At 40.7% G+C, this 69,057-nt stretch overlaps 2 protein-coding genes and 2 pseudogenes across 6 annotated transcripts; 1 reads left to right on the top strand and 3 right to left on the bottom strand.

Moving 5' to 3' along the window:
* Positions 1-12,677: 12,677 nt before the first annotated feature.
* Positions 12,678-21,359, bottom strand: LOC106985708 (protein SSX1-like). 2 transcript variants are annotated; one of them, XM_053201934.1, is made up of 8 exons: positions 21,231-21,359; positions 20,100-20,235; positions 19,550-19,664; positions 18,849-18,947; positions 16,397-16,446; positions 14,660-14,795; positions 13,702-13,803; positions 12,678-13,224 (listed from the first exon to the last, which is right to left on the bottom strand). In XM_053201934.1, exons 2-7 carry the CDS (start codon positions 20,199-20,201, stop codon positions 13,706-13,708), a joined length of 600 nt encoding a protein of 199 aa, XP_053057909.1. In that variant the 5' UTR covers positions 20,202-20,235; positions 21,231-21,359; the 3' UTR covers positions 12,678-13,224; positions 13,702-13,705. The 2 variants fall into 2 exon arrangements, with proteins under 2 accessions (XP_053057909.1, XP_014939377.1); XM_015083891.3 differs by having other exon boundaries at positions 21,223-21,334.
* A 428-nt stretch (positions 21,360-21,787) lies between these two features.
* Positions 21,788-23,205, bottom strand: LOC106985707 (E3 ubiquitin-protein ligase RNF138-like; annotated as a pseudogene).
* Positions 23,206-34,419: 11,214 nt separating this feature from the next.
* On the bottom strand, positions 34,420-35,457 carry LOC106985706 (retinol dehydrogenase 12-like; annotated as a pseudogene).
* Positions 35,458-52,125: 16,668 nt separating this feature from the next.
* On the top strand, positions 52,126-68,040 carry ZNF630 (zinc finger protein 630). 4 transcript variants are annotated; one of them, XM_027053961.2, is made up of 5 exons: positions 52,492-52,623; positions 55,260-55,364; positions 61,100-61,226; positions 61,456-61,551; positions 61,742-68,040. In XM_027053961.2, exons 2-5 carry the CDS (start codon positions 55,350-55,352, stop codon positions 63,466-63,468), a joined length of 1,965 nt encoding a protein of 654 aa, XP_026909762.1. In that variant the 5' UTR covers positions 52,492-52,623; positions 55,260-55,349; the 3' UTR covers positions 63,469-68,040. The 4 variants fall into 4 exon arrangements, with proteins under 4 accessions (XP_014942777.1, XP_026909761.1, XP_026909762.1 ...); XM_027053962.2 differs by lacking the exon at positions 52,492-52,623 and adding an exon at positions 52,668-52,803; XM_015087291.3 differs by lacking the exon at positions 55,260-55,364 and having other exon boundaries at positions 52,126-52,803.
* Positions 68,041-69,057: the final 1,017 nt, after the last annotated feature.

The raw sequence follows: 69,057 nt of genomic DNA, 5'->3' as shown, positions 1-69,057 counted from the left end.
GAGGCCTCACTGTCGAGCAGACAAGGAGCTGAGTCAGTCCTAGATTGGCAAGAAGGAGTGAGTCCCATGCTTATTTAGACAAAGTGTTCTTGGCTGAGGCCCCAGCAAGTGCAAAGGCCCTGAGGTAGAAACAAGCATGGCAGGTCCAACAGGAGCCAGCATGGCCATCTTGCTCTCCCACTGGCAATGTGTATGAGTGCCAATTTCACCACAGCCTTGCCAACATCCTGAGTCATGAGACATGGATTTTTTGCCAACCTACTAGGTGAAAATGGTATTGCTGTTAAAATTCGCATGTGTTTCTTTATGAGAGAAGTTTCTGGATGTTTAAGAGACTTTTTGTTTATCTTCCCAGATAATTTTTAATGCATGTGCAAGCCACCACAGATAATAATCTTTCTCCTCTCTATATTTAGAAATAGGGCAGTTGACTGTAGTTGAATATGGTATCCTTCTTATTTCACTCTTCATTCCTTACTGCCACTAGGCTCAACACTAAAGCTCAACAAGCTGGCTTTTTAAAAAAGCTTATTTATTATTTTTTTAAAAAGTTCATTCACTTATTTTGAGAGAGAAAGAAAATGCGAGTCAGGAAGGGGCAGAGAGGAAGAGAGAGAGAATCCCAAGCAGGGTCCGCACTGTCAGCATGGAGCCTGGCACGGGACTCGAACCCACAAACTGCGAGATCATGACCTGAGCTTCTATCTGCTGTTTCTCAAATGATCAGCTCAAAGCCATCCTTATGCCAAAGAGGCATATTTTGGGGTGGCATATTCTGGTCTCCTACAATATGCGACAAATTAAAAGTAATTATCCCTAATATGTAAACAAGCTTTTGCAGATCAATAAGAGAAACTGGAGTAGCTCAATGAAAAAAAAATGTGTTCATGCAATGGCATTACTTCACATTACAGCACAAAGGATTAAGAAGTAGATAGTATGAAAGAAATAAAGGAAATGGAGGATAGGCCCCAGAAGTTTCAACATTCATCAAATAGGAGCTTCAGACACAGAAAATAGACAGTGGGGAGAAGGCAATACTTGAAGAAATAATGTTCTAGAATTTTCTGAGCTGAAAAAAGACAATCATCAAACTGAAAAGAGCCACTAAATTCTAAGCATGATTTACACGCATGCACGCACGCGCGCGCGCACACACACACACACACACACACACACACCATAGAAATAAAATTTCTAGGTTAAAAATAAAATCCTAAAGGATAACAAAATCCTGAAAGGTCCCAGCAAGAAAAGAGAGAAGAAAGAATACAGTGGAGGAGTTCTTCAAAAAGCTGATGAAAAATAACTTTGAACCTATATTTCAAAAAACCTGTATCTAGACAAGATAATCCAGATGAGAGCAAAAATATTTCAGAAAATTCATCACACACCTACCCCTTCTTAAAGGATTATTAGGGTATGTGATCCAGCAGAAGAAAACTGGATTAAGGAGCCAGAAGGGGGTTCTGGTAAGCAATGGTGAGGGGAAAAATAGTAACATTCATTGAAAAGTCTAAATAAGTTTTGATTGTAAATTTTAAAGATCACCATCTTGAACTAAAATTCCAGGTAATATAAACATGGGAGATGAGGGGAGGAAGAGGAAAGAAAAGAGAGTTCTTATGTTGTTTAAGGGATGACTGTAGATGCAAATTAATGGTAGAATTGTAGAACAGTTGCTTTTTAAAGTGTAAACTCTGGAGTCAAACTGCACATGGTCAAATTCTGGCTTCTCAATTTACTGGCAGTGTGACCTTGTGTAAGTCACATAATCTTTCTGTGCCTCAGTTTACTCAAGAGTAAACTGGGGATAGTTATTGAACTCACTGGATGGTTATGATGATTACGTGAGTTAATATATGTAAAGCACTTAGAATAGCCCCTGTCACATGGTAATTGGTATATCTATTTCAGCTATTGTTGTTGTCTTAAGTAATGACTTCAAATGTCTGCTAAAATATAAGGCAGGGTACCTGGGTGACTCAGTGAGTTGAGTGTCCGGCTCTTGATTTTGGCTCGGGTCATGATCTCATAGTGTGTGGGATCAAGCCCTGCGTCGGGCTCTGTGCTGACAGCATGGAGCCTGGTTGGGATTCTCTCTCTCCCTCTCTCTCTGCCCCTCCCCCCTCAAAATAAACAAACTCATAAGTAAGTAAGCAAATAAATAAAATGTAAATGTAGCTATAGATGAAGATGTTGAACAAGCAATAGCAGATACCACAGAAGAGGTAAGGAGCTGGTCAGGTTTCAGAATACTTCCCAGTCACAAAACTCTTGATGGTTTGGTCCCCAGTCGGGGATGCGATGGCCCAGAGTGGGAAAAGGTCAGAGGTCATCGATGGAGGATAAGCTGAGGTGGAGCTCTCTAACTGTGTCCTTTTGTCTCCTTATATTTTTTGGAAGGCTCATTACCTGTCCTGTAAGCACTACAAAGCAAAAAAGTGGCAGGGCTGGCCCAGTGCCAGTCTGAGGAGGCATGGTTACATCGGGGTAGAGTGGGTTTGGAAAGCTCATAGAAAATGTGCAGTCAGGCTAGCCAGTATATAGGCAGGCATTCTTCCCTTCACCCTCTGGGCTAGGAAACTACAACAAATAACACCCCCCCCCCCACCGAAGCCCCTCTACATCCTCACTTGGTGCAGAAGTCCTGGAAGTTTCTTTGGGGAGTCACAGGCTGGGGAGGGAAAAGAAGGATTAGCTGAGCCCAGAGGACAACTCTAGAAGTTCTCTACCCTGACATACCAACCTCCAAACCCTCAAACCCACAAGGAATGTCCAGGCTACATATCTTCCCAGAAGGTTATATAGAACTTTTACCTGAACCCAGGTTCACCTTTTGGTAGGTGTCTAGCTAAAAGACAAAACTAAGCCAAAGAATAAGAAAAGGAAGGGTTTTACTTGCAACAGGTATAGGAGAACACCAGAGATATTTCCCAAAGCAGTGTCTCCTCCAACAACTAAAGCCAGGTTAATTTTTTTAAGCTTATTTATTTATTTTGAGAATGGGGGAGGGGCAGAGAGAGAGAGAGAGAGAGAGAGAGAAAGAGAGAGACAGAGACAGAGAATCCCAACCAGGCTCCATGCTGTCAGCACAGAGCCCAATGCAGGGCTCGAACTCACGAACCCTTGAGATCATGACCTGAGCCAAAATCAAGAGTCGGATGCTCAACTGACTGAGCCACCCAGGTGCCCCTAAAACCAGGTTAGTTTTAAGCTAAGAGTGCATACATATTTATGAAGGGGCTTGCACAATAGGGAATTACAGCACGGAACTGGGGCAAAAGTCATTTTAAGGTGACTGAGTCCAGGTCAAAGTCACAAGGGCCAGCAAGGGCCAGCATCATCAGTTCTCTGGCTCCAGATCATCCAGTCTCTGAGTGCTTAAAGGGGTTTAGATCCTGCAAAGATAACTCAGCATGCATCTGGTCAGTCTTCACTTTTGAGTGGGATTAGACTATCTCCTGGCCTGATAGTGACTGTTTGTTATATTCTTTTACAAGTCGACTGGGGGCCTAAAATAACTTTTCTTATGTCAAGAAAGCTGTGTCTGTTTTTCTTTTTCTGGGGACCCCAGCTCTTTCTGCTTACAGAACTATTAGGAATACTAGATATTAATTTCTCAAATCAATAATTCAGTGGGCTAGGTTGGATATTAAAACAGATGCATTTGAAAAGGCAAGAAACATGATGAGGAATGGATAGAGATGGAGTAAATGAAAGAAATGCTAATTAATATGGAGGATAGATGTATACATGTCAAGACCCATCTAATAGTAGCCTCGTAAGGACAGAATGCTTAAATTAAAAAAATGAGTGAGAATATCTCAGACTTAGACGACTTCAGATTTAAAGGGATCATAGTATGCTGAACAGAATAGATAAAGACATGCACATATATACACTCCCCTAGACACAGTAAAATTCCAGATTATGAAAGATAACAAAAATTATTTTCATTTTATTTTATTAAAGAGTTTATTTGTAAGTCATCTCTACACCCAGCGTGGGGCTCAAACTCACAACCCCGAGATCAAGAGTCACGTGCTCCACCGACTGAGCCGGTCAGGTGCCCCCAAAAAATGATTTTTAAAACATCTACAGAGAAATAGAAGTTTACTTACAAAGCAAAAGTAATTTAACTGACATCAGATTTCTCAAATACCATACCAGATGCAAGCAGACTAGGGTGTAATAACTCCAAAGTGTTGAAAGAAAGGAACTTTTATATAAGGTGGAATAGAGACAGTTTCAGGCATACAGATTGTCAGAAGTTTAAAGACAGAGAGAAAGTCCAAGCAATAAAGGCAACCACACAGCAGTAAAATGAATGTGCGAGGAAGGATAATTTTTGCACAATACTAAGCAAGAATCTGCTTAACCTGGTATGGCATAAAGGTTTCCCTTCCATCACCAAGGGTGAGTATTATATTGAACTTTTATTTTTTATTTTATTTTTTTCACTTTCAATATACTAGCTAAATACATTTATTGAACTTTGAAAAAATTTTTTATTAGTTTTCTTTTATTATTTTTGAGAGGCAGAGAGAGAGAGACAGAGAGACAGAGCACGAGTGGGGGAGGGGCAGAGAGAGAGGGAGACACAGAATCCCGAGCAGGCTCCAGGCTCTGAGCTGTCAGCACAGAACCCGATGCAGGGCTCGAACTCACAAACCGTGAGATCATGACCTGATCTGAAGTCGGTCGCTCAACTGACTGAGCCACCCAGGCACCCCCATTTATTGAAATTTTAAATTCATTCTATTGTAATTATGATGGTTGCTTTCCTTTGCCTCTTACTATGGGTTTACTGAATATTTTGGTGGCTACAAACTCCCCGAGAAAGGCAGAAATGGCAATGGAGGTATTTTAAGTATCTCCATTTAATAGTGTTGGGGCGCCTGGGTGGCTCAGTCGGTTAAATGTTGGACTTCGGCTCAGGTCATGATCTCACAGCTTGTGGGTTCAAGCCCTGCATCGGGCTCTGTGCTAACAGTGAGGAGCCTGCTTGGTTCTCTCTCTCTCTCTCTCTCTCTGCCCCTCCCTGAGCTTTCTCTCTCTCTCAAAATAAATCAATACATTAAAAAAAATAAAAATGGTAGTGTCACTGTAAAAGAATAACCAAAGAGGAACATTGTTAGGGTAAATAAACACAAAACTGAATTTTTCCTGTTGCCAAAAAAGGGAAAGAGACTTCCCCTCCTTCACTTTTCTTCAAGCATTTCCTTGAGAAACCTAGGATTTTGAATCTTTCTCTGCCTCTTTGATATGTCTGTACATCTTTTTAAGAGCTAAATAAGCCTGTTGCCAGCCTATAACACAGGAATGCCTTTCTTAATAAGAGCATTGGAGCCATATCTTTGAAATGTGGTTGTCAAAGAAGATAAGCATCCCATTTACCTGTCACCTGGGAGTTTCACCTACGTGCTCGGCTCCAAGCTGTAAGCACCTGCTTATCATAGAGATAGTGGATAAAGGCAATTAGCTAGCACAGATGGCTAGTACAACTACCAGGTGAACTTAGGACTTGCCTGGGAGTACTTAGCGCTCACCCTTGGATGCTGCTCTAAAGCCAGGCCAGTGAGCTGCACACCTGGGCTTTTTGGCTCCTCCCATCACTTCTGATTGTATGAAATGCTGGGTCTCAGAAGTGTGTAATCTGGCTTCCCAAACGTTTGTCAAAGGGGTCAGGTGGTGCAATCTGGAAATGTGGGGAGTTCATGCCTTCATGCCTGTGGGGTGCATTTTGACCAACAAGAAAAGGATCCGGGAGTGAGCTGGGCAGATCAAGTCTCTCCTTCCTCCCTCTCTTCATGCAAAGTTCTGAGCTGCATTTCTTTGTATAATCTTCCTGGAGACATCCTATATGCCCAAAGTTTCTTTGGGAATCTGGCCTTAAACAATGGTCATTTGAACTTGTGAAGGCCATGCTAAGTGTTGATTGGGGAGAACCCAAGTCTGAGCAGAGTAAAATTGTCCAAAAGAGAAAAAGGGCAAATATGAGGATTCGGGATAGATGGAGGTGATGTATACTGGCTGGGGCCAAGGACCCAGAGGGGATCCCACAGGACCAGCCAAGAGGGTCCTTGGCTTCACACAAGAATAGAAATGGAGAACTGAAGAGGAAGTGATGGCAGAGTTTATTGATTAGTAGAAGTGATAGAGTACAGTAGAATGGAGACTAGAAAGGAAAAGAGAGAGTCTCATTTTTGCTTGGGGTCTGCAGTTTTTTTTTAAGGAAGAGATTTTATTTTATTTTAAAAGTAAGCTCTACCCACAACGTGGGGCTCAAACTCACGACCCCAAGGCCAAGAGTTGGCATGCTTTACCGACTGAGTCTGCCAGGTGCCCCTGGGGTCTGAGGTTTTTATTGAGGATGGAGATCTGGTGTACGTTGTCCTCTCAGGCATCCAGGAACTAGTCACAACAAGGATGAATGCGGGGCCCCTGGGTGGCTCAGTCGGCTGAGTGTCCAACTCTGGCTCAGGTCATGATCTTGCAGTTCATGAGTTGGAGCCCCACAGTGGGCTCACTGCTGTCAGCCCAGGGTCTGCTTCAAATCCTCTGTCTCTCTCTGTCCCTTCCTCGCTTGTGCTCTTTCTCTCTCTCAAAATAAAATAAAATAAAATACCAAAAAAACCCAGGGATAAGTGCTCAGGTGTCCTCCATAAGTCACTTATGCCCTGGGGGCACAGGCCTGGAGTCAGTGGTCTGGAAAGGTACTGTACTGGAAGACTCCAAAGAAATCATTAACTCCATGACCTTTACAAGGAGTACATACACCGTTTTCTATAAGGTGTGTGTAAGGAGGGGGGTATAGGTCCTAGCAAGAACAGAGGCAGGAATAAAGCAGTATATTATGGGGCCCCTTCAGTTTCCCTGTCTTAGAAGGAATAGAAGAATGGAAAGAGGACTTTAGATGCCTCTATTTTGACCTCGAGCTTTCTAGTTGGGTTCTTTCCTGTTTGTCTCTTAGCTCAGGTGGAAGACCCCAGGGCAAAAGCATCCCCTGATGGGAACTGCAAGTACACTCCCCAAGCAATAGGGACTGCCCTGAGCCAGCAAGACCCCATGTGACTGACCCCAAGACAACGATCAGTTTGACCTTCATTGCCCACCTGCACTTACCCACGCGCCTTTACCCCACATTTTCCTTATATAACTTGGAACTTTCTGGCATTTTGGAGTCAGTCTTTGAGACACTAGTCTGCTGTCTTCCTGGTGTTGGCTTCATTGAAATCATTTCCATTCTTGTTCCACTACCACTCGTTTCTCAGGCATTGGGTTTTGTCAGTGGCGAGTGGCCGAACCTGGTCTGTTTAGGATGCCTGGAGCCAGGTACTCTTGTACCACAATACCCCGGCTACAGAAACAGTAGAATAGCTTAAAGGCAAGTTTTAAAAAGTTAATGTTAATATATTTTTGAGACAGATAGAGACAGAATGCAAGCTGGGCAGGGGCAGAGGGAGGGGGAGACACAGAATCTGAAGCAGGCTCCAGGCTCCACAGAGCCTGATGTGGGGCTCGAACCCACAAACTGTGAGATCATGACGTGAGCCGAAGTTGGGCACTTGACTGAGCCATCCAGGCACCCTTTAAGGGTGATTTTTTTGGGGGTAGGGAAGGCAGTTTAGGTGATTTTTGCAATGAACTTCTCAGCTCTATAAAATATATACTTCCTTCACCTCCACTAGTCTTCTCTATGAAATCTTCAATAAATTGTCCTTGTATAATGATATTGCCTTGTGAAATGAATTTTCCTTTGGGGAATAAAACACATTGAGTCCTGTGCTAGCATTGGTGCAAGAGAGACTGCAGAGCAGAGCCTGGGGAAGGAGCAGGTCTCAGAGGACCTAAGCCTGCCATGTGAAGAAGCCCAGGCTGGCCTGTTTGAGGATTAGGCCACAGGAAGCAAAAAGACTCAGGCTAGCTGAGCACCCTACCAACCTGCAAACTGACTGCAGTCGAATGAGTGATCCCAGGCAAGACCAGCAGAAGAACCACCTGGCCTGACCCAAAGAGCTAACCCATAAGATCCTGAGCATATAAAATGTTTGTTGTTATAAGCTAAACAAAACAAAACAAAAAAACCCAAAAGCATATCCCCAATGGAACCTGCACATAGCCAGGTTACAAAATATTATATACAATAATTAAAAAAAAAATTTAAAGTAGGCTCCACACCCAACGTGGGGCTTGAACTCACAACCTGAGATTTAGAGTTGTGTGCTCTACTGATGAAGTCAGACAGGCGCCCCTTATACACAATAATTGATAGGTTTCAAGAACCATTTAGAGAATAAAATGCCATTTAGAGAATAAAATGGAGGAAAATTGGGGCGCCTGAGTGGCTCGGTTGGTTAAGTATCTGACTCTTGATTTCAGCTCAGGTCTTGATCTCAGGGTCATAAGTAAGCCCTGCTTTGGGCTCCATGCTGGGTGTGAAACCTTAAAAAATGGAGGAAAATTACACTCATATAGTGACAAAAATTCATTACATCTACAAACAGATGATCGGAGGAGGATGGCAAATAGAGACTGTACGTTTCTCTCCCATCCCACCCAACATTATATTGATTTGGGAAGTGTTTTTAAGGATAAATTCTTTTTTTTTTAAAGTAAGCTCCACTGTCAATGCAAGGCTCAAACTCATGAGCCCTAGATCAAGGGTTGCATGCTCTACTGACTGAACCAGCCAGGCATGCCAGGGATAAATTATTTTTTTAAGTTTATTTATTAATTGAGAGAGAGAGAGAGAGAGAGAGAAGAGACTGCAAGCAAGGGAGGGGCAGAGACAGAGGGACAGAGAGAATCCCAAGCAGGCTCCGCACTGACAGTGCAGAGCCTGATGTGGGCCTTGAACTCACAAACCATGAGATCATGACTTGAGCTGAAATCAAGAGTCAAACGCTTAACCAACTGAGCCACCCAGGTGTCCCAGGATACATTCTTAACAGTACAGGGAAAAGGTGCTGGTGGGCCACCGGAAATGCTGAAACACTCCTGGAAGATAGAAACAAGGTGGGATCAGACTGAGAGAGAAGTCCAAGGAGACAAGATCACACCTCAAATCACCAGAGGCAAGAGCTGTTCTTTGTAACAAAGCCTCTGAAAAAGTCCAAATTCAGAGTCAAAAAGGACAAAGAGCAGGGGTGGAGGGGCTTAGGATAATCATCTGGTGAGTTCATTGAAAAGTTCATTGGTAGATTGCCCTCCAACACTTACATAGATTGGCTGGCAGTAGCCCTTTCTGCCTCTAAGGTGCAACTCCAATAACTGTTCATTAAAGAAAGTAAATAATCAGGAATCTGCCCAACTTTCTGTATAATACCCATGAACATTAATACATTTGGCCATGTAATAGGCCACAAATAAATCTTGAAGCTGCCCCTCAAAATGTAGAAAATGCAAGGGACATTCTCTGAACACAATAAAAGTAAAACAACGGTTTCTACTCGGAAGTTTAAAAAACACCCTTAAAGATGTTCTGAAGATGGCTGCTTGAGCAAACTTGTCTACCTCTCCACTGAAATAACAGAAAAAAATTGTATAGAGTACCAGGAAACAAGAAAGGATGTCATTTGGGGACCAGAAATTGTGACGGATTCCTTAAAAACAGAAAGTAGCTCAGATGAGAGTTTCAAGGGGGAAGGGAGCCAGAAGCCAAAATGAGCAGGAGGAAACAACCAAGAAGAGAAGAATATATCTGGAGAAACTTCAAACAGTGTAAAATGGATAAAAAATCAAGAACTACACTCACAGCTAAACGGCTAGTTGGACCCTCAACACCCTTACTTACACTGGGCAGATGGCACACTAATGACCATGAACTCCCTACCTCCTACATGGGAAAGTCCCCTAGGATGCATGTGGGGAATGCTGAGAAAGAAGCATATCAGAGCCTGGGGTACCTTCAGCCCTCCATAGTAATAATGAAGGAGAGAAATGCATTTGTAGAGGGGGAACCATTTTAAAAAATTTTATTTTTAAGTAATCTCTACCCCTAACGTGGGGCTTGAATTCACAACCTCGAGGTCAGGAGTCGCGTGCTCCACTGGCTGAGCCAGCCAGATTCCGTGAGAAGGGACCATTTCTAGTCTGTCTGCTCCATGGCTAGTCATGCCAAAGCAAAGAGGAATATTCAGCATGCCCTACCTGCTTACAGAGAGTCTGAAACAGGCACCCTACAATGAAACTTTCATGCGTTCTATGATAGTAATATTTAGATAAAACGGTAAAACACATAAAATGTTATCAAAGGCATCATTGGCCTATTTCACTGGCTCAAAAACTGTTCCCACAAGTACATGTGTCTCCCTAAGGAGAATAAATCTTTTTATTGAGGTAAAATTAGTATATAACATCACATAAGTTTCTGGTGTACCAATATTATAATTCAATATCTGTATACACTACAAAGTGATCACCACCAAAAGTCTAGTTACCATACATCACCATACAATTGAGCTCCTTTACTCATTTTGCCCACCCTCCGACACATTTCCCCCCCGGTAACCATCAATCTGTTCTCTACTAGGTTGTTTTTGTGTTGTTTGTTTGTTTTTTGTTATGTTTTGTTTTAGATTCCATGTATGAGTGAAATCATGCTATTTGTCTTCCTCTGTCTTATTTCACTTAGGATTATACCCTCAAGGCCATCCATGTTGTCCTCTACTCTGAGACTTGGGACAGAACCTGAAGCTTATTCATGTTCCCCCTCCAATACACACCTGTTCTCCTTTTTTGAAAAGTTTACCTATTTATTTATTTTGAGAGAGGGCAGGGAGGGGCAGAGAAAGAGAGAGAGAGAGCGCATCCCAATCAGGCTTTGCGTTGTCAGTAGTGCAGAGCCCAAAGCGGGGCTCAATCCCACAGACGGTGAGATCATGACCTAAGCCTAAATCAAGAGTCGGAAGCTTAACCAACTGAGACACCAGGTACCCCCACACCTATTCTCCTTAATGTCTGAAGTCTCAGTGAGTTCCAAGCCCATCCATCCCACACATGCAATTTACAGGAACTCTGGCAAGAAGTCTGACATCTGCTAGTGTCTCTGTGTATAATCTCTCTCTATTTATATATAACATCTATTAAATGCATGGTGAATATTAATTGCACTTTATATGGTTATTATGGAAGGTGGGCTGAGAAGACCCCAGTGAACCAGACCTCCCTCATTCCTGCAGATGGTGTTCTTGTCCTGGGATGTAAAGTCCTGGATTTGGGACTTGTCCCACCCAGAGGTGTGACAAGTGACAGGATAATATTCTCAAAGAAGCAGGTAAACAAGGATGTCCTCGATACGCATTCCCCAGGAGCTGACTTTGTGGGGAGGGTCGCCCCTGTGAAGAAGGCTGTATCATGGGGAACATGCTGGTCAGAAAGAGTTCATGTATGTATCCCTATCTGCCTATACCCCTGGCCATGCTTTATTCCTCACCTGTCTTGTCTAGAGCTCCAATGAATGGTGATTCTTTGAGGCTTTTCTCAATCTCTCAGGGCAAAGTCCTCCGGAGTAGGGTCCACCAACTCTCAGGGCTTTAGGAGACCCAGCCTCAGGGCTGATGTGAGGACAGCAACCCTGCAGCTGTCATAGTGTGTACATGGGAGAGGGCAGACCCAACTCCGGCCCAGCAAACGTGGACTTAGCCTCGAGTCATAATGATCAGTCAGACCCCCAGGAGAGCCTTTAATTCTTGTCTGTCTCCTCAGGACCCAATCATCTGTGGCTTTATGGCTTCTCCCTGCTTTGGATCCAAATCTATTGGGATGAGGAGACAGGTCCAGAGGTGGAACAAAGGCAGAGGTAGGGGAGATGGAACCCTCAGCGGAAGAGTAGAGACCTGCCAAGGCTGGGTGGTTGCTGGGAGGCTGAGGTGATGGGCAGTGGATGGTTAAAATAGCACCAACCCTGCTTCCATCTGGGGCTGGTAGTTGATGTCCAATGCAAGTCACCTTGGTGACCTCTGTTGGCAACCTTAATGTCCCTTAATGTACCACACAATGGTTTGTTCCCTCAAAGACTCCCCTCTTCCTTTTCCCAGAGCTGATTATGTGGTCTGCAATGGTATGTATAGGAGGAGACTCTCCCATTCTCAACTCTTCATCCCCTCCCCAGCCCTCAAAACTTTGGTCATGAGACCCTTGATGGGCAGTTTCATACTTTTGTTCAGTGGATTTTTCCATCTGCTGCTCTCCTGCATCATGACTAGCAAACTCCCATTCCTGCGCACCATATGCTCTCCAGGGGACCACTCCTTTTTCTATTCTTCTACATTCCCCAGTTGATGGTTTTATCTCTGTCTCCTCTCACAGACTTCCAAATGGACCATTCCAGCCCCTTACTAAGGAGATCTTACAGAGAGCAAAGGCCAAGGTGTCCAACCAGCACCTGCCCCAGAATTTGGGGTGTATAGTGTCCATCAAAATAAAAACTGGAAACATCACCCATTAGAATGTTAGCTCCATTTGGGCTGGGACATTTGTCTGTCTTGTTCTCTGATGTCTTTCAAGCACCTAGAGCAGTGTTCAGTACACAGTACATGTTCAATAGGTGTTTGTTGAATGAATGAGCCCTTTGACACAACAATTACACTTCTAAGACTGCGTGCTAAAGAAACACTCACACATATGCACAGGGCTCTGTGCAGAAGAATGAAAGGAGCAAACAACTGAGAAAAGCTTGTACATGTTTATTAATTGTCAATGACTAATACAATGTAAATTAATAATGTGGATTTACAACATGGAGCACCTGCTGAACAGGAACAAAATGAATGGTACTTGTCCAGGACACGCTGGTAGTGGGGAAAAAGCACGTGGGAAATGTTTATAGTAGTATCATATGTGTGTGTGTAAATGCAGAGGAAAACATGTGAAATCAAACACCCAAAACTGCCCTCAGCAGTCACATCTGCACATCTGGGGAGGAGGGTAGTGCTGTTATATGCAGAGAATTACCTGACAATACAATACTTATTTTCTAAGATAAGTGCATGGATACACAGAAAGAAATATGTATTAGGTATATGTTTTACTCCTCGACAAAACTCTTATATCTAACAGAATATTTGGCGCACAGTAACAAAAATCATGCTTAACTTTTCACTATTGTGAACTCTTTCTTTTGCTTGCTATACACCTGATGGCTAGGAATTCACAGCCATGCCCATGTTCATGAAAGGCCACCAGGTTCTGCTTCTTATCATGGGCATTTGTACATCCCTGAGGTTGAGGCAAGGAAAGGGAAGGAGAATCAGTGGCAGTGAGCTCCTATTGTCTGATAAATCAATACCAAACTCCTCATCCACACCTGCTCGGCTGTGAGCACTCTGATTCTACCCTACTTCATCATCTGCATGCATCTCCCACTGCTCCTCAAAGTGAACCTTATGCTCATGCCATAGTGACCCCCTTACCTGTCTTTTGAGTTTTCCCAGACTACAGGCAAGTGTGGCCTACACATCAGGAGCTGACCAGGGGTTTGGGAGCCCACATCATTCTAGGTAGGGAGGATCCCTGGGTATACTGAGCAGGGAGCAGAAAGAGCATGGGAAACCTCATCATTTAGCTTCAATGCTGCACCCCAAGGGACTAGGAGAAAGGAATGGTTTGGGGAATAAGCGACAAGATGGGATACCAGTTCTATAACAGACAAGTACATTTTGCAGGGCTGCGGGTATGGACTGAAGGGTTACTTACAGGATTAGTCATCTTCCTCGGGATCACTGATCTCTTCATATGCTATCAGGGTCTTTCTTTGGCGCAGTCTATTTGCCCAAATATTCTTCCCTTTCTTGGATCCTATGGTGGAGAAGAGTTGGTAAATGCGAGTTGGTTGGGTTGGGGAGTATAAGTCTCTGTTTTGTTTTGTTTTGTTTTCAGATAAGGAGATGCCTCCTCCCTCCCAAGTGCCCACAGGCATTCGACATAGTCTGTTTTCCACATCTTCTGGCTCAGAGAGGTTGAGATGTTAGACCAATACACACCAAATGCCCACAGTTTTAGCTTCTGGCTCTTCCCATTGTCAGATTTAGATTTCCAACCTCTTTACTTACCAGAACATTCATTCAGACCTTCTTTCATTCAGCATATTTGTGTTAAGGGCATATTGTGTGTCAGGCTGAGGGCTGGGGATACAACTGTAAGATGCATTCCCAGGTTATCACAGATGGAATTACTTGACCACATTTCATATTGTCAAGCTTTCTAGATTTAACGCCCTTGAACAATTTGTGAACTATGATTCTTTATTTCCATTTTATGGACTAGGAATCTGGAGTTCAAAGAATTTAGAAGACTTGCCTATAGTCACTTGGCTTTTATTTTTAATTTTTATTTTTTTAAAGTGGGCTCCACACTCAGCATGGAGCCCAACATGGGGTTTGAACTCACAACCCTGAGATGACCTGAGCTGAGATCAAGAGTCAGACACAACCAACTGAGCCACTCAGGCACCCCTAGTTACTTAACTTTTATATCAATGACAAGTCAGGTCTATGACCCTGGAAGTCATGTTCTAATATCTCAGCTGGAGCTCGGTGAGCTCCTCAGTCCAGTCTGGCTACAACCCTGTCCAAGATCCATCCCCCATACCTAGACCACATACTTGAACATAGCCAGGAAACAGAGGAGTCGTTCCCACATAGCTACCTCTTACCTGGTTTCTTCTTACTCTTTTTACCAGGGGCACTCGCTTTTCCTGGGCAGCGCTGCTGTTCCTGAACCTGCTTAGAGCCAAGTGCTACTGGCACTGGGTCTGAATCATCTTTTTCTTTTGGTTTCTTGTGCATCACCTTTTTAATGTGAAGGTCATACATAAACAGTATCAACAGCATTTCTCTAGTGCTTTAGAGCTTACAAAATGTCTTCACATGCAGTACTTTGATTAATGTCCTAAAACCCTGGAAGATCATTATATCACCTGTACCTAAATTATGAAGAGCCTGGGAGATTAGAACAAAAAGGAATGGCCTAAATGAGGATGTCTCCAGGGGTAGAACGTTTGTCTTCACCTTCTTGCAAACAGCAAAATGCTCCATGTAAGTGGGGTGTTGTAGACAGAAGAGTTGGGGTAGAATAGCATTCTAAGAATCCCCATGAGGGGCTCCTTTCTTGCATAGAAGCCAGTAGAGAGCTGCAGGGAGAATAAATGTAAAAATGCACAGAGACAAAACACTGCTGGAAAATGGTATAGAGGAGAGGAGTACAGGGAAGGGAGAGGAAAGGAATAGTTCACAGACATTAATATAGACAGCAAAGAAAGCAGCTCCAGATGTCACCTACTATCCTATGCTGGCAAGAACATTGAATGTGGAATTAGGCAAGGTGGCTCTCATACCAATTCTGCTTGCATCAGGATGTGTCACTGACCAACAATCTTAAGTTTCCTTTCATTCAGTTCCCTCGTTTATGAAATAGTGAACAATAAAAGTAAAAGAAGCTAAGTGAAAGTACTGAGCTTGCAAACACTTTAATGTGGTAATAATGAAAATGAATACTTTCTTTTATGACCCTTCTTTGAATTCTCTCAACTGTCTCCAACCGTCTCAACTGTCCCAGATGCCTTTACCCTCTAAAGTAGAGTTTATTCTACAATTGTGGAATCACTTATTCAGTGAACATTCAGGTACCTCTGAGGGACTCCCTGGGCTGGGATCGAGGCTTCAGAGATGCCTCAGATGCTGACAAAGCCCCAAAGGAGATCACAGTAGGGAGGGGCTGACAGCTCAGGCCATTCTCAAGCCACATGAAAGTGTCCCTGCCACAGAGCAGAGGGGAGCTGGTATTTCATTTTGTGAGAGTGGGTGTCTAAACAGAAGCATGATCAGCTTCTGTGGGGTAAAGCTTTGGAAGAAACCCTCGAACTTCATAAACACATGAAAAGTTTCTTGAGCTTGGAAATCCTTTGGGGGCTTTTCTTAATTGTCCTGTGATTCATTAACAGTGTTTAGCAAGAACAATCACCCCTTTAAAAAAAGAAATGTTTCAAATGTACAGACTACTACCACTACCTCTGTGGTCTCAGGCAAATTACTTAACATCTCTGCACCACAACATCCTCATCTTTATGATTAGTTTTTGTTACTAATATCCTCATTATTATCTGAGAATAATGATAGGAAAACATCATAGAGGTTTTCTGAAGATTAACGAAATTAATCCTTGTGAATTGCTTAAAATAGTATCTGACATCAGTATGAAAACAACAGAAGTATCAGCTATCACAATCTCTAATTATTAAGTTATTGATGCTACATCAGGAATTGTGATAAACAGATCATGAAAGGGAGTCAGCAAGGGTCAGGCAATATTCAATATTCCCCCGCTCTTACCGATATTCATATCTGTGGAGGAAGAAAGAGTCTCTGGTTCTTTAGATTTGGGAGATACTCACCTTCAGGCGTTTTCTCTGTTGCACATCAGAATCCTCCTGAAGAGGTTCATCTAAAATAAATGATAAGTGGAAGTTTTTCTCTGTTGACAAACATTCCCAAACACCAGAGACTCCTGTAGTATCAGGGAATTCTGAGGAAAGGGTTATGAATCCACTTATTGTCAAGGAGTTATTTTGAGACTGGCTTTAAAATTTTTTTTTGATGTTTATTTATTTTTGAGAGAGAGAAAGAGACAGAGCACAAGTGGGTGAGGGAAAGAGAGAGACAGGGAGACACAGAATCCGAAGCAGTCTCCAGACTCTGCACTGCCAGCACAGAACCCGACGTGAAGCTTGAACCCACAAACTGTGAGATCGTGACCTAGGCCGAAGTTGGACGCTTCACCAACTAAGCCACCCAGGTGTCCCTGAATTATCTTTAAATTGTGATTATACATTTATTCATGGCATCATAATTCATAATTTTTCTTCTGATGATTTATAAAATGTGAACTAAACTCCATCACTACTTCATCCTATTCTACTACATATTTCTTGCGTCTCCCCCCAATTAAACTGAATTAATTAAACTAAATTGATTGCATTCATTTAAAGATGTGTGACAACTAAAATCACTGTCTACTTAAACCTGGTGAATTTTATAATATGCCAGTTATACTTTAACCAAGTCATTAGGTGTATGATGAACCATGGATGATTTAGCAGTGGTTCTGGAATGTTTCCAGTAAAAAGATACTCCTTTAGTGTCAGGGGTGCCTGGGTGGCTCAGTCAGTTAAACATCCACCTCTTGGTTTTGGCTCAGGTCATGATTTCACAGCTCGTAGGTCTGAGCCCCATGTCATGGTCCTGGTGCGGGGCCTGCTTGGGATTCTCCCTGTCCCTCCCCCATTCACACACTCTCTCCCTAAAAATAAATAAATGATAATAATAAAAAGATACTCCCTTAGTGTCAAAAATTTTGTAGATTTTCAAGCACTAGATTTTCAGCCCTCTCACAGTAGTTTTGGGAACTTGTGGAATCTGGTCTGTCTTTCTGGAGAGTCACAGGTCTGTTGGAGATGGTTTGAACATTCTGACTCTGTCTGCTTACAACTGTGCCGTCAGAGCAGAGACCAAGTGAGTATATCTCATCCTCTTTACAGCGAGTACACACACTGCTCAAATGCACACAGATTTCTAGAATCTGCTACCCTTTTCACTGTGTGTTACCTGTGCTCACTGACAACTAGAAAAGCTCGGTGTGTGGAGAATCGCTGTCTCAAACTCTCTCCCAAGCTCAACACCTAGAATCAGGTTGGATTAGGAGCAAAAAGACTACTTGGTTTGGGTAAAAACACCAAATAGCTGTATGTCATTATATAATCCATATAATGCATTATACACACACACACACACACACACACACATATGTATATTATATAATGCATTAATCACTCTCTCTTAAGATATTTACCCAATACCTCTGCCCTATTATGAAATTGACTCTTGAAGTTTTTTGTGGATTTATACTTTTTTTTTTTTAAAAAAAAGTAACTTCTGTGCTCACTTTGGCAGCACATATACTAAAAAAGTAATTTCTATGCCCAATGTGGGGCCTGAACTCATGACACCAAGGTCAAGAGTCGCATGCTCTACCAACAGCCAGCCAGGTGTTCCACATGGATTTAGACTTTAATTATATTTTTCTTAATTGTCCTGTGATTCATTAACTGTGTTGAGCAAGAACAGTAACACATTAAAAAAAAGAAATGTTTCAAATGTACAGAAAATTATGGAGAATAATATGGGAAACACGTGAACATCTATCACTGAGTCTAGTCAGATATTACCATTATCCCACAACTGCTTCAGATTGTTCTGAGATCTTTATTCAAAATATAAGAAAACATGGGGCACCTGGGTGACTCAGTCGGTTAAGCGTCTGACTGGATTTTGGCTCAGGTCATGATGTCATGGTTTGTGAGTTCGAGCCCCACATCGGGCTCCATGCTGACACTGCAGAGCCTGCTTGTGATTCTTTCTCACTCTCTCTCACTCTATGCCCCTTCCCCGCTCTCTCTCACACACACACTCTCTCAAAATAAATAAATAAAACTTAAAAATATATATAACAAAACACAATAAACAAGTAACAGCTGAAGTCATCTGTACAGTCCTCACTGATCCCTGCCCTCCCTCTTTCTGCATTCCTGAATTTGATGGGTTTTATTCTCATTCAGGTTTTATACATTTACCATTGCTTATTATCCATAAAAATATATACTCTCATTTTGCATGTTTTAGGATTTTATATGAATGGCCTCTGACTCTACTTAACCTTCTACATCCAACTTTTCTTACTCAGCCATGATACTTTTGAGAGAGCAAACTCCTGAGAATCCTTCCCAAGCAGCTGGACCCAAAGCAGTTGGGCTTTAGGAGACCCTTTCCAGGCCCTTCCTGTCCACTTACTCTCATTCCCGGAGTCCTGGTCTTCATCAGAATCATGCCCACTGGACTTTGTGGCACATTTTTTAGGACACATGAAGGCTGGGAGGGTGGTCTTGAGACCTAGAAAGAAGCAAAATATTTGTTCTTTAAGAGACAACCTGAGAGGAGAGGTGGGATCCTGGGGTGGGATCCTGGGAAGCAGCAGGAAAAGTAAAGCTCATCAGCTGGGGGAATCACAACAAGGGTGAGCAGAAGAGAAACATGTGGGATCTATGTTTGAGCATCTTTGTGGCCACCCCAGGCCCTCAGCCCTGCACAGAATAGAAAAGAGCAGAGGGGCGCCTGGGTGGCTCAGTCGGTTGAGCGTCCAACTTCAGCTCAGGTCTCACAGTTGGTGAGCTTGAGCCCTGCATCAGGCTTGCTGGTGTCAGCGTGGAGCCTGCTTCAGATTCCCTGTCTCCTTGTCTCTCTGCTCCTCCCCCGCTCATGCTAGCTTTCTCAAAAATAAATAAAACACTAAAAAAAAAAAAAAAAAAAAAAAGGAAAGGAAAGGAAAGAAAAGAAAAAAAGAAAAGAATGCCCTGAAGTTGCCCTAGGATTTCTCCCCGCACAAAGGGCAGGTGTGGGACACTTGCAGCCTAGGAAGAAGCCGTGGCATGTAAAGGGACTGAGGGGGTAGTGATGTGTTCCCAGGCTTGTCTGTACCCAGAACTTCCTGTTACCTAGACCAGTCATGATGTCATAGTTTCTCTTCATGTACACATAGGTGATTTTATCTGAGTATCCAAGTTTTGCCCACTCTTCCTTAGAGAAGAACTTGGAAATAGCCTCGAATTCCTAGGAAAGAAAAATAAGTAAATCCTAACAGCAACTCAGCTAAACATGTCTGGTCTTCAGTTGGGGTCTCTTCCTCTGCCACAGGATCTCAATGTTGGATCTGTGAACTGGGGATAATAATCCTTCGCAGTTAATGTCATGGGTAACATTCTCTAGCCTTTCCCCAGGCATGCAGAAGATGCTTAATGCTGGTAGCATGCTCTTTTACCTTCCAGAATGGACTGAGAGTCACCAAATGCAGTGCAAAGTCACAGATCTGTTATCTCCAGGGATGGTGGATGAGGAGAGAGTGAGGATGGGAAGCTCCTGAGTCTCTGGATCTCCCTCTGACACCCTGCTCCTTTTCTCCAGTGCCTCTTACCTCACCTCCTCAGAAATCTAGTCACTCTACAGTGTCCCCTGGGCCACTCCTCTACCCCCTCCAGATCACCTCACCTTGCGTTTCTTCTCTGATTTCTGGGTAACCTCTTTGGGCCTCTTTGCAAAGGAGTTGCCTTTGTTCATAGCGCTGGAGATGGTTTGATCTTGAAGGGACATAACCTAAATCTCTCCAGTCATGTATCCAAAGGACCTGAGGAAGGGAGATAGCACTGAGGGTAGGCTACATTTCGTCAGTTACCTAGAGTTCTAGGTTCTACTTTTCTCCATCCTGGGCTTATCTGCCCCTGAAAAAGGACATGGCTGTGGGGGTGTGGGTTGGGGGTGGCAGAGTCAAATGAACAGGGAGCTGGAGATCTTTGGGAGAAGTACTGGTTAGGAATGACAGGTTTTCTGTAAGCATTAATGCATCCTTGAGACTTTGAGAAGGGATTTGTTACTGTTGATAGTAGTTTGCCTGAAGTTTGGCTTATCCTGAAGGAAAGATATAAAGACAACCTTGTTGGGCAAGAAGTGAAGTGAGCATCTAGTTTTATGAGGGGGAAGGGGGCATGTTTTGAGGCAAAAGAGTGAGGAGGTAAGTCCCAGAGACCACATGGTGTCTCTGACAGATGGGTTTAGGTTTTCAGGCAGAGGGATGTGGGGTTTTGCTCTGTTGAAAATAAATGAGGATTGCTAACATAAAGTGGATTTAGAGCCCATTATTAGGTTATTTGAAAATTATTGGTGTGAAGACAGCTAGAATCTCCAAGACTACTCGATCAGCCATCATTTAGGCAATGCAGCAATGTGGAGAGTTTCAATGCAGCAATCTGGTGTTCCTCAACATTGGGAATCTCTTAGGGAGAGAAAATTCAGGGGTCTCTAAGGCAAAGAAGGTTTCTGCTCTATCCTAGAGGAGTCAATAAAAGAGTCACTTAGGCAGTGGCTATTATCTCTGGTTGAAGAAATCTAGGGGCATCTAGCTGGTTTGGGGGTTTCTCAGGCTGACGGGAGTTCTTTCCTCAGGAAGGCCAATTAGAAAGTCTCACAGACGAAAAACTAGTTTTATCTTTGCCTGACGGGGATTGTCCTGAAAGGCTTTAAGTCACTTCTCAGTCCTAGGGATATTGAGGATGTTGGGAGGCCCAGCGAGAATTAAACTACTTGAGTGACCTGTGGAGATTCGTTACTTTTTTACCTGCCCACCTTTGACCAGTCCGCAACTGTCCGAAAAGAACGCTTCCCTCAGAGGCGAAGCAGAGGCGAAAAGTCGCTCCAACGGATGATATCCCACAATTCTACTGCCCAAGGACAATCAACCAATCAGAACAGTGAATGAACTTGAACTGGCCAATCAGGGGGTAAGAAAGTAGGCGAGGCAAGGGAGTCAGTCACGGGGTCTCTTAAGTCCAGCTCCAGGGACAGTACCGTTTTTTTCACAGTGGGTTGATTTTCACGCTTGAAGCAGGATTGTGCTCTGCCAAAGTTGGCCACTCTAGCTTCCGTAGGCCCTTAAGTGCGCATGCTCAGATGGTCCCTTTTTCTTCAGCGTACTGCTCTGTTCTGTGCATTTGTTGTTTAGTTTTAATAAATGCGAAATATGAAACCATCACCTCAAATCCTTGCTATCAGTCTCCAACTTCCTCAGGTATGGGGGTCTTTTCTAGGACTACTCTAGTGACTTCAGAATTTTAAACTTTTAAAAGATTGAATTCCTTTCATTAATAAATGTATGAAGTTATTGAAACAGAGACTTCATGTAGTTATCCCATTAAAGATAGCATTGCAGGTACAAAGCTGCAGAGATGTCTACAGTCTTTATAAGTCGATCCTTCAACAGCAGTCTCATATTGGATTTCCTCATTCTAGATGAAGATTAGCAAATTATCCATAATCAAACTGATGTCTTTGATTAGATGACTAACAAAATTTCTAGTTATTTGGCTAGGAGCTCCCCAAGGAAGAGACACACAAATAGGGCATATCACCGGTACTGTCTGAAATAGGAACTATGTGATCATTGTTACAGTGATTCCATAAACGCTGTCAGGTAAAATTTGACCCTTGACAAAAGGGACACTTAATGATGGGATGCCCAGAAAAGCTTGTATTCTCTTGACAAATCTCTGTGTTGTTAGAGGTGAGTGTTTCACTCCTATTAATGTTCTCTACTGAATCTTGAGAGATCTGAAAATTTGGAATGATAGAAGAAACACAATATTCATCTTGAAAGCTTTCCTTTTTGAGAGAGAGGGAGAGAGCAGGGGAGAGGGGCAGAGGGAGAAAGAAAGAATCTTAAGCAGGCTCCATGCTCAGTGCAGAGCCTGATGCAGGGTTTGAAGTCATGATCCTGGGATCATGACCTGAGCCAAAATCAACAGTTGGATGCTCAACTGACTGAGCCACCCAGATGTCCTTATCTTGATATTTCTTTTTTTTTAAGTTTATTTATTTATTTATTTTGAGGGAGAGAGAGTGTATGAACAGGGGAGAAGCAGAGAGAGAGAGAGAGAGAGAGAGAGAGAGAGAACCTCAAGCAGGCCCAGAACTGTCAGCACAGAGCCTGATGGGGGGCTTGATTGCACGAACTGCAAGATTATGATCTGAGCTGAAATCAAGAGTTGGATGCTCAACCGACTGAGTCAACAAGGTGCCCCCCCCATCTTGATACTTCTTAATAAAATTTGTAATGATATCTCAAGTAACAGGATTTAATCTGTTTTGCACAGCATCTACAACTACCTGAAAACTTCATCATGACAGTTTCAAGGTCTAAGGCTTGTTCGGGACATTCTCTCTTAAGTCTAGTCACATTTCCATAACAGAGGGGACAACGTATTCTGCTCTCTCTTGTTAAAATCAGAAAACATTTCTTTAAAAAATTTTTCAATGTTTATTTATTTTAGAGAGAGAGAGAGAGAGAGAGATAGTGGGGGGAGGGGAAGAGAGAGAGGGAGACACAGAATTGGAAGCAGGCTCCAGGCTGTGAGCTGTCAGCATGACCTGAGTCGAATTCGAATGCTCAACTGACTGAGCCACCCAGGCGCCCCAGTCAGAAAACATTTCTTACAGAATGTGCTGATAGGCCATGGCCCCATGGCGGTTTGGAGCCCCCCTAACAGGTGGGGCAGTAGAAATTATCTTTGGTGTAGGACGTGGCCGAAGACAGGTCCTCAGCCATGGTGAGGGATAAAGGATCAAGGCAATGATGGTGGTGGTAGCAGTGTCAGCAGCCAAGGTGGAAGTGGGGGCCTGCATGACTCCCTGTGCAAACCCAGTGAGGGACAGGAATTATTTTAAACTTTTTTTTTTTTTTTACTGTTTTTGATAGGTGTTTTTGAAAGATGTGCTTTTTCTAGAAGACCCGATAACCAAGAATGTTTTCCTCCTTAATAGTAATATTTTAATAGTAATAGTATTAAAAAGAGTATCCATATAATTACAGCTTGCTCTGTCCCTCAGGGGACTCAGAAGATACTTTCTCTAGGAATTCGTTCCGACCCCCTACCACCAGTGCCTCCAACGGGTCCCCAATTCCTCCTGTGCTTTCGGTCCACAGTCTTGATCTCTCTAAGTTTTTCCTCCCAGAATGATAGGTCTCTTAGAACAGGGACAGGGCAATGACCCTTGTGCCCAGCACAAAGCTGTATGTGTGCATTATCCCATGTAATTTTCACAACCTCACCTTGAGTTAAGTACTGTTATTATCCCTATTGTGTAGATGTGGAGACTGGGGCTCAGAGAGTTATGCTGCCTGATCAAGGTCACACAATTCACTCCCAAGTTGAATTGAGTCCAAAGTCTGTGCTTTTAATTACTGTTTTATATGGCTTTCAATATTTGTTGGTTAGTTGAATGAATGAATGCATCTTAAAACTACAAGGGACTTTCAACATAATCTACATAATCTCTAATGATCACCCAAATTTCCTATGGCTGCTGTAACAAGTTACCAAAAGTTTTGTGGAATAAAACAAGAGAAATTTATTTTCCCAGAGTCTAAAATTAGTTTCTCTAAGCTGAAAAGAGGGTGTCAGCAAGGCTGTACTCCTTCCAGATGCTCTAGGAGAGAATCTTCTCTCTGCTCTTCCAGCTTCTGGAGGCTGCCAGCATTCCTTGGCTGTGGCTGCATTATTCAAATCTCTATCTCCATGGTCACATCCCCCTCTTATCTTCTGTTGGTGACAAATTTCCCTGTGCCTCCCTCTGATAAGAACACTTGTGATGCATTTAGAACTCACCCAAATAATCTAGGATGATCCCCCTATATCATGATCTTTAACTTAATCACACTGGCAAAGTCTTTTTTTTTGTTGGTATTGTAGGTAACACACATAAATTCCAGGAAATAGAATATCTTTGGTGGGAGAGGTGAAATTATTCAGTCTCCCATAATCTGACCACTGGTCTCAGAAGATTCACATCCATCCCACATGCAAAACACATGTACTACATCACCAATACCCAAATTTCTCAATACATCAACTCAAGTCCACAATCTCATTTAATATTATCAGCTCAAAAGTACCAAATCTCATCACTTAAAATAAGTATGGATGAAACTCTTGGCATGATCCATCCTGGGTTAAAATTCCTCTTTGGACTTGGACACTAGAAATCAAGTTATCATTATTAGAGGGAAAGATGGCAGAGTAGAAATATCCTTAACTCACCTCCTCCCAGAGACACATCAAGGTTGTAACTACATTTAAAGCAACTCTTTCTGAGAATGACTTGGAGACTAGCAGAAAATCTCTTCCACAGCCAAAGATATGAAGAAAAAGTCCTATCAAGAAGGGTAGGAAAGGCAGAGATGAAACCTGGTTGGGAACCAAAGCCCTGGTGTAACAATCCACAAGTGGGAGGAATATGATAGACATGGGGGTCCTCTGTGAGGAGCAAAGGGTTCAAGTTCCATATTGGGTACCCCCAGCCCTGAAGATATGCACCAGGAAGATGAGCCTCCATAACATTTGGCTTTAAAAAATCAGTGGGGCTTAACTCTGGGAGAGCTGGTGGACTGTAGGAAACCAAGGCTCTGTGTTTTAAAAATTTTTTTTATTAAAAAATATTTTAATGTTTATTTATTCTTGAGAGAGAGAGACAGAGTGTGAGTGAGGGACAGGTAGAGAGAGAGGGAGACACAGAATCTGAAGTGAGCTCCAGGCTCTGAGCTGTCAGCACAGAGCCCGACATGGGGCTTGAACTCATGAACTGTGAGTGAGATCATGACCTGAGCCGAAGTCAGATGCCCAACCAACTGAGCCATCCAGGTGCCCCCCAAGGCTCTGTTTTTAAAGGGCTTACACAATCTCACTTGCTCTGACACCCAGCACAGAGGCAGCAGTTTGAAAAGCAGCTAGGCCATATATGAAGAAGATTTATTGGCTAATTTTAGGGCATGTGCTGGAGGGGTAGAGATCTGTAGGAAATTTTTCCTGGAACAGAAGTGTTGACAGGTGCCTAGCTGGCCCAATGTTGGCAGGCACCAGTTCTGTCACTGTCCATCTACCTTGATAGTACCACTTATCCTGTCTGACTCCTTGCAGCCCTACCCTACCAATGCACCCACTTCAATAGGCACCCCTTCGAAGCAGCTCCTGCCCCACCACTTTCTATGGACAGCCTCCTTTGGGACCAGTGCCCCTGCAAAGTGATTCCTGTGACAGGGAAGCACAGCTTCCTCCACCAGCATGCCTGTAAGAGTCATGGACAGGCCTCACAGCCAGTAACACCAGGGGATAACTCTACCCACCAACAAATCCACAGCAGCTTCAACCAGGCCTCTCAGGCAGTCATGCTGGGGGTCAGCCCCACCCACCAGCATTCTCACAGCAGTTGTAGCCCATTCACAATAGGAAGGCACATGCAGCCTACATAAGGGACACCCCTGGAGTGCCCACTTCTGGTGATCAGAGGGGATTGTGCTTCTGGGTCCCATAAGATGCCTTCTACTAAGGCCACTACCTTAAAGACCAGTAGATGTAGTTGACCTACCTAATACACAGAAACAAACACAAAGAATCAGATAAAATGAGGAGACAGAGAAATATGTTCCAAATGAAAGAATAAGTCAAAACCTTAGCAAAAGAACTAAATGAAATGGAGATGAGCAGTCTATTTGATAAAGAGTTCAAAGTAATCATCATAAAGATGCTCACAGAACTTGGGAAAGGAGTGAATAAACTCATTTAGAATGTGAACAAAGAGAGAAAAAATACATATATAAAAACAAATCAGAGCTGAAGAATATAATAACTGAAACGAAAAACATACTAGAGGAAATCAACAAAAGATTAGAGGATGCAGAAGAACAAATAAACTATCTGGAAGACAGTGTAGTGGAAATCATTCAACCTAAACAGCAAAAATTAAAAAAAAAGAATTTAAAATATGAGGATAGGTTAAGGGACCTCTCAGACAACATCAAGCATATTAGTATTTATGTTGTAGGTGTCCCAGAGGAGAAGAGAGAGAGAAAGGGGCAGAAAACGTATTTGAAGAAATGGTAGCTGAAAACTTCTCTAGCGTGGGGAAGGAAACAGATATTCTGGTCCAGGGATCACAGGAGTCCCCAAATAAATGAGCTCCAAAAGGTACACACTAAGACACATAATAGTTAAAATGTCAAAAATTAAAGAAAAAGAGAGAATCTTAAAAGCAGCAAAAGAAAAGTAATTAGTTACATACAAGGTAACACCCTTAAGGCTATCAGCTGATATTTTAGCAGAAACTTTGCAGGCCAGAAGGGAGTGGCATGATACATTTAAAGTGATGAAGGAGGGGTGCCTTGGTGGCTCCATCAGTTACGTGTCCAACTTCAGCTCAGGTCATGATATTGCGGTCCACGAGTTCGAGCCCTGTGTCGGGCTCTGTGCTGATAGTTCAGAGCCTGGAGCCAGCTTCAGATTCCGTGTCTTCCTCTCTCTCTCTGCCCCTCCCTGTCTCTCTCTATCTCTCATGCTCTCTCTCTGTCTCGAAAATAAACATTACCTAATTAAAAAAAATAAAGTGATGAAGGATAAAGAAACCTGCAATCAAAACTACTTCAGCAAGATTATCATTCAAAATTTAAGGGGAAATAAAGAGTTTCCCATACAAACAAAAGTTAAAGAAGTTTATCACCACTAAATCAGGCTCTCAAGAAATGTTAAAGAGACTCCTTTACATGGAAAAAAAGAAGGTCATTACTAGATATAAGAAAATTGAGAAATAAAAAATTGGTAAAAGCAAGCATATAGTAAAGGTAGTAGATTAATAACTTATAAAGCTAGTATGAAGATTAAAAAACAAAAGTAGTAAAATCAAATATATCTATAATAAGTAGTTAAGTGATACACAAAATAGAAATAAATAGAAATGCAAATTATGACATCAAGTACATGAAACATTCAGGAGGGGAGGGAGTAGAAATATAGTGATCTTAGAATGTGTTTGAACTTAAACAACTATAGATTTAAATAAGATTGCTATCTATATAGGGCGTTACATATGAAGCTCATGGTATCCATAGACCACAAACCTATAATAGATACACACACACACAAAAATAAAATAAAAAGGAATCCAAGCATAACACTAAAGAAAATAATCAAATCATAATGGAAGAGAGCAAGAGAAGAAGAAAGCAGAAAAGAACTACAAAAACAACCAGAAAACAATTAACAAAATGGCAATAAGTACTTACCTGTCAACAATTACTTTAAGTGTAAATGGAATAAATTATCCAATCAAAAGACATAGGGCGACTAAATGGATTAAAAAAAAACAAGACCCATTTATATGCTGCCCGCAACAGACTCACTTCAGACCTAAAGACACATACAGACTGAAAGTGAAGAGATGGAAGAAGATATTCCATGCAAATGGAAATGAGAAAAAAAGCTGGGGTAGCAATACTTATATCAGACAAAATAGCTTTTAAAACAAAGCCTGTAACAAGAGATAAAGAAGGGTATAACATAATGGTAAAGAGGAATATAACAAGAGGGTATAAAAATTGTAAATATCTATGCACCAAAATAGGAGCATCTAAATATATAATGCAAATACTAACAGACATAAAGGGAGAAATTGATAATAATAATAGTGGGGACTTCGACACACCACTCACATCAATGGTTCAATCATCCAGATAGAAAATCAATAAGCAGGGGCTCCTGGGTGGCTCAGTTGGTTAAGCATCCAATTCTTGATTTCGGCTCAGATCATGATCTCATGGTTTGTGGGATTAAGCCCCACATTGGGCTCTGTGCTGTTAGCACAGAGCCTGATTGGGGTTGTCTCTCTCTCCCTCTACCCCCTCCCCCATCAAAATAAATAAATAAACATTAAAAAAAGAAAATCAATAAGTAAATGATGGGTATGAATGAAACATTAGACCAGATGGACTTAACAGATATATACAGAGCATTCCATTCCCAAACAGCAGAATACATATTCTTTTCAAGTGCACATGGAACATTCTGCAGGATAGATCACATGCTAGGCCACAAAACAAGTCTCAATAATTTGAACATTATTAAAATCATATCAGGCATCTTTTCTGACTATATAATGGTATGAAACTACAAATCAATTACAAAGAAAAAACTGCAAAAAATAAATGGAAATTAAGCAATATGCTACTAAACAACTAATAGGTCAATAAAAAAATCAAAGAGGAAATAAAAAAATACGTTGAGACAAATAAAAATGGAAACCCAACATTCCAAAATCTTTGGGACACAACAAAAACTGTTCTGAGTGTTTATGCTGATATGGGCGTACCTAAAGAAAAAGAAAAATTCAAATAAACAATCTAAGCTTACACCTAAAGGAAATAGAAAAAGAAGAACAAAGCTCAAAGTTAGTGGAAGGAAGGAAATCATAAAGATCAGAATGGAAATACATGAAATAGGGACAAAAATCAATAAAGAAGATTAGTGAAATGCAAAACTGGTTCTTTGAAAATTTAAACAAAATTGATAAACCTTTAGCCAGACTCATTAAGAAAAAGAGGACTCAAATAAATAAAATTAGGAAGGAAAGAAAACGGACACTACAGCAATATAAAGGATTATAAGAGAATTATGAATAATTATATAACAAATTGGACAACATAGAAAAATGGGTAATTTCCTAGAATTTACAATCTTCCAAGACTGAATCATAAAAAACAGAAAATCTAGGGGTGCCTAGGTGGCTCAATCGGTTAAGTGACCGACTTTGGCTCAGGTCATGGTTTCATGGTTCATGAGTATGAGCCCCGCATCAGGCTCTCTTGTCAGCACAGAGCCCACTTCAGATCCCCTGTCCCCACTCTCTCTCCTTCTTTCCCCTTCCCCCCACAGTCTCTCTCTCTTTCTCTCTCTCTCTCTCTCTCTCAAAAATAAATAAACATTAAAAATATTTTTAAAAATAGAAAGTCTGACTAGACTGATTACTAAAGGATTTTGACTCAGTAAACAAAAACCTCCCAACAAACAAAGTCCAGCACCAGCGCCAGTACAGATGGCTTTACTGGTGAATTCTACCAAATATACATTTAATATTTTGAGACAGAGAGAGAGAGAGCGCCAATGGGGAAGGGGCAGAGAGAGAGGGAGAGAGAATCCCAAGCAGGCTCTACACTGTCAGTGCAGAGTCGAATGTGGGGCTCTATCTCATAAACCATGAGATCATGGCCTGAGCCAGAATCAATAGTCAGATGCTTAGCCAACTGAATCACCCAGGCCCCTGTCTACCAAACAGTTAAAGGAGAGTTAATATGTATCTTTATCAAACTATTCCAAGAACTCAAAGAAGAAAGAACACTTCCAAATTCATTCAAGGGCAGTAGTACCCTGATACCAAACCCAGATAAAGACACTACAAAAGAAGAAAATTACAGTCCAATATCCCTGTTGAATATAGATGCAAAAGTCCTCAACAAAACATTAGCAAACCTAATTCAATAATACATAAAAAGGATCATTCACGAAGATCAAGTGGTATTTATTCCAGAGACGGAAGATGGTTCGATATTCTCAAATAAATAAATAAATAAATAAAATTCAGGGGCATCTGGGTGGCTCAGTTGGTTAAGTGTCCAACTTCAGCTCAGGTCATGATCTCATGGTTTGTGAGTCCAAGCCCTGCATCAGGTTCTGTGCTGATAGATCACAGGCTGGAGCCTGCTTTGGATTCTGTGTCTCCATCTTTCTCTGCCCCTTCCCCACTTGTGCTCTGTCTCTCTCTCTCTCTCTCTCAAAAATAAGTAAATATTACAAAAATTAAAAAAAATTCACAAATCAACGTGATACACCACATCAACAAAATTAAAAATGGAAATTATACAGCCATCTCAATAGATGCAGAAAAAGCATTTGACAAAATTCAACATCCATTCATGATATTAAAAAAAAACTCAACAAAGTGGGTATGGGGGAACATACCTCAATATAATAAAGGCCGTATATGACAAACCCACAACTAATATCATACTCAGTAGTGAAAAGCTGAAAGCCTTTGCTCTAAGATCAGGAACAAGATAAGAATGCTCACTCACCACTTTTATTCAGCATAGTGCTGAAAGTTCTAGTCACAATAATTAGGCAAGAAAAAGAAATAAAAAACATCCAAATTGGCAAGAAAGAAGTAAAAGTGTCATTAGTTGCAGATGATATGATACTATATATGGGAAAACCCTAGAGACCCCACTGAAAAACTATTAAAATTAATAAATTTAATTGAATAAAGTTTCAGGAAAGAAAATTAATATACAAAAATATGTTGCATTTCTGTACACTAATAACAGATTATCAGAAAGATAAATTAATAAAACAATCTTATTTACAAGTGCATCAAAAAGGCTAAAACACCTAGGAATAAATTTAACTACAGAGGTGGAAGACCCATATTCTGAAAGATATGACATTAATGAAATAAATTGAAGATGACACAAATAATTTAAAAGATATACCATAGTCATGGATTGGAAGAATTAATATTGTTAAAATGTCCATAATATCCAAAGTGATCTACAGATTCAATGTAATCCCTATCAAAATACCAATAACTTTTTTTCACAGGACTAGAACAAGCAATTCTAAAACTTGTATGGAATCACAAAAGTTCCTGAATAGCCAAAGCAATCTTGAGAAATAAGAACAAAGCTGGAGGTATCATACTATAACATAGAAAGTTAGTATAGTATAGATTTCAAACCATACTACAAAGCTATAGTAATCAAAACTCTATGGTACTGGAACAAAAATAGACAATAACATAGATTGATGGAACCAAATAGATAACCTAAAAATAAACCCATGCTTATATGGTTAATTAACCTATGCCAAAGGAGGCAAGATTATAGCGTGGGGAAAAGATCGTCTCTTCAATAAGTTGATGTTGGGAAAACTGTACAGTTACATGCTAAAGAATGACTGGACCACTTTCTTACACCATATACATAAATAACACCAAAATGAATTAGAGACCTAAATGTAATACCTGAAGCCTTAAAGCTCCTAAAGGAAAAATTAGGTAGTAAACTCTTGGACATTGGTCTTAACAATATGTTTTTGTATCTGTCTCCTGAAGCAAGGGCAACAAAATAAAAAATAAACAATTGGTACTATATCAAACCAAAAAGCTTTTGCACAGTGAAGGAATCCATCAACAAATAAAAAGCCTACCTACTGAACGGGAGAAGATATTCACAAATGACATATCTGATAGGGGGTTAATATCCAAAATATATAAGGAGCACATACAACTCAAAACTATAAAAATGAACAATCTGATTAAAAAATAGGCATAGGATCTGAATAGGCCTTTTTCCAAGTAAGACACTGAGATGGGTAACAGACACATGAAAAGATCTTCAACATCACTAAACATTAGGAAAATGTAAATCAAAATTACAATGAGATATCACCTCACACCAGTCCAAATGGCTAGTATCAAAAAGATAAGATACAACAAGTGTTGGTGAAGATGTGGAAAAATGGGAATCTTCATGTACCGTTGGTGGGAGTGTAAATTGGTATGGCCACTGTGGAAAACAATGCGGAGGTTCCTCAAAAAATTAAAATAGATATACCATACAATTCAACAATTCCACTTCTGTGTGTTTACTCAAAGAAAATGAAAATACTAGCTCAAAAATATATATGCACCCCTATGTTTATTGCATTATTTACAACAGCCAGGTTATGGAAAGCAAACTAAGTGTCCATCTATAGATAAAGGATATGTGATATATATATGCCATAAATATATATGCAAAAAAGAATCAAACTTTGTCATTTGCAACAAAATGGATGGACCTAGAGGGTGTTATACTAAGTGAAATAAGTCAGACAGAGAAAGACAAATACTGTATGATTTCATTTATATGTGGAATCTAAAAAACCAAATAAGTGAACAAACAGAATAAAACAAAAACAGTCATAAATACAAAGAACAAACTTGTGGTCACCAAATGAGGGGGATGGGAAAAATCGATAAAGGGGACTAAGAGGTAAAAATCTCCAGTTTTATTACCCTTTCTTTGTGTCTGTAACATTTTGGGAGTCTAACAGTCTTCCTCCAGTTTGTCCTGCCTCTGCCTCTGCCTCTTTCAGTCCATTCTGGCAATTTTTCAAATGATATTCTCAAAAACCTTGTAGATTTCCCATATGTCACAGAAATTCATGCCATTAGTCCATAGGGTCTTGCACAGATCCTTCCCAGATAATCCCATCTCTATTCCTAGCTATGGCTGAGATGGTTGAAGAGATTCATAAGTCACACACTTACTCTCTTCAGTATTAGCAAACACAACCACATTCTTGACTTTCTCGCCATAGCACACCTTCATGAGAGTAAATAGCTTAATTTTGTGTATTTTACAATGTTGATATGCTGAAAAATTTCCAAATCACCAAGTCCTGGATCTATTTTGCTTAATAGTTCTTTCCTCAATTTATCTCTTTCCTTTGACACTTAACTAATGCAGCAGGAATAAATTAGGCCATACCTTCAACACTTTGCTTAGAAATCCTCTCAGCTAAATATCCAAGTTTGTCACCTATAATTTCTGCTTTCCACATGATGGTAGGACATAATTCAGGTAAGTTTTGTCAGTGTGTAACAAAGATTGCCTTTCCTCCAGTTTCCAATAACATGCTGCTCATTTCCTTCCTATTTACCACCAGCATAACCCTTAATATTTATATTTCTAACATTTTACTTTTGACAATACATGTATTTTCTAAAATGATATATGTTTTATCTTCCATGCTCTTCACTTCCTTCTGAGATCTCACCAGAGTAACACTCAGTGTTAATATTTCTACCAACAATTTGTTTAATTCAATCTAGGATTTTTCCATCAAGCTTCTCAACATTTTTCTAGCCTCTATCCATTATCCAACTCCAAATTTACTTTCACACTTTTAGGTATTTGTTATGGCAGCTTTCCACTTCCAGGTACCAAAATCTGTATTAGTTTCCTCTGGCTGCTATAACAAATTACCACAAACTTGTTGACACAAACAACAGAAAATTATTTTCTCATGGTTCTGTAGGCCATATGTCTGAAATCAGTATCACCGGTCAATATGAAGCTGTCAGAGGGCTGTGTTCCCTCCACAGGCTCTAGGGAGAATCATGCCTTACCTTACCTCTTCCAGTTCCTGTCACTGTCTTTATTCCCTAACTTTTGGTGGCATTGCTACAATCTTCAAGGTTAACCTCCTCATATCTTTCTGTGTTTAATCTTTACATTGCCTTCTTCTGTGTGTATCTCTTAAATCTCCTACTTATTTCGTTTGTCTTTTCAATGCACAGTCTTTATTTTCTCTAAAAATTGAGGTAAAGGGGACTCTTTTGAAAAGGAAACCATATGCATGATCGAAAATGGGTAGCTCTTAACTTACTCAATGTTATGTGTCAATTATATCTCAATAAAGCCTGGAAAATTTCTTAATACAAAAAAAAAAACTGAAAAAAAGAAAACGGGAGGGTCCAGCTTCATGCAATAGCTCCAATGTGCTCAGAGGAAGAAATGAAAGTTGTCCAAAGTTAACCAAAAATTTCCTATTTCCTGAATGACTAGTATTTCCTGAGTGACTAGTATTTCAAAGATGAAAGCAATCAGTCAAAAGTTTGAGTCTTACTGTCCCTGGAAATATGAAACACTGATGCTCCTGTTACCTCAGCTGAGCATGCTGGCTGGCATTTCTGGTATTAGTGAAAAAATTGCCCCAATTTCCCAGGCTCTTCTGCTTTCCCCATGACCAACCTGGGATCTGCCCAGTCCTCCTGCCCCAAGAGAACAGCTAATTCTTGTAAGTCTTGGAGAATACTCTGCAGATGTGAATGTCTTGTACCATGAACCAACTTCACAAGAGTGTTGGACAGGCAAAGGTTTCTATAAGGGTCAGGAGAATCAGAGTAGGGCAAGATTGTCAACAATAGCCCCACCAGAAGGACAATATTTCAGGGTGGGCCTTCTCCTTTGTCCCTTTTCATTGTGGCCGGACTGGTCCTGGATTTTTAGAAGCTCACAGTGACATTCTACAGGCACTCAATGGTTTTGCTATTTCAGACCCTTGGGGCACCCAGGTCCTCCTGCAGTCACTGAGGTACTTGTCACACTAGGGCTCTAGGCTCTCAACCAAGGCACAGTGGAGGCTGGTCTGTGCCCCCTACCATGTTGACTTGATGAAGTGGGAGAAGACCCTCCAGAGCAGGCACAACAAGAAGTAGTGCTAGACCAGTTGGGAGTAGATGATGCCTGGGTGCACTGCATAGGTGGTGACCCCTGTGCCTTGGAGCCTCTTGGCCAGTTCCCAATTAAAAATATATTGGCCACCTAGCTGTGGCAATGAGCAAAACTCCTGGCTGTAGTGCTTCTTACCCTAGAGTTTGTGGAAATGAATCTTGCCAGCATGGTGAGTTACTGATGACAGGTTCATCACCTGTGAGGGTGCAGATGTTTTCAGCAGCTCCAGGAGCAAGTGGGCACAAAAGAAGTGGCCCAGGTGGTTGACTCCTAGGTGGGTTTCAAAGTCACCAGCTGTCTTGGAATATGGATGCATTATCACTCTTGCTTTGTTGGTCAAAATATGGAGCTGCTTTTTCTCTGCCAGAAAGCCCTTAGCAAAGGCTCAGGTGGATTTGGTATTGGACGGGTCCAGTTTCTGAATTAGCATCTGAGAGTTCTTTGTATTGGCCTAGATTTCACTGGCCAGCAGATTATCCCCCTTAAGTATATCTTGGTAGGCAATGCATAGTTGGGCTCCTCTGCTACCAAGCTCTCTGTCTCCTTGCTAATGTCTATGTTGGCTCCAGTGATCACCCCTATCTTCCTGGGAAGCTGTATGTTTGTTCTCCATACCCCAGCAGCAAAGAACTTCCTAATGGATGGAGCTATCACATATTGGAAAGAAAGGAAGGAGGTGAGCAGTCCAAAGATAACTGGCATCTTTTCAATTTTTTTAGTTGCTGCTTCTTTAGCAAAAGCAGCTTTTATTCCAACTCTGGCTTTGTCTCCTGGTCTGGGTCCAACCTTTGGCTGCTTCTCTCTCCCCCTTCTTTAGCTTCTCTAGCTCCTGGGCACTCAGTAACATCTTGGCTTGCCTCTTCTTACAAGGACACATGTGGTTGCATTTAAGGCTCACCGAGATAATCCAGGATAATCTCCCTATCTCAACAGCCTTAACTTAATCATATTTACAAAGAACCATTTTCCAAATAAGGTAACATTTACAGGTTCCATGGATTATGGCTTAATATCTTTGGGGGGCATTATTCAGCCTACTACAAGGAGTAAATCAGACACCTTGTTCTGAAGTTCTAGGATCACTGGGTTTGGAAAGGAGTTACCAGAGCTTTCTGAGGCCACATGGGCAGAAGTCAGTGGAGACTGGTGGGAGGGATGTGGGCTCTGTGGTCAGACAGACCTGAATTAGCTTTCCAGCCTCAACATCTGATGACCTTGGGCAAGTTACTTAACCTTTCTGACTCTCCATTTCTCCCTCTGTGAAATGAAGTAATAACTGTTCCTCCCTCACAGGGCTGTTGTAACTTGTACTTGTAAAGCACTTAGCATAGGGCTAGGGACATTGTGAGTGATCAACAAATATTAGCTGTTATTATTAAATCATGAACATGGTGGCAATAATATCATACATTTGTTCTGTGTTTACTTTCTTCTGGTTTCACAAGAGATCGTAACATACACTCCCAGGAGGATATGATATAGATGTCCTTATTGCCCCATATCACAGATGTAGTTTCAAGAGGCCAGGACTTGCCCAGAGTCAGTTAACAAGTAGTAGAGGAATAGACGAAGACCATGTCTGGCTGATCTTTCAAAATAATGTTAGGAGGAGATTGTAAACCCCAGCACATGCAGAGGGCGTATGTAAATGATGGACACGTCTGCAAGCAGGAAAGTCTATGGCCAGTTGTATGGACAGACTTGCCAACTCTTAGGGCTGCAGACTGTGGTGTGAAAAACCAGGATGGTGGAGGTCTCTGTGCTCAGTAATTTTCTACAAAGACAACAAGAGACACTCTCTGCCCAGTGGTGGTGACAGATCCCTGTATGGGGGCAAAGCCTGTACCATGAGCCAGGATGCTGTGTACCTTCTGACTCCAGGCTGGATGGATGAAAAAGCCAGCATCATGTGGCTCTGGGAGTTTTCCATGATTCCTGAAGAATATTGTTCATTGAGCCCAAGATTTTTTTCACTCTATATTTCAATCTCTTTTCTTAAAAATTAAACTTTATATTAAGTGTAACATAAAGATGGAATCTTGCACAAATTGTAGCTATCATTTGACATAGGTAGGGGAACTCAAGATTTAAGAGTTGGTATTATTTTCCTCAAGGTAAACCACTGCTGTTGAGTATGATATCAGAAAAATATATCTACCAGTTTCATGGTTCAACAACTTAGACTTTCTTGCATGTATTTCTGATATGATTGGCCATGTAGACTATTGTTACCTATGACATTAAAAATAGCTTTATTGAGGTGCATGGGTGGCTCAGTCGGTTAACCATCTGACTTCAGCTCAGAACATGATGATCTCACAGCTCATGGGTTTGAGCCCTGCGTCAGGCTCTGTGCTGACAGCTCAGAGCCTGGAATCTGCTTTGGATTCTGTGTCTCCCCTTCTCTCTGCCTCTCCCCTGCTTGTGCTCTGTCTCTCTCTCTCAAAAATAAATAAGCATTAAAATTTTTGAAAAAAAACTTTATCGAGATATAATTGTCATACAATAAATTATACATATTAGAAGTGTACAATTTAATGAGTTTATATATTACACATATTCACCATAATCAAGATCTTAAATATATTCATCACTCTCCCCACTCTCATCCCCACTCTCACACATTCACTGATCCTGTCACTAAAGTTTAGTTTGCATTTTTATAAAGTTTTATATAAATAGTACCCTTATTCGTATAACTTCCTTCACTCAGTATTATTTTGAGATTCATCCATGTTGTGTAATATGCATATACTCTAATTTGCTTTTCCATTCATTTGTTGATGGACATTTAGGTTGTTTTCAGTTTTTGACTATTACAAATACACTTGCCATGCAAATATTGTACATGCCTTTGTATAGACATATTTTCTTTTCTCTTGGAAAACAACTAAGAATGGGATAGCTGGATCATATGGCAGATACATGGTTAGATTTTTTTTAAATGTTTATTTATTTGTTTTGAGAGAGAGAGAGATAGAGAAAGTGAGCAGGGGAGGGGCAAAGAGAGAGGGAGAGCAAGAATCCCAAGCATGTTCTGTGCTGTCAGTGCAGAGCCCAATGAGGGGCTTGATCCCTTGAGCTGAAATCAAGAGTCAGATGCTTAACTGGCTGAGCTACCCAGATGCCCCGTTGCACGGTTAGAATTTAAAGAAACTATCAAACTGTTTCCCAAATTAGCAGTGTACGAGAGGTCCAGCTCCTCCACATAAATGCCAATATTTATTATGGTCATTTTAATTTTAGCCATTCTATTAAGTGTGTAGTGGTATGCCTTTATGTATATATTTTTGAGAGAGAAAGAGACAGCACAAGCAGGGGAGGGGCAGAGAGAGAGTGAGACAAAGAAATCTGAACCAGGCTCCAGGCTCTGAGCTATCAGCGTGAAGCCTGATGCAAGGTTTGAACCCACAAACTGAGAGATCATAACCTAAGCTGAGGTCAGACTCTTAACAGACTAAGCCACCCAGGTGCTCCTAATTTTTTTTTTAATTTAGAGAGAGAGAAAGAGAGAGAGAGAGAGCATGAGTGGGGAAGAGGGGCAGGGGGAGAGAGAGAATCCCAAGCAGGTTCCACACTAAGCATGGGGCTTGATCCCACAACCCTGGAATAACGACCTGAGCTAAAATCAAGAGTCAGACGTTCACTGGACTGAGCCACCCAGGTGCCCCAGGTTTTTATGTTTTAAATTTACATTTCTTTATTGACAATGATGCTGAGCATATTTTCATGTATTTATTTCTCATCTGTATATCTTCTCAAATCTATTGCCTATTTTTTATTGGGCTACTTAACATTTTTTAATGTTTATTTATTTTGAGACAGAAAAAGTGCAAGTGGGGGAGGGGCAGAGAGAGAGAGAATCCGAAGCAGGTGCCAGGCTTCGAGCTGTCAGCACAGAGCCGGATGTGGGGCTCGAACTCATGAAACGCAGGATCATGACCTGAGCTGAAGTCAGATGCTCAACTGACTGAGCCACCCAGGCACCCCTATTAGGCTACTTTTTTTTAATGTTTATTTATTTTGAGAGAGAGAGAGAGAAAGAGTGTGTGCATGTGAGTGGGAGAGGAATAGAGAGAGAGGGAGAAAGAGAGAATCCCAAGCAGGCTCCATGCTGTCAGTGTAGAGCCCCATGCAGGGTTTGATCCCACAAACCATAAGATCTTGACCTGAGCCAAAATCAGGAGTCCGTCCCTTAACCAACTGAGCCACCCAGGTACCCCACTGACATTGTCTTTTTAGCCAATGGGCTTGCTTTTAACAGATTTGTCATTTTAATGTGTCTTTCATTTAATGTATCACCCTAAATTATGTATAGAAAAGTAAACAGAAGTCATTCCACAAAATCCTTTACTGACTATTCACTACCATATTCACTATCAATAAACGATTAGAACAGTGGTTCTCAACCAGGGGTAATTTTGCTCCCCAAAGGACATTTGGCAATGTCTGCAAAATTTTGTCATGATTGGGTTGAGGGGGCCACTGGCATCTAGTGGATAGAGGCCAGAGATGATGCTAAACATCCTACAATGCACAAGATAACCTCCCACAACAAATAATTATCTAGCCCAAGATGTCAATATTGTTGAGGTTGAGAAATTCTGCATTAGAAATAAGTAAATATGCAGATGTGAGCCTCACAATAAATGTACTTATGCAGACAACACAATGTAGACAGATGTAGCTCATTTATTTTTTTTAATTTATTTTTTAAATGTTTTTATTTATTTTGGAGAAAGAGAGAGAGAGAGAGAGGAATATGAGTGGAGGAGGGGCAGAGGGAGAGGGAGACACAGGATCTGAAGCAGGCTCCAGGCTCTGAGCTGTCAGCACAGAGCCCGATGCGGGACTCGAACTCACAGAACGCTAGATCATGACCTGAGCTGAAGTCGGACGCTCAACCAACTGAGCCACCCAGGTTCCCCTAGCAGGGCTCATTTAAATTTCATATAAATTTTGTCCTTTCCAGGGGCGCCTGGGTGGCTCAGTCGGTTAAGCGGCCGACTTTGGCTCAGGTCATGATCTCGCGGTCCGTGAGTTCGAGCCCCGCATCGGGCTCTGTGCTGACAGCTCAGAGCCTGGAGCCTGTTTCAGATTCTGTGTCTCCCTCTCTCTGACCCTCCCCCGTTCATACTCTGTCTCTCTCTGTCTCAAAAACAAATAAACGTTAAAACAAATTAAAAAAATATTTTGTCCTTTCCAGGGTGCCTGGGTGGCTCAGTCGGTTGAGTGTCTGACTTCGGCTCAGGTCATGATCTCTTAGTCCATGGGTTCGAGTCCCCCATCGGGCTCTGTGCTGACAGCTCAGAGCCTGGACCCTACTTTGGATCCTGTGTCTCCCTCTCTCTCTGACCCTCCCCCTCCCCCACTCATGCTCTGTCTCTGTCTGTCTGTCTCTCCCTCTTAAAAATAAACATTAAAATTTTGTTTATCCTTTCCTCAAATCCTATAAAAACTGTACCTTTTCTTTTATGTGGTGAGATGTCCCATGGTTCTTCTGATGTGTAGTTTCCCTCATTGAAAAGGGTCAATAAACTTGACATTGTTGGACTGCAGGTTTGTTGCTGGTGCTTAAGAGCACTGCCTCTAACTGTTAAAATCCAAATGCCACTGCAGTTGATTAAGCTAGACCAAATTCATGGGACATCTCGGTGGCTCAGTCGGTTAAGCGCCCAACTCTTGGTTTCAGCTCAGGTCATGATCTCACGGTTCATGAGTTCAAGCCCCCAAACCGGGCTCTATGCTGACAGTGTGGAGTCTGCTTGGGATTCTCTATCTCTCCCCTCCCCTGCTCGCACTGTCTCTCTCTCAAAATAAATAAATAATATTTTATTTCTTTAAAAAAATTTTTAATGTTTATTTTTATTTTTGACAGAGACAGAGCATGAGTGGGGGAGGGGCAGAGAGAGAGGGAGACGCAGAATCCAAAGCAGACTCCAGGCTCCGAGCTGTCAGCACAGAGCCCAACGCGGGGCTCGAACTCACACTGCAAGATCATGACCTGAGCTGAAGTCGGATGCTCAACTGACTGAGCCACCAGGTGCCCCAAATAAATAATATATTTTTAAAAAAGAACAAATTCATGCTGTGGAATCAGATTCTCTATTTTGAGATATGTTTCTGGGAAACTGGACTGGTCTAGAAACTCTGGAGGAATGGAAGTAGAGGTGATGAGCTTCTGAGATAAGCCTCTGAAGGATGGGAAGGGTAAGCTCAGTATAGGCCCTAATTCACAAGCATCCAGGGCTGAAATACTCTCTACTTGCAGTGACCTTGACCCTCCTTTCCCTGCTGCAACAGCTTCATCAGCTCCTGAAGGCTTAATGTCCAGACGATGGCCCAGCCCTGTGGTCTGAATCACCCAGCAGAACTGATATGTTAATGGGGCTGGGACTGTGTAACCTGGGTTCCTACAACAGTAGCCAAAGCAAGCTGGATCACCAAACACAGTACCCTTGAAGGGTGGCACTGACGTTCAAGCTTAGCACCTCATTCCAGATGGATGTTGAGATTCACACTGCCTCTAGCTGTTGAAATCCAGATGCCACTGCTCATCAAATCCTGAGTAATTAATTGTTTTTCCTTCTCTGGCCCAGAATTTCCCATGGCTCCACTGGCCCCTGGCCCTTAATTCCTTTCAACCTGCAAAGCTGCAAAGCAAAGCAGTTTGGGCCATCTGCTGAGAAACCTGGGACACAGGCTCCTCCCCTGAGGCCTTTGAATCCACTGGTGCGACTGGTATGTCCTGATACCTGGCTACCTGGAGGCAAAGGGTTGGACAAAATGACCTATTGGGGCACAGGCAGCACAGAGAGAGGACACTTTCTGCAGCCCCATCCCAAGGGTGTCAGATATAGATTCCTCACTCCTGCCCTAGGGATACCCTGGCTGCTTCTAGGGATAGAGCAGTTTCTCTGCTTCCTTTAGTCCCTCACAAGCCCCTTCCAAGGCCTCTTCAGTGGGAGGAAGGCATCAGTCCTTAGCTCCTGACCTTTCCCTTGGGAATTTTCTCCACAGGTTTCACTAGACATGTGAATTTATCCTGGAGTAGGGACCCAGTTGGACAGATAACAGGGCAAGGGTTCTACCAGAGAGAGGCTGGTGTAGCCAGATCCTTGACATAGATTCTCATTGGTACACTTCAGTTCTACCTGTGAGTTGGGTTGGTGTCCCTTGGGCAGGATACCCTCCATACCTGACTCGCCAAGTTAGTTGCTCACTTTGTCTCTGGTTTTATTTGCTTATCTCTTTCTGACTCTCTTCATCTTCTTCTCTCCATTCTCTTTCTCTTAAAGCCTCTCAGAGGCCTTTCTCTCTCTCTCTCCCACATTCTTCCTCTTTTGTTCTTCTTTCCTCTAACGGTGTTGGCTGCAGCACCTCTAGCTGATGTCCAAAACCTAATACAACCACACACAGGACCAGTGACATTGTCTTTAAGCACCTGCTGCTGTCACATCCTGGGGGACTCTGACAGTGCTGACATCCTGTTGAGGTCATGTGAGAAATAAGCCCACTGACTCAATCAAAGGAGGACTGCAGAGACTCAGAGGCCCGTGAAATGAGGCTTTAATCAACATTCTTGCAAGAGCAGGTGTCTGATGGACAGGCACATTCGGGGCAGTCACAGCAGGCAATTTATCTCCCAGCACACAAGACCCTCCTCTGATTCCTCATTGGCTGAGTACTACAGAGGTTACAGCCTTACCCAGACATCACCTATGCCCACGTAAGGTAAAAAGTAGTCTGATTGGAACAAATGTATGTTTCCTGAGGTGATGCAGAACTTCAGTTCTTTAGTGCATGCTCATTGCAAAGCCCTCAAAACGGAGAGGGGAAGAACCAAGAAGTTAAGTGTCTGAGGGTTTGGGACTCCATTATAGGGGGGATGTTCATATATATTTCCAATAGATTGTAAACCTACTGTTAACTAGACAGCACAGCTTTTAATTGGTACTTCTGAAAATGAATCATCTCCCTTACTTCTTACAATCCCTTTTCTTCTTTTCTAAGTTGATTCCATTTTCATTTATATTTCCTTTATTTTTGAGGTCTCGCTCAAACATGTTCAGCAAGTGTTGACTCTCCTCTTCACAGTCAGGTTTATCTTCTAATATGCCCTTATTTGGGGCATAAGGCACAGATATCTGTTTCTAAAGAGAAACCTTATGCCCGAGGGGGTTTGCTGTGGTCAGAAGCTCCCAGCATTGTTACAAGACATGTGTTTTTTTTTTCCCACCCAGGGACCTCATGTCCTAACCTTTCCCTCTCTGCCTACTGAATCCCATCTTTTCCTATCATATTCCCCGGCATTCAACATGTAACTCCTAACTGCCCTTAGGAATTGGGACCATGACTGATCTTAACTGCTTCCTGCTGAAAGGGGGTGATGACATAGGTACAACAGTTGGGGCAGGTTCAGAGGTCGATCCAGAGGTCCGAAATAATAGGAGGGTATTTGGAACGTCTGGGCTAGAAAAATTTTCTTGAATGGCTTTTTTTCTGGCATCTGTGAGGGCTTCTATAAATGACATACAAAAAGAATATTAGACCAACAAGCATTATTATTCTAAATGCAATGCTTCCTAGGGAGGAGGTCACACGAGAGGAAGGAAAGATGCATTGTAGCCATCCAAAAAGTCCCTGACGTGTCTGGTCATTTTTTTTTTTTAATGTAACTGTAGTTTTTCCTTCCCTTCCATATTTATTGGGATCTTGTGATATTGCTGGTTAGAATAATTAAGCACCTGAACTAGTTTTTGGTTCTCAATCTGCAAAGATTCCTTTGGCCCTCCAGTTTCCATAGGAACAACTCCATGACACGTATTTAATTTGACCTCAAGGAAAGATTGATCTTCGATATCCAGATTACTATAAGTTTAGGCAATTGTTTATCTGTCCTGGAGCTAGTAGCACTATAGTCCTTAATTTAGTCATAATGTCTCTTTCTAGCAAGGGAGAGGGGCTCTCCGGCATTATGAAAAAAGAATGTGGAAAAAAAAGTCTCCCCATATGCACCCTGGTGGCTGAGAGAAAAATTTAATCATAAGTTTTCTGAAGATGCCCCTAATTGTTACACCATGTTTGGACAGTTGGCCAGAAGTGGAAAGGAGGACAGAAAATGTGGCTCCTGTGTCAAGACGGAAATCAACCAGTTTTCCTTCTATTTTCAGAGTTATCTGAGGCTCTGGGTTTCCAACAGATGGTTGGTTCAGGGGAGCCACCCCAAAGAGCCCCAGGCCCCATCAGTTCCTTTCAGGGACACTGGTTATCTGAGACCCCACAGGTTGAGGTCCCCAAGGGCATTCAGATCTTCCAGTGATCACCACATAAGGGCATGGCTTATGGGGTTTCGACTTCTGTTGTCCCCTCCAAGGACATTCTTGTTTCCAGTGCCCTGAACGGCACTTGGTTCCAAGACCTCGGGAAGTCTGGACTGACATAATAAGTAAGGCCACGACTAAGGCTTTAGGTTTTTTTTAAAGCTTCTTTTCATGTTCATTATTCTCCTCTTGATCTCAGTTGTAATATACTCAATTGGCAGCTTGTAAGAGCTCCTCCAGGGTCCCTTCCAGGCCAACTGCCAAATTTTGCAGCTTCCTTGGAAATTCTGGGGCTGATTGGGTGGCAAATTTGTCCTTTAGAATTGTCTCAGCTTCAAGGATATCAGGGGAGATAGCCGTATATTTAACGTTAATCTTTTCAGGGAGGCCACCAGGCTCTCATCCTGTGTTTGTAAAGTAGTGGCCAATTTAGACTAATTTAAGGCTTTAACCTAAATCTCCTTAATTTTTCCAAAACACAAGCTTAGAAGTGGCAACGATAGCATTCCCCAACAGGATTATCATAGTCACAATTAGGATCTTGGGGCAGAACTGCCTGAACCCCAGTAGGGAACTGGGAGTTCCCTATAGGACCTCTAGTCCCATGATAATTAGGAAGTTCCTTGTCCCCATATCTCTCAGCTGCTGTCAGGACACCATGCTTCTCTGTCTCATTAACAGTCTGATTCAACAAAAGCATTGTATCTTTCCAGATCAACTCAAAAACATACGTAATATTCTGAAAAACCTCTATCTATTTATCCGGATCATCAGAAAATTTACCTAGATATTCTTTTATCTGTCTTAAGTCCTGCAATGAAAAAGGTACTTGCAATCTTATCCTAGTGGTGCCTCCCTGCGTTTCTCCTTCTGGCACTCTAGCTTCTCGTAGGGGAAACATGCCTGTTACATTATGGGGAGGGCCTGGATAAGGTGGGCATCAGGGAGCAGAAGTGCACATTTCTAAGTCTGGATATATAGATTGAGGACCCAAGGAGGAGGAAGTTGAGGTGGAGGACTTCCCTTCCTACTTCTCTAGGTCTTCTTTGGGTACAGGTAAGGGACCCTTGGCTCCCTTGCTTCATCATTGTGAACCCTTGCCAGTAGGCCAGGATCGACCTTATACATACCTTGATCATCTCTTAAGGCCCCAAAACACTGAACACAGGATACTTCTCCCCGTTTCTCCTCATGTTTGCAAAACAAGTCCAATTGTAGGATAGTATTATAATTGATATTTCTCTCTGGTGGCCAAATTTCCTCTTCCAATTTATACTGGGGACAAGCTTCAGTGCAAAAGCAATTGATAACTAAGGGTTAGGGTTTGTGGATCAAAATCATCCCAATTTTTCAGAATGCATCCCAAAGAATATTGGCCTTGGTTGGGGAATTGTCCATCTATAGGAAAAAGAAGAAAAGTCATCCCTTATAGCTGACCAAGAGAAACGTCATCTCTTGGTCCTGCGTTTTGGCTGGCTATGCGACTGGCAGCCAAAAGCCTTGTCAATCTAAGGAGGTGCTTGGAATAGTTGCTCTTACCCAGGCTTGACCTGCGTATTGACTTTGCAGGTATTGACTGTGACCAAGCATGATTCCATTGGTTGTAGAGGGATGCATTGATTTTATTTTGGCCCAACAGTAATTTATACATCAATCATAACAAAACTGTTCGTCTTTACAAGTACATTTTAAAAGACTGGTGAAAACCATTTTTTTATAAGGGTAAAATTGGCCATTGAGGGGAGCTAAAAGGGCCAAAGTCAAGGTCTATTTCCCTGCCTTTTTTTTTTTTTTTAGCAATGTCTACATAAGTACGTTCCAGCCATGTAGATGTCCATTTTAAGGTCACTGTACTGGTACAAATCAGCATATACTGGGCTCAGTGTAGCAAAATGGCTCCCATGTAATCAGGTAAAAGCCCTTTATATAGAATAGTCATCCAGCCCTCATATAGCATAGGAACCCATTTCTCTGCATTGCAGAAATAATACAAATGTGGAGCATTTGGAGAGTAGCAGCGAGGACATTGCCATCATCTCCTCTGCCTTTTGGATCAAAGAAGGGGCAACCAAGCATTGATTAAAACAGCTCAAAAGGATGGGGCACCTGGGTGGCTCAGTTGGTTGAGCATTGGAGTTTGGCTCAGGTCATGATCTTGCAGTCCATGAGTTCAAGCCCCACATTGGGCTCTGTGCTTACAGCTCAGAGGCTGGAGCCTGCTTTGGATTCTGTGTCTCCCTCTCTCTCTTCCCCTCCCCCACTCATATTGTGTCTCTTTCTGTCTCTCAAAAATGAATAAATGTTAAGAAAAATTTAAAAAAAAAACTCAAAAGGACATGCTGTCCTGCCCTTTTGGTTAAAATCATAGTTCTTTCCATCTTTTTGGGCAAAGAGGAAAGAAATCTTTCCTTTTTTGTTGTTTTTCAAAAGCAGACCCACAAGCCAAGAAAACTTTGTCTTTTTAACAGAGAGTAAAGCAGGATTTTAATCTTATACCAGAGTACTTTTAAAACACATTCATTTTTTAAGTCTTAATCTTATTTTATTTATTTTTTAAATATAACTTATTGTCAAATTGGCTTACATACAACACCCAGTGCTCATCCCAACAAGGGCCCTCCTCAATGCCCGTCAACCACTTTCCCCTCTCCCCCACCTCCCATCAACCCTCAGTTTGTTCTCTGTATTTATGAGTCTCTTATGGTTTGTCTCCCTCCCTCTCTGTTTGTAACTATTTTTTCCCCTTCCCTTCCCCTGTGGTCTGTTGTTAAGTTTCTCAAGATCCAAATATGAGTGAAAACAAATGTATCTGTCTTTCTCTGACTGACTTATTTCACTTAGGATAATACCCTCTAGTTCCATCCACGTTATTGCAAATGGCAAGATTTAATTCTTTCTCATTGCCAAGTAGTAGTCCACTGTATATATAAACCACATCTTCTTTATCAATTCATCAGTTGATGGACATTTAGGCTCTTTCCATAATTTGGCTATTATTGAAAGCGCTGCTATAAACATAGGGGTACATGTGCCACTATGTATCAACACCCTTATATCCCTTGAAAACCTATTCATTTTAACCTTAGTCCATCCTGGCCACACATAAAATTCTTTTCCAAAGACTTCCCTTCATGAACTGTCTACAACTTTCCCTTACATTTAGATTTTGTCCCAAGCCATTCCTCTCCAAACAACCAGTCTCATTTAGGACAAAATTATTTTCTTTTATCTTCAACAAAAATGTATATCCATTTTGAAAATATTTTTACATACCTACTTTTACATATAGAGATGCTTTCCTTATTTCTATCATTCTTAACTGCGTTTAGCAGAATTTTAACTCTTAGAAAACTTAGTCTCCAGTGAAAACTAAGTAGTTACCAATTGTGAACTGTTTTATCAGAATTCTTTAGATGGCAAATTTATGAATCTATTAAGCACAAAGCATGTTTACCAACAGACCCAAATAGCCTTAGCATCCCCAGTACTGTAACATTCGCCCCAACATACTATCCAGGGGAATCTGAGGAGACCCTGCCTCTTTCTGGGTAATTCTTCCTTACCCCTAGGCCTAGAATTTTTGTTCCCCATACTCTACCAAGCTAGTTCCTGCTCCTGAGTTTCACTGGGGCCCTCATCCACCCTTAATGGAGGTTTCTTGCACTCTCCAGAGCCCACTTCTTCTGTCTCTGGCTGTTTCCCTCATGAGGAAACGGGTCCGTGGATTGAGACTTTGCATTTGCTTTGTATCTAGGATATGTCTCAGTCACACACACTCAGCCTCTGAGGATTTCCCAACCCCCAAGGCCATACTTGTAGTCCAATTTTCCTATCTTTGTCCATGCATGGAGTTATCAGGACACCACAGTGCTTGTGTTTTACCCTTTTCATAGTGTCACTTCTTTTGTCTCCAAAGGCAAAAAGTCTCGAGTTCCATGGATCCCTGAGGGGCCAGGGGTCTTCCTGTGGGAAGGCCACCCAAACTGGGGTGGGATGCGATTCCCCTCTTGCAGGAGGACCTGGACCTTGTGGGACTAGCCCCTAAATGTGGGAAATAAGGCAGCTGACCCAATCAAAATCAGAGCACAGTGAAGCGAGGCTTTAATCTATGTTCCTGCAAGAGCAGGTGTCTGATGGACAGGCACACTCAGGGCAGTCACAGTAGGCAATTTATCTCCTATCATGCATGTTCCTCCTGATTCCTCATTGGCTGAGTACTAAAGAGGTTATAGCCTTACCCGGACATTGCCTATGCCCATGTGAAGCAAAAAGTAGTCTGGAAGAAATGTACATTTCCTGAGGTGACGCAGAGACTTTCAGTCCCTCCTTTGTTCTTTGGTGCATGCTGATTGTAAAGCCCATGAAAAGAAGCCCGTGAAACAAAGAGGAGAAGAAGAATCAGGAAATGAAGTGTCTAAGGGTTTGGGACTCCATTATGTGTGTCTGTGTGTGTGGGTTCATATATATATCCAATAGGTTGTAAATGTACTGTTAACTGGACAGCACAGTTTTATTTGGTATTTCTGAAAATGAATCATCTCCCTTACCTCTCACAGGTCACCAGTGCACTGTCCCTTTCCAGCCCTGAATGAAACAATTTGCTGCAAACCACCTATAAAGATGTGGCATCAACCACTAGGGAGGCAGCAAGGGGAAGATGAACTCTCATCATCTTCTTCCCATTTTGATCCAAGACTCCTGCACTGGAAAAGGCTCATCTGCTCAGGTCTCCCTCTCCCCACGCTGTAGGTTTTCATAATTCATGGGGTTTTGGAGTGATGGGAGTTTCGAGCTGACGGCCAAGAAAAAATTCTTGAGACATCTTTGGTGCAAAAAGGTGATTTTATTAAAGCACGGGGACAAGACCTGTGGGCAGAAAGAGCTGCATTGGGGTCATGAAGAGTGATTGCTTATATACTGTGGAGTTGGGGCAAATAAAGTCAAGAGGAAGTTTCTTTAAAAAAAATTTTTTTAATGTTTACTTATTTTTGAGAGAGAGAGAGAGAGAGAGAGAGAGAGAGAGAGCAGGAGGTGGGAGAGAGAGAAGGAGACACAGAATCTGAAGTAGGCTCCAGGCTCTGAGCTGTCAGCACAGATCCCGATGCAAGGCTTGAACTCAGGAACTGCGAGATCATGACCTGAGCCAAAGTTGGATGCTTAACTGACTGAGCCACCCAGGTACTCCAAGAGGAAGTTTCTTACAGGTATTTCCATATGCTAAAGAAGATTCACAGATTACTAAAGGCCTAGTTATTGTCAAGCTAAAGTTGTTTTTCCCTCTAGCAAAACATTATGGTTAGGACTGTAGGGAGTTGCTGGAGACTAAGCTATTGATAAGATTGCCCTTTTCTTGTAATTGTACTAAGATATTTGTAAATTGATGGAGACTCTATCAGTTTAAGTATTTGTTTTCTGTCCTTTCCTCTATTCTTGGGAAGCCAGGAGTGCCTGAGGAATATCACACATATCCCACCTGCCAGGGGTGGGAGGTGTGCAAGCTTGTGTTTGGTCCTCAGTTTGCCTTATGGTCCCTCATCAATAATGATGGTTTTTTCCTTTTTAAATGTTTGTTTATTTATTTATTAAATATTTATTTATTTATTTTTGAGAGAGAGAGAGAGAGAGAGAGAGAGAGCGAGCTGGTGCACATGTGAGTGGGGGAGGGGAAGAGAGAGAGAATCCCAAGCAGGCTCCAAGCTGTCAGCCCAGACCTCACTGTGGGGCTGGATCTCATGTACCATGAGATCATGACCTGAGCTGAGATCAATAGTCAGATGCTTAATTGACTGAGCCACTCAGGCTCTCCTCATCAATGACCTTTAACTTTAAACTCATGGCTCTATTAAGTATGCCACCATTAATGTGGCTTTGCTCTAGATCTTAAATCTGGACTTCAGTTAACTTTTCCACCATCAGTGCTCCTACGATCATGACCTAGGGCCCAGGGTCTATATTCAGATTTCCATCAATTTCCTTTTTTGACCTTGAACTCAGGTCTTTGAAAAAATTCTGACATAACAGATTGGGCTCCTCATTGATACCCATCTGGTTTGAATTCAACCCTCATATACTATCATTAGTCTTTCTCTATTAATACCTTGTGCCCCGACCAAATCTTCCACCACAATTGACCCTCTGAATGTTTTTACATGGAAAAAGGAACTATGCAGATATGAGTAAATTAAAAAATCTTGAGATGGGAAGATTATTATGGATTATCCAGATAAGTCCAGTGTAATCACAAGGGTCCTTATAAGAAGGAAAGAGGAAGGTCAGAGTCAAAAATTGAGGTGTGATGATGGAAGCAGAAGGACACAGTCATAAAGAGATTTGAAGATGCTACAATGCTGGCTTTGAAGATGGAAGAAGGGGTTTTAAGCCAAGGAATACAGTTGACCTCTAGAAGCTAGGAAAAGCAAGGAAATCGATTCTTCCCTAGAGCCTCCAGAGGGAGTATGATTCTGCTACTACCTTGATTTCAGCCCAGGGAAACTCACTGGACTTCTGACCTCCAGAACTATAACATAATAAACTTGTGTTGTTTTAAATTTGTAAGTTTATGGTAATTTTTTAGAGCAGCAATAGGAAACTAATACAGGCATCTTTGAAAAATTCCACCATTGATGCCCACCTGCTCAACACTCAAACCATGTCCTTATTAACTCTTCCACCACCCACGCCCCTCTGTGTGACCTCAAATCCCAGCCATTGTTAGCCATTCCACCATCAAAATCCCTTATCTATGTCCTCCAACCTGGACCTCTATTAACTTTTCCAACCTAAATCTACTCTGATTTTATCTTGAACTCAGGCATCAGTTATCTATTCTACCATTAACGGGTTTTGATCTAGATATAGAATCTAGAGCTTTAAGGGTAGAAAGTTAACAGTCCCTTTGTGTTTGTGTATTATGCTTGGATGTCTGTTCATTTCTCCACTATCAGGGCAATTTATGTGTCAATCTTTTTTCACATTGTTAACTTTCCCCCACTGTTACCCTTCAGCTATGTACATTGATGGCAGCCTTAGTTAAATCCTCCCCACCTGTCTTCTTTCAGTGTGTGCTGAAAAATCAAACCGATGCTAACTCTTGTGCCATTATTGCCCCTTCTTCTATGTGCATCAACTCCAGCCCTTTGTTCATGTTTTTATCATCAATGCCTATTTGGTCTGACCTTGAAGTCAGGTCTTGGTTAACTCTTCTGTGATCATTGCCCCTTTGGTATAGTTTGTGAATTGTGAGCCTTTGCTAATTAGGCCACCATTGATGCTTCTCCAGTCTACCAGAGAAGTTAATGTTTACATTTTCAAAGCCTCTCTGGAAAGAATTGGTAACTAGGCCACAATTTTACCTTCAGTGCCTTTCTGGTTTGACTTAGAAGTAAAATTTTTGTTAGCTTCCCCCCTCCCCCCCATCCATGTGCTCTGGTAGAAGTCTTGAATCCTAGGGCTTTAACTATTTCACCATCAGAACTCCTCTATGTTGTAAATCTAGAATCTGAGATTTTGTTAACTATTCAATCCCATTCAGGGTTTGCCTCCAATATAGCCTTTTGTTAAGTTTTCTAAAATCAATGTTCCTTAGGTTTTACCTTAAACTTCTGCCTCTCTTAATTCTTTCAGTTTTTTAAAAAAGTTTATTTATTTATTTTGGGAGAGGCAGTGCAAGCGGGGGAGGAGGAGGAGGAGGAGGAGAGAGAGAGAGAGAGAGAGAGAGAGAGATCCTCTGAAGCGGGTTCTGTGCTGACAGCAGTGAGCCCAAAGCGGGGCTGTGGAACCCACGAACCTGTGAGATCATGACCTGAGCAGAAGTCCGATGCTCAATGATCTGAGCTATCCAGGTGCCCCCTCTCTTTTAGCTTTCCTTTTGGGCTACAAAAGGCCACATCTGCCCACTTTAAGGGACCCTGGCAGAAAGTCTGGCCCGTGAGTGACAAGAGAGGGAGGACCTTCTGTGTTCGAAGGAGCCAATAGAAGACTAGGAGCGCAGCGAGGCAGAGCCTTGAGTGACACAAGGGGAGGGGGCGCTGCCCCTTCGAAGGAACAATAGGAAGGCCGGAGGGCAACAACCCTAGGCTGCTAGAGGCGGGCCGGGTGTGTTAACGAGAGAATACGTTATGTAAAAAGACTCTTCACTTTCTCCAGATGTTTTAGAAATGAGGCTTCTGCAGAGCAATCTCCCAGGCGGTGCTTCTACCCTCCGGCCTTACCACTCCCTCCCGCCCCGCTCCCAGGACCGGGTTGCCTCCGAACACCCCTACCCGCACGTCGCCACGCCTTTGCTCTGGCAGTGCCTCTGCCGATGGCCGGGAACGCCCATTTACCCGCCCGGAACAGTCGCTACACATTGGAGCCTCACACTGCTTTCGAAGCACCAATTCCGAATACCCTGCCTCGGAAATATCACGAGGACTTCCTGGACTCCAAAACGCGTATCTCTTCTGGCTGGAATGGGAGCCTCAAAAGGCAGTGTGAGGCCCTGGCCGTTTTCCTGGCCGGCGACATTGTTCCTGGCACAGACCGAATGACGCCATTTTTGTTACTGGTAGAGCTCGGCTTGGAGGCTGTTTCTGGGCATGCGAAAGATAAGCTAAAGCGTCAACCAGACCCACCAAGGAGGGCTGGAGGGGAAAGGGAATTTCGGGGGATGTTGAGCCCATTTGTGCAAGCAGGGAGCCAAGTTCGTCTTGAGAATGAGCTTTGGGGTCCTGAGAGCAGAGCCAGGGTGAGGGGCCCCGTTAAGTGATGCGGGTCTGTGTGGTCAGTGATGGGGACATGTGGAAGGACTAATGAGGGGGTCCTTTGGACTGAATGATGTGGAAAACAGTGATAGGGAGGGGAGTCTGTAAGACTGTGTGGGATATTCGATGAGGGGTTTATGGAAGCGATAGGGGAGTCTGTGCAGTGAGCAAAAGTGTCTGTAGGGTGAATGGTAGGGTTTCAAGGGAGTGAGTGAAAGGGGTTTGTGGGATGAGTGATGGAGAGTCTGTTGGGTGAATGATGGGGGATCTGGGGTGAGCAATGGGGTGGTCTTTAGGGTGAATGATGAGGGTCCATGGAGACAGGAATTAGAATGTGTAGGGTCAATGTTGAGATTCTGTGAGGTCCATGATGGGTGGCTCTTTGAGATGGATAGTACATCCAAGAATAAACAAAAATTCCTGCCCTTGTGGTATCAACATTCCAATGGAGGAGTCATACATTGGGCCTTTAATTTGTATTTCCCTGATGACTGCTTTTTCATATATTTTTGATATCTTAGATCCTCTTTTGTAAGGCACCTGTTCAGATCTTTTGCTCCTTTTTCTATTGAATGTCTGCCTTTTCCTTATTGATTTGTGGAACTTGTTTTTATATATTCTGATACTACTCCTTTATCAGTGATATGTGTTTTGCAAATATTTCATTGATTTTTGGCTTCTCTCTTCCGTGTTGTGGCTTTGAATGTTAAGGTTTTAAGTTAACTTTGAGCTGTAAAGCACAATGTAAATTTAGAGTTTTGTTATTCTCAAGTTAACAACCAGACAATGCCCTCTGTAATTTAGGAGGAGAATTAATTTCTAGGGCATTCAGAAGCAGAGTCGCATCTCTGAAAACTTTGGTGCCATGACAGCTAAGGAGGAGTTCTCTGCTTTTTGTTTTCCCACCACTTCACCCTCTAGTCACTGGCTGTGTGATCATGAATAAGTCACTAAACCTCTTTAGGCCTCAGTTTCTTCACTGTGAAATGAGGATAATAGCAGGGTCTATCCTTTGAGGCTTGGGATGATATTTAAGTGAGTTAATACCCAATTATTATCTATTCATTATGGTTTTGTAGCACTGATCTTGTATATATTTCATGGATCTTCCATGAATTCAAGGTCAGTTCTACTCATGTGATACCCAAGAAAATCCAATGAAAGAAATTAGATACCAACAAATAAGATTTTGTCAGGTAGGGTTGAACTTTGGATGGCCACAAACCACTGTGATATCTTTGGGAACAGATGTTTGTTGTTATTAAACAATTGGGAGTGTGATCTTGTGGTCGGCCTCTTCTTCATTTTGCAGGTGTATTTCCATGCTATTAACTTTATTTCCATATACTATTAAGTATATTTCTATGGAAATTTTCAAACATTCAGCAAAATATAGGGAATTATATAATAAACCCCATTATGCACATCACCCAGTATCATCAATCATCAACTCATGGCCACTGTTGTTTCACCTAGACCAGGGGATGGAAAACTCTAGGCAGTGGGCCAAATATGGCCTGCTGCTGTTTTTATACAGCTGTAAACTATGAATGGTTTTCACATTTTTTAATGTTTGGGAAAAAATCAGAAGAATATTTTGTGACATATGAAAATGATATAGAATTCAAATTATAGTGTCCATAAGTGATGTTTTATTGGAACACAGCCAGTAAACAGAATTGGCTTATGCATTGTCTATAGCTGCTTTCAATCACTGAATAATTGCAACAAAGACCATAGGCTTCACAAATCTGAAATATTTACTGTCTGTCTCTTTACAGGGAAAGTTTGCCAACCCCTAATCTAGACCACCCATTTATTTCTTTCTTCCAGATTGTTTTTTGTTATTGATAACATAAAATGCACAAATATTAAATGTATAGTTCAATTAATCTTTATATATATAGTTGTTATTATTTTGAAACAAAGCCCAGATATATCATTTCATACAAAATATAAGGACTTCAAGGTCAATACTTGAATTTTATATATTCAATATAAAATAACAGTAATAACTTCCAATCATCATTGGTTAAATTTCTTAATATCATCAAATATCTAGTCAGGACTCAAAATTTAATGATTATCTCAAAGATTTTTTTGTCTTTTTAAATTAAGGTCCAGACAAGGTCCATACTTTACATTTGGTTTCTGTATCTCGTGAACCTCTTAATTGTCTCTAGTGTTACTTTAAATGGTCACCTGCCTTTTCATCTCTTGGAGGTTCCATAACTTATTTTCTCAGTCCTCAGTGATTAGGCATTTTGATTATTTTCAAAATTATGGTGTTAAAGACAAATCTGTGATGAAATTTCCTTCAGTTAAGTCTCTGCACACATCCATGATTATTACCTTAAGAAAAAGTTCTAGAAGTGGCATTGCTGGTCAGATGACAAAGACAATTACCAATGAATTAACAAGTAATGCATTTTATATTCAGCCACTGAAGAGTGATTAATACAGCCTGGTCTCTGAAGACTCTTCTGTACCCCCACCCCACCCCCAATTGGTTTCCAAAGAGAAACAGAAAATGATGGAGTCCCAGGTAGGTTGTTTGTTTCCCACTTGGTTTTCCCACAATAAAATGAAAAAGGACAATACATTGAACACATGAATTAGAGAAATTTAGACAGAATAGAAGATTAAGAGGCAGGTGAAGTTGCTGTGAAGATATCTGGCCATATTTGATATAAAATGAGATAAACATTTTATCTTCAAGCTTCCTGGCAACCACAGTGAAAATGGCAAACAGGATGCTTTAGATGATTTGCATTCCCCATCAAGATAAAGCAGTTCATCAATCCATCTCCTCAAGTCAAGATTTCTGAGACTTTAGCTTAAGAAATGTTATTGTTGAGTTTTCCTAAAGGCCAGCCATTTTCAGCACAGTGTGGTATCATCAATAGTTGTTTCAAAGAGGCTATTTTTAGTTAAAATTTTCTGGCAGAGGCTTGGAGCCTGGTTTTCCATGGCTCCTTCACTGTCATCTCATAGTTTGTGGGATCATGCCCCAACTCAAGGCCAGTTCCTTCTCTACTCTTCCATTTTATGCCTTTTTATCCTTTCTTTGCAAGGGTAGTATATACATGGTGCAAAGAATGTACATAATATTGCAAAGTAAAATTTAGGAAGAAAGGGAAATATGTCTGAAATCTAATTTTTGCCTTCTTCCCTGGCATAACTAGTATTATGTAGTTTGGGGATGATCTTTCCACTCTTTATACATATAATCCCTATGTGTGTAGATGTATATATGTAAATGTGTGTGAGTGATTTTATTATTTTCATGTGTTTTTTACTACACAAACTATATCTTCTGTAACTTTAAAAAAGTGTATTGATAAAACATTTCCAATAAATCCAAACTTTATATATTTTATTATGGAAAGTTTCAGTTTTGAACATACACAAAAGTTGATTTTTGTGAACCCCTTTGTACTTGTCACCCAGCTGCAAATATTATCAACCAGTGGCCAATCTTGTTTTATCTATGGTTAATCTCCAACCATTCTTGTCATCATCATCATCATCATCATCGAGTCAGTCTTTTATTAATATTTTGTTGAGAATTTTTACTCCTATGTTCATGAGACATGGTTGTGTTTTTTTTGTATTGTGCTTATCATGTTTTGGCATCACAGTTATGTTGGCTTTATTTAACAAGTTGGGAAGTATTCTTTGAAAGAGTTTGGGTAAAATTAGTATTATTTCCTTCTTTTTAATTTTTTAAGTTTATTTATTTATTTTGAGAGAGAGAGCAACTGGGGGAGGGGCAGAGAAAGAATCCCAAGCAGCCTCCACGCCAACAGTCCAGAGCCCAATATGGGGCTCGAATGCACTAACCATTAGATTATGACCTGAGCCAAAACCAAGAGTCGGATGCTTAACCGACTCAGCCGCCCAGGCACCCTAGTATTATTTCCTTCTTAAAAATTAGGAAGAATTCTCCAGTGAAGTCATCAGGGTGTGGAGTTTTATTTGTGGTTAAGTTTTTAATTATGAATTTGATTTATTTAAAAGATACAATACCATCCAGCTTTTCTATTTCTATGTATGTTGGGTTTGTTAACTTGTGATTTCCAAGTAATTTGTCCAGTTTGTCTAAGTTAGAGGTCAGCAAACTTTTTCTGTAGAGGGCCAGATAGAAATACTTAAGCTTTTGTAGGCCATATGGTCTCTGTTGCAACTACTCAGTTCTGCTTTTGTAGGTTGAAAACAGCTGTAGACAATATGTAAACCAATGAACATGCCTGTAATCCAATAAAATTTTATTTATGGACACTGAAAGTTGAATTTCATACAATGTTAAAAGCCACAAAATATTCTCCTTTCACTTTTTTCTTCAACAGTTAAAAGTGTAAAAACCATCCTATGCTTGTGGGCCAGATTTGGCATGCGTACCATACCCTGCTGTCCTGCAATCTGCATTGTAAATAAACTTTATTTATAAATAAAATTGTTCATAGTATCTTTTTTAATGTTTATTTATTTATTTTGAGAGAGGGAGAAAGCATGTGTGCAAGTGTGAGCAGGGGAGGGGCAGAAAGAGAGAGGGAGAAAGAGAGAATCACAGGTAGGCTCTGTGCTGTCAGCACACAGCCCGATGCAAGGCTTGATGTCATGAGCCCAGAGATCATGGCCTGAGCTGAAATCAAGAGTCTGGCACTCAACTGACTGAGCCACCCAGGCACTTTGTTCATAGTATCTTTTTATTGTTCTTTTAATGTTTGCAGGATACAAGTCCCTTGTTGTGGATTCTTTTATTTCTGTTTTTTTTTCTTTGATGTCTAATGGAAATAAGAATAAGAATAGGGACGCCTGGGTGGTTCAGTCCATGAAGCATCCTACTTTGGCTCAGGTTATGATCTTGCGGGCATGACTTTGAGCCCCATGTCGGGCTCTATCCTGACAGCTCAGAGCCTAGAGCCTGCTTCAGATTCTGCGGCTCCCTCTCTCTCTGCCCCTCTCCCGCTTGCACTCTGTCTCTCTCTCTCACAAAAATAAACATTAAAAAAATTTTTTAAAAAGAATAAGAATAATCACAGCTACCGTTTATTGAATGCCTACTGTGTGCCTGACACCATTATAATAAAACATAATGGAATTACTTTGTGTTAGATACTATTATTTATCCCCATTCTTCAGAGAAAAAAGCTGAGGCATGGGTAGTACATAGTCTCACCAATACTCTAAAGTAGTGAAGTCACAAATAAGGGAACAACCTTATCAACATATCTTTGTATATTTCTCAAATATTTATATAGACCAAATTCTTGGACATGAGAGTGCTAGGTTACAGAGCAAGCATGTTTAAAATTTAAAGGGTATTTTTCAAATTGCATTTTGATATTATGTAATAAGCTTCTACATGTGGCATCAAATCACTTATAAAAAGGCCCATTTCCAAATACTTCTCTGACTACCAGATAGCTTCAGTGGTTTTCATTCTTACTATTTTTATGGTTGAGCATTGTATCTTATTTTCATTTGCTTTTCATTAATCATTAAATGAAATATGGCATTTTTTCACATATTTATTTACCATTTAAAAATTTCTCTGTAAAACTCCCTTTCTGTCTTTGTCTTTTGCTCATTGATTTCTAAGAGCTTTTTGTATATGAGTGATACAAATTTTGAAGTACACATTAAAAACTTTTTTTTGGCTATATGTCATTTTCTCACTCAGCCTTGTTGGCTGTCTTCTCTCACTAGAATATGAGATACTTGAAGAAAGATATTTTTGTCAGGTTTCTTTTTTGCTGTATCCCCAGTTCCTAGAAAAATGCCTGGTATTCAGTGGGATCTCAATAACTGCTTGCTGAATAGATGGATTTTTTTTCACTTAACAATATACCTTAGAGATTTTTGCATAGCGATCCTTGTTGCTTTTTATGGTTGTATATGGAATTCTCTTATGCAGATTGAAGCACAATTCATCCAATCCCCCATAAAGTTGTCTGCATTATTTTGCTATTATAAATAGTACTGTAGTGAAGTAACATCACACATGTTCTTTTGCTCACATATATGTGTTGAATAATTTCTAGAAATGGAATTGCTGGTCAGATGACTATAGATGCTAGAGAGAATGTGGAGAAACAGGAACCCTCTTGTACTGTTGGTGGGAATGCAAACTGATGCAGCCACTCTGGAAAACAGTGGAGGTTCCTCAAAAAATTAAAAGTAGATCTACCCTATGACCCAGCAATAGCACTGCTAGGAATTTACCCAAGGGATACAGGAGTACTGATGCACAGGGGCACTTGTACCCCAATGTTTATAGCAGCACTCTCAACAATAGCCAAATTGTGGAAAAAGCCTAAATGTCCATCAACTGATGAATGGATAAAGAAGATGTGATTTATATATACAATGGAATACTACTTGGCAATGAGAAAGAATGAAATCTGGTCTTTTGTAGCAACGTGGATGGAACTGGAGAGTGTTATGCTAAGTGAAATAAGTCAGGAAGAGAAAGACAGATATCATGTTTTCACTCATATGTGGGTCCTGAGAAACTTAACAGAAGACCAGGGGGGAGGGGAAGGGGGGAAAAGTTACATAGAGGGAAGGAGGCAAACCATAAGAGACTCTTAAATACTGAGAACAAACTGAGGGTTGATAGGGGGTTGGGGAGAGGGGAAAGTGGGTGATGGGCATTGAGGAGGGCACCTGTTGGGATGAGCACTGGATGTTGTATGGAAACCAATTTGACAATCAATTATATTAAAAATAAGATGTTGATGGATATTGTTAAATTATTGTAAGTTAATTGCTTTCAAAATATATTGTACCAGTGTATACTCACAATTTGAGTGCTACTTTTTTTTACATCTTCACCATCTTAGTCACTTATCAAACTCTAAACTTTGATATTATGTAAGAAAAACATGATATTTTGATTTAATTTGCATTTCTCTTCATGTGAATGAAGTTGAACACCATTTTACATGTTTAGAAGCCATTTGCATTTTATTTTCTCTGAATTGACAGTAATGTCCTTTGATTATTTTTTAAAAGGTTAAGTTGTTAGTCATTTTCTTTTTGCTTTGTAGGAGCTCTATAAATTGAGCAAGTTTGTTCTTTGTCCATCTTATGTGTTGTGCATATATATACTCCTCAGGTAGTTGCTTGTCCTTTGAATTTGTTTATGGTATATTTTGCTATGAAATACATAAAGTAATCAAATTTATCAGTATTTTCCTTTGTGACATCTGGGTCTTGTAGCATGCCTATTTAGAAGAGTTTTCTCCACTTTAAAATTATTTTTAGAATCTCTCCTGTCTTTATTTTTATGTCTTCTGATTTTCTTTGTTTAAATTTTTGTTATATGTCAAATTTATTTTTGAGTATAGTATGAAATAAGGAGTCTAACTTTACATTTTTCTGATAACTACCCAGTTTTGAACAATCTGTCTTTTCTGCATTTATTTACTTTCAAAATTCATTTGTTTATTTCTTTTTCTTTTTTCTTTTTTTAAAATTTAAGTTATAGTTAACATAGAGTGCAATATTGGTTTCAGGAGTAGAATTCAGTGATTCGTCACTTACACACAACACCCAGTGCTCATTACAACAAGTGCCCTCCTTAATACCCATCACCTATCTAACCCTTCTCCCAACCACTTCCCTCCATCAGCCCTCGGTTTTTTCTCTATTGTTAAGAGTCTCTTGTGGTTTGTTTCCCTCTGTTCTCATTTTTTCCTTTCCCATATGTTCATCTGTCTTGTTTCCTAAATTCCACGTATGAGTCAAATCATATGGTATTTGTCTTTCTCTGACTGACTTATTTTGCTTAGCATAACACGTTGTAGCTCCATCCATGTTGTTGAAATGGCAAGATTTCATTCTCTTTTAATGTTTATTTATTTATTTTGACAGAGAGAAAGCGAGAGAGAGAGAGAGAGCAGGCGAGGGGTAGAGAGAGAAGGAGAGAGAGAACCCCAAGCAGGCTCCATGCTGTCAATGCAGAGCCCAAAGCGAGGCTCAATCTCATGAACTGTGAGATCATGACCTGAGCCAAAATCAAGAGTCGGATGCTTCACTGACTGAGCCACCCAGGGTGCTCCAAGATTTCATTCTTTTTGGTGGCTGAGTAATATTCCATTGCACATCTAGTTTTAGACTCTTTATTCTGTTCCACCAACTATTCTTGCTAATGGCAGAACTTACAAAGTTTTTCTCATTAAGTATGCTACACAAAACGATAAGTTATCCTACAGGTGTTGCTGTGGTAAAAATGATCAGAATGAGCAGATTGTACATAATGTGCTGTTATAGGAACTAGTGACCTATGAAGATGTGGCTGTGGACTTCACCCAGGAGGAGTGGCAGCATCTGGACCCTGCTCAGAAGATCCTACACAGAGATGTGATGCTGGAGATCTACAGCCATCTGGTCTCTGTGGGTAAGGGCAAATTCTCTGTATAACAATGAATCAAGTCCTCCCCATTCTTCAAACTGTCAAGACCATGACCTTTATGATTTTCCATTAATAGGGTCTTTATAGTTTTTTTATGTTTATATTTTTGTTATATCTGGAATTTATTTTTGTGAGTTAAGGATCCATCTTTCCTGGGAGGCCCCTGAGATTGCTTCTTCTCTTTATGAATTTCTGAATAATTTTCCCTTAACAGGGTGTTCAGGTATAAGTCCAGGTATAATCTTCAAGTTGGAACATGAAGAGGACCCATGGATCATGAAGAGTGAGTTGTCAAGGTGGATCCACTCAGGTAAGTGAGAATTGGATAGATGGCTGGGAGAGTATTTCCTTCTTCTCTGACATCAATGACCTCTTTTATTCTTTAAAATTCACCAGGCCTTCTTTATAACATCCATCCCACATGAGCACCTTCTTAGCACTTCTGTTCATTGCTGTTTTATTTTTGGTTTCTATTTGATTTTATCTTTTTCTTCTTTCAGACAGGGAGAAAAGCCTTGACTCTTCCCAGCAGATCATTTCTGAAGAACTTTCATTTCAAAAAGAGATATTGGAAAAAGCCCCAAAGGATAATTCATTGTACTACCTTTTAAAAGTTTGGCGTATTGATGGTCAGACACATAAATATCAGGGAAACCAAGACAGAGTTTTGAAGCAAGTCACAGTCATTAACCATGAAACATTGGCCAAGGAGAAAGGCCCCAAATATAACACACTTGGAAACAGTTTTGGTGGGTGCATAAACCTTGATCCTTCAAGTAAAAAACTCCATAATTTTGATTTATGTGAAAAGAACTTGGAATCTAATTTAGACTCACTGATATGTAATAGGAGCCATACAAGAAAGAACCCCATTGAGAGATTTGGATGCAGGAGCCCACCTAGCTTTAGTGATTCCTGTTCTGTACCTGAGAAAATTTACACTGGCATGAAACCTTGTGGACATGGTCAATGTGAAAAATTTCTCAGTCATAAACAAGTCCATATTCAGTATAAAAAAGGTCAAGCTGGTAAGAAACCCAATGTTTGTGGTGAGTGTGGGAAAGGCTTTATTAAGAAGTCACAACTTATTATACATCAAAGAATTCATACTGGAGAAAAACCGTATGTATGTGGAGATTGTGGAAAAGCCTTCAGTGAGAAATCACACCTCATTGTGCATCAGAGGATTCATACTGGGGAGAAGCCCTATGAGTGTACTAAGTGTGGGAGGGCCTTCTCCCAGAAGTCACCCTTCATTGTTCATCAAAGAGTCCACACTGGAGAGAAACCCTATGAATGTTCTGAGTGTCAAAAAGCCTTCTCTCAGAAGTCACATCTCATTATACATCAGCGAGTTCACACTAGAGAGAAGCCCTTTGAATGTAGTGAATGTGGGAAAGCCTTCTGTGAGAAGTCTCACCTTTTTATACACCAGATAATTCATACTGGGGAGAGACCCTATGAATGTACTGAATGTGGGAAGACCTTCCCTCGGAAAACACAACTCATCATCCATTATAGAACACATACTGGAGAGAAACCCTATAAGTGTAGTGAATGTGGAAAAACCTTTTGCCAGCAGTCCCACCTCATAGGGCATCAAAGAATTCATACAGGAGAGAAACCTTATGTGTGTAATGACTGTGGAAAAGCCTTTTCCCAAAAGCCCCACCTTACTGGACATCAAAGGCTTCACACTGGAGAGAAACCTTATATATGTACAGAGTGTGGAAGAGCCTTCTCTCAGAAATCACCTCTTATTATACACCAGAGAATTCATACAGGGGAGAAACCCTATGAGTGTAGTGACTGTGGCAAAACCTTCTCCCAGAAATCACCCCTCATTATTCATCAGAGAATTCATACAGGGGAGAAACCCTATGAGTGTACTGAGTGTGGAAGGGCATTTTCCCTGAAGTCACATCTCATTATACATCAGAGAGCTCATGCTGGAGAGAAACCATATGAACGTAATGAATCTGGAAAGGCCTTATGTGAGACGTCTCCACTAGCTGTACATCAAAGAACTCATACTAGGGAGAAACCCACTGAATCTGCTGAATATGGTATGGCCTTTTCCCGAAATTCACAGATGATCACATATCAGAGAACACACACAGCAGAGAAACCCTCCAACTGCAGTGACTGTGGGAAGGTGTTCTGCCAGCACATACACTTCACTGGACATCAGAACCAACATAGGAGAGAAACTTCATATAAGTACTGATTGTGGGAAGGTCTTCCCAGAAGTCAGATCTCACTATGGATGAAAAAACTCACACTGAACAGAAATCCTCTGGGTACATTGGACATGAAAAAAATGTGGCACCTCCTTTACTGTGGAATAGATTCATACATTCCTACATATTTCTGATTACTCCTCCACAGGATGATCTGGTCAGGCTCTCAGAATATTTTCAACACTGTAAATATGTAATGCACTTGCTCACCTTCAAAGTATTCCCCCCCCTCACAGAATAAATACATCTGGAATAATTGGCATAATTTTGGTGTTATTTGGTGCTTGAAGGTTTTGTAGCATTTTCCGGTGAATTTATTTGGGTATGGTGCATAATTTGAAAGCAATCTCATTGTCATCTTTCTCTATTTCTTTCATCATATTTTCTCTCTTTAGATTATATATGTATTTATGTTGATATGTCTATCAATACATAGATATAGATATATGAATCCTTGTAATTTTCATAAAAATCATCCATTTTCTCAAGGAAATATAGATTTGTGAAATTTTGAAAAAAGAAAAATATATTTATGAAGTTTTGAGCAAAGTGATCTCCTATGATTCATTTAATTTCCTCGACATATATTGTTATTTCTCCACTATCATTTCTCATAGTGTGTATTTGTGATTTCTTTTTCCCTAATTAGGTAAACTAATACTAATTTTTTTCTCTCTTTCTCCTCTCAACTTTTATTTTATTTTTTTAAATTTCTTAATGTTTATTATTTTTTTGAGAGAAAGATACAGAGTGCAAGTGGGAGAGGGGCAGAGAGAGAGGGAGACACAGAATCCAAGCAGGCTCTAGGCTCCGAACTGTCAGCACAGAGCCCGATGCAGGCTCAAACTCACAAACTATGAGATCATGACCTGAGCTGAAGTCGGATGCTTAACCGACTGAGCCACCTAGTCACCCCTCAAATTTTACTTTTTATTTTCTTCTTCCAAATTTTTATTTAAGTTCTAGTTAATATGTAATGTAATATTGGTTTCAGGAGTAGAATTTAGTGAGTCATCACTTCCATATAACACCCAGTGTTCATCATAACAAGTGTCCTACTTAATACCCATAACCCATTTATCCCACCTCCCTCCATCAACCTTCAGTTTGTTCTCTATTATTGAGAGTCTTTTATGATTTGCTTCCCTCTCTCCTTTTCCCCTCTTCCCATGGGTTCAACTGTTTTGTTTCCTAAATCCCACATATGAGTGAAATCATACGATATTTGTCTTTCATTGACTTATTTCGCTTAGCATAATACACTCTAGCTCCATCCACATTGTTGCAAAGGCAAGATTTCATTCTTTTTGATGGCTGTATTTCATTGTATGAATATACCACATCTCCTTTATCCATTTATCAGTCAATGGACAATTGGGCTCTTGCCATAATTTGGCTATTGTTGATAATGCTTCTATAAACATTGGGGTGATGTACCCCTTCATATCTGTATTTTTGTATCCTTTGTGTAAAGACCTAGAGATGCAACTGTCAGATCATAAGGTAGTTCTATTTTTAACTTTTTGAGGAAACTTTATACTGTTTTTCACAGTGGCTGCACCAGTTTACATTCCCACCAGCAGTGCAAGAGGTTCCCCTTTTTCTGCATCCTTGGTAACATCTGCTGTTTCCTGTGTTGTTAATTTTAGCCATTCTGACAGGTGTGAAGTGGTATCTCAGTGTGGTTTTGATTTGTATTTCCCTGATGATGAGTGATATTGAGCATCTTTTCATGTGTCTCTTAGCCATCTGGTTGTCTTTCTTGGAAAAATGTCTATTCATGTCTTCTATCCATTTCTTAACTGGAATACCTATTGTTTGGATGTTGAATTTGAAACATTCTATATAGATTTTGGATACTAACCCTTTATCAGATATGTCTTTTGCAAATATCTTCTCCCATTCCATAGGCTGCCTTTTAGTTTTTTTGATTGTTTCTTTCATTGTGCAGAAGCTTTTTATCTTGATGAAGTCCCAATAATTCATTTTTGCTTTTGTTTCCCTTGCCTCCAGTGATGTGTCTAGTAAGAAGTTGCTACAGCCGAGGTTAAAGAGGTTGCTGTGTTCTCCTCTAGGATTTCAATGGTTTCCTGTCTCACATTTAGGTCTTTCATCCATTCTGAATTTATTTTGTGTGTGGTGTAAGAAAGTGGTCCAGGTTCATTGTTCTGCATGTTGCTGCTAGTTTTCCCAACACCATTTGTTAAAGAGACTGTCTTTTTTCCATCAAATATTCTTTTTTTAAGTTTCTTTATTTTGAGAGAGAGATAGAGGCAGAGAGAGAATCTCAAGCAGGCTCCAGTGCAATGTGGGATTTGAACTAACTGTGAAATCATTACTGAGCCAAAGTCAAGAGTCGAATGGAGAGACTGAGACACCCAGGCTCCCCTTACATCAGATGTTCTTTCCTGCTTTGTCAAATATTAGTTGACCATATAGTTGTGGTCCATTTCTGAGTTTTCCATTCTGTTCCATTGATCTATGTGTATGTTTTTTCCCATTCTTTGTGTCTTCTCCAAATTCTTTCGTAAGTGTTCTGTAGTTTTCAGAGTACAGATCTTATACCACTTTGGTTAGACTTATTCCTAAGTATCTTATTGTTTTTGGTGCAATTGTAAATGGGATTGATACCTTGATTTCTTTTTCTGCTGTTTCATTATTTGTTTATAAAAACGCAACAGATTTGTGTACATTGATTTTTATATCCTGTGACTTTTTTGAACTCATATATTAGTTCTATCAATTTTTGGTGGAGTCTTTTGGGTTTTCTACAGAGAGTATTATGTCATCTGCAAATAGTGAAAGCTTGACTTCTTCTTGGCTGATTTGGATACCTTTTATTTCTTTTTGCTATCTGATTGCTGAGGCTAAGACCTCCAGTACTATGTTAAATAGTAATGGTGAGAGTGGATATCCCTGTAATGTTCCTGACCATAGAGGAAAAGCTCTCAGTTTTTCCGCATTGAGGATGATATTAGCTGTGGGTCTATTGTATATGGTTTTTATTATGTTGAGGTATGTTCCATCAACATCTTTGTTGAGGGTTTTTATCAAGAATCAATTCTGTACTTTGTCAAATGCTTCTTCTGCATCTATTGAGAGGATCATATTGTTCTTACCCTTTCTTTTATTAATGTGGTATATCATGTTGATTGATTTGCAAATGTTGAACCAGCCCTGTAGCCCAGGAATAAATCCCACTTGATCATGGTGAATAATTCATTTAATGTACTGTTAGATTCGATTTGCTAGTATCTTGTTGAGAATTTTTGCATTCATGTTCATGAGGGATATTGGCCTGTAAAAAAATAAAGAGCACAAAATAAGATAGTAGAAATAAGTACAAATATACCACCAATCATAATAAATATGAATGAATTGTACTTACCAGTTAAAAGACAACACTGTCGGATTGTATAACATCTAGCCAGATATACACCATTTTAAGAGACATACTTAAAGTCCAAACGCATTGTGAGGTATTTTCAGAACAACATTAAACAAGAGCACTTGTTCTTCCTGGCCTTCTCAGATTGTTGAGAGTCAGCACATATATTGTTTTCCCACAAAACATGTAGGCTTTGAGTTGAGAGAGAGATAATATATAATGATAAGGAAGTATCCATTGCCCCTATTTTATTGGAGTTATTTTTTGAATCAAGAATAGATGTTGAATTTTATCAAATTACCTTTTCAGTGTCTATGGAGATGATCATAGACTATTCATTTTGATCCATTGTATATTAAATTATATTAATAAGTGTCTTTATATTAAACCCTTCTTGCATTAGTGGAATAAATTTCATTTGTTCATGCTGTGAACCAGTATGCAGCAGCCAAAATTTTTCTGGTATTTTAATTAGTAGTTTTGCATTGATATTCACAAATAAAGCTGATCTATAGCTTGCTTTTTTTGTCCATATTTTTCAGATTTGTGTGTTACAATTATTGGCTCCCTACGAACTCTTTAGAAGTGTCCCCCTTTTATTATAGAAGGGACAAGCGCAAAATAATATAAAGGAAACCAGGACCACATGACAAAATATTAAAAGACAAAAGCAATGAAAACAGTGTGAACAACAGGAAATATACTGGGAAACCTTAGACCAAATATATCTGTCATGTGTACAGACAAAGTCAGGGTAACATTGTCTACTAAAAGACCAAATATATTCACTTTGAAATACAAAGTAAAACTGAAAACATAAGAGACAATTTAGAAAGATTAGAAATAGATAGACAAATAAATCATACCTGACAATTGCAAACAAAAAGAAGTGGGAAGAAATTTTTAACACTTGAAAATGTTGAGTTTGCAATAAGAAACAAATGAGAAAATATAGACAGATTTTTTAAGATTTTGCTTTCAAGTAACTTCTATACCCAATGTGGGGCTTAAACTCACAACCCTGAGATCAAGAGACACAGGGCGCCTGGGTGGCTCAGTTGGTTAAGCGACAGACTCCTGGTTTCAGCTCAGGTCATGATCTCATGGTTTGTGAGTTTGAGTTCTATGTTGGGCTCCACAGATGGCAGCATGGAGCCTGCATGGTCTTCTCTCCCTTCCTGTCTCTCTCTGCCCCTCCCTGCTCTCTCGTTCTCTCTCTCTCAAAATAAATAAACTTAAAAAAAATGAAATGCTTAAAAAAAAAAAGAGACTCATGCTTTACCAACTGAGCCAGCCAGGCACTCTGACAGTTTTCAATTATAAAGTATGAAGTCAAAATTAAGATCTGAGTAGAACTAGATATATATGTCCCAAATAGCACAGCGTCAACATTTATAATAAAAACAAAAACTACAATAAATTAAAAAAATTCAAAAATCTTAAAAATGGGAGATTTTATCTATTGCTCTATAATAGGACAATTGGACAAACAAAAAAGTTAGAGAAGAATTAATATAATAAGGTATATCTAACACATATAAGACTAAATGAATCTGTTAGATCTATAAATAAACAGGACTACATTTAGTTATTAAAAAACAGAATACCATTGGATTGGATCACAGTTAAAGTAGTACTCAAATTAAATTCATTAGCCCAAAATGTTTCTATTAATAAACAAGAAATGCTGTTAAGGGAAAATCAAAGGGGCGCTTGGGTGGCTCAGTCAGTTAAGTGTCCAGCTCTTGATCTCAGCTCAGGTCTTGATCTCAGGGTCATGATTTCAAGACCCATGTTGGGCTCCACACTGGGCATGAAGCCTACTTAAAAAGAGGGAAGATCATAAAGGTTTTTGCCTTGACAGTTCAAAACTTCATGAAGAAAAGAACCAGTTTCAGGGACATCATAATGAAGCTGCCCATTAGCCTCCCATCAAAACTGGATCTCTAGCTCACACCATACACAAAAATAAATTCCATATGTAACAAACAGACAAACACTTAAAAACCCCAGAAATCATAAAATTAATAAAATTAATAAAAGAAGAAACACCCTGTTAGGGGAAAAACATAAAGATCTTGGCCTTGCCAGTTCTGAAGGACAGAGAAAAGGATTAGGTTAATTAAATACAGAGGGTAGTCATTCTTACCCACAGAGACCAGGTGGTTGTAAGTATATAGCTTCACTT

This window comes from Acinonyx jubatus, chromosome X, assembly GCF_027475565.1.
Source record: "Acinonyx jubatus isolate Ajub_Pintada_27869175 chromosome X, VMU_Ajub_asm_v1.0, whole genome shotgun sequence".
NCBI classification, from domain to species: Eukaryota; Metazoa; Chordata; class Mammalia; order Carnivora; family Felidae; genus Acinonyx; species Acinonyx jubatus.
Note: the sequence above shows the minus strand (reverse complement) of the source record. Positions and strands in the feature narration are given on the sequence as shown.

Coding starts and splice junctions, on each gene's coding strand:
- LOC106985708 (XM_053201934.1), bottom strand. CDS start 20,201: ATGTCCCTTCAAGATCAAACCATCTCCAGCGCTATGAACAAAGGCAAC. Junction 18,948..19,549: donor TGACATCATGACTGGTCTAG/GTAACAGGAAGT, acceptor GCTTCTTTCTAG/GTCTCAAGACCACCCTCCCA. Junction 16,447..18,848: donor CCAGGACTCCGGGAATGAGA/GTAAGTGGACAG, acceptor CATTTATTTTAG/ATGAACCTCTTCAGGAGGAT.
- ZNF630 (XM_015087291.3), top strand. CDS start 52,381: ATGGCCGGGAACGCCCATTTACCCGCCCGGAACAGTCGCTACACATTG. Junction 61,227..61,455: donor CAGCCATCTGGTCTCTGTGG/GTAAGGGCAAAT, acceptor TTCCCTTAACAG/GGTGTTCAGGTATAAGTCCA. Junction 61,552..61,741: donor GTCAAGGTGGATCCACTCAG/GTAAGTGAGAAT, acceptor TTCTTCTTTCAG/ACAGGGAGAAAAGCCTTGAC.